General features: G+C 43.1%; 3 protein-coding genes across 10 annotated transcripts in view; all 3 read left to right on the top strand.

The window, feature by feature from the left end:
* The first annotated feature begins 14,379 nt into the window (after positions 1–14,379).
* Positions 14,380–33,275, top strand: LOC139577080 (fibrous sheath CABYR-binding protein-like). Of its 8 annotated transcripts, none has more exons than XM_071403844.1 (13): positions 14,380–14,560; positions 17,245–17,787; positions 21,536–21,583; positions 24,625–24,663; positions 25,443–25,673; positions 25,870–25,911; positions 27,353–27,451; positions 27,582–27,668; positions 30,308–30,412; positions 30,508–30,546; positions 31,987–32,139; positions 32,244–32,316; positions 32,411–33,275. In XM_071403844.1, the coding sequence occupies exons 1-12, from the start codon at positions 14,516–14,518 to the stop codon at positions 32,304–32,306; spliced, it is 1,494 nt and encodes a 497-aa protein (XP_071259945.1). In that variant the 5' UTR covers positions 14,380–14,515; the 3' UTR covers positions 32,307–32,316; positions 32,411–33,275. The 8 variants fall into 8 exon arrangements, with proteins under 8 accessions (XP_071259945.1, XP_071259944.1, XP_071259949.1 ...); XM_071403843.1 differs by having other exon boundaries at positions 30,508–30,600; XM_071403848.1 differs by lacking the exon at positions 25,443–25,673 and having other exon boundaries at positions 30,508–30,600.
* Positions 33,276–39,303: 6,028 nt separating this feature from the next.
* LOC139577079 (osteoclast-stimulating factor 1-like) lies at positions 39,304–55,737 on the top strand. The gene is made up of 10 exons (XM_071403842.1): positions 39,304–39,510; positions 43,012–43,058; positions 43,158–43,208; positions 43,491–43,554; positions 45,922–45,975; positions 46,213–46,320; positions 46,513–46,562; positions 49,109–49,187; positions 49,524–49,622; positions 54,713–55,737. The coding sequence occupies exons 1-10, from the start codon at positions 39,477–39,479 to the stop codon at positions 54,769–54,771; spliced, it is 645 nt and encodes a 214-aa protein (XP_071259943.1). The 5' UTR covers positions 39,304–39,476; the 3' UTR covers positions 54,772–55,737.
* A 13,057-nt stretch (positions 55,738–68,794) lies between these two features.
* The window catches only part of LOC139577078 (alpha-1-antitrypsin-like), a 5,215-nt gene continuing 1,920 nt past the window's right edge, over positions 68,795–72,089 (top strand). Inside the window, exons 1-2 of the mRNA XM_071403841.1 lie at positions 68,795–68,907; positions 71,729–72,089. The exon at positions 71,729–72,089 is cut by the window's right edge and continues 473 nt beyond it. Of these exons, the coding sequence (XP_071259942.1) occupies positions 71,737–72,089 (353 nt within the window). The 5' untranslated portion in view covers positions 68,795–68,907; positions 71,729–71,736. The remainder of the gene's footprint in view (positions 68,908–71,728) is intronic.

Genomic DNA, 72,089 nt, shown 5'->3' with positions numbered 1-72,089 from the left:
AGGTTCGTTTGTGCACAATCACACACAGCCATGTACACCACATACTTCACCCAGTGGTGGGCCGTCAGGGCCTGCAAGGCCTTCTCTGCTGGCCTAAACATCATCAGAATATATATTTTTTTTAAATATATTTTCCCACAAATATGTATTAAATTATTCCCCAGAGTAAGAGTTATACTCTTCATTTCATAGCTTTCCTCTTGGTTGCACTGCTTCCAGCCCCAGGTTGAGATTTGGAGGGCTGGTCTTTACGTTAGATCTTTTATCCAATCATATTCAGCCATCATGTGTTGCCAGGGGTCTAAAATCTGCCCTCAGGCCTTCAGAATCAACAGTGCGGGCGCTTGTAGCTTAAAGTGAATGGAAATTAAAATTTTGTGTCAACCAATCAGCTTTAGAGTTGGCTATTGTACGCCTGCTGGCTGGCTCCAGTGTTACACAGGAGCCAGCTAGCAGGCCTAGGGCGTCCACGTCTTTTGATTGGATTACCAATATTGAGAGGCAGGTCCTATGGGCAGGTCTATGCAGATCTAGGAAACTAAATTTGATAAACGAATTAATTCGCGTTCTACTGTTTTTTGAACCCACAATGGCGGAAGGAGGAGAAGATATCGATTTGGTCGAGGATATAATTATAACGCCATTCTCAAGACGAACTTTTCAAGAAAAGTTAGACATTGCCTGTCACAGGCGGGAAAGGGGTTCGTTCGTTCGCCACTTTCAAAGTTTCAACTATGAGCGCTGTCAATGGCTCACACTTACAAGCAATGGTGCTTTTGAAAACGTTTGGGGACACCAGAGTGGAGCTACAGCTCTCACTCGTCCTGCGTTATGTGACGGACACGGGAGTCAAGGAGCGATTTATCCGGTTTGAAGATGTGACAAGCGGCAAGCGAGCTGATGACATTGCCGCTCTTATTTTCCGTTTCTTGGAGGAAAATGAATGTAGTCTGGATAAAGTTGTGGCACAGTGTTTTGATGGCGCAGCAGTCATGGCATCTGGACTCAATGGGGTGCAGGCTAAAGTTAAGGAGAGGGCACCGATGGCCTTATTCATTCACTGCTATGCACATCGACTAAATTTAGTACTGACTCAAGGAGCCTCAAAGCTTAAAGAATGCAAGGTCTTCTTTGCCAACCTCAATGGCCTTGCAGCATTTTTCTCACGATCCCCTAAGCGCACGCAACTGTCTAATAATCAGTATTTGGTGAGTAGGCATACAATGCATGTTATTTTTTATTAAATGTGTATGTATGTTTCGCATTTTATTTCGTTAATATTAAATAGCCTATATATTAACAAAATAAAATGGCAAATAGCCTATGTTGCAAATTTTGTTTTTTATTTTCAGTGAATAGTTATGTGTCTTTATTATCACGGTGAAACTGCTTTGGGTGCGACAATGCGCTGTTTAGTGAACACACTGTATTTATTTTTTGGGGGACTTAAAGCTCAAAGTTTGTGGACCAGAAATGGATAGAAGAAGAATATTAATATAACTCTGTTGCACTCGACTATGTTCTTGCCTATTAGTTGAACTGTACTGTATTGTACTCTTCCCCTGCAATTCTCTGAAAAAAATGTCAATTTCAAGGTGACGCAACGCCTGGTTATACTGCGTTTCTGTCTAAATGTATAGTGTCTAGAGCCATGGCATCTAAATGATGGTAATAACAGGTGGATTAATTCGGGTGGGACTGTGTAGGACCTCACTGAAGGCCCAGGCGCCAGGCCCACGGCACGCTACTGACTTCACCCCTGTTTGTGATTTCAATCATGAGCGTGTGAATATTTTCCTGCCCATGCATTGTGTGTCAAACAATTCCAACACGTTATACCACAACCTCATAACTACCATATTACACAGATACACTATTGAACATAACACCACAAATTCACAGAAATGGCACTGGAAGGAATAGCAGCCGTTTTACGTGCTCCTGACCAATTGTGCTATGTTGTGTATTTTTTTTACTGATCTTAACAGCTATCACTAACCTTGATTTGGATGAGGACTTCTACTTCAATGAGCCAGAGGCGAAGGACATATTTATTAAACCGGACCAGGCCCAAATCCCCGACACTCAGAGAAGGAGGCGCTATAGAGCCCGGCGTGCAGGATACCTGAAGAGACTAGTCGGAGAGTAGATAAACAGCCCCTACGCTCCGTTCTATTGGCGAACGTGCAATCACTGGAGAATAAATTGGATGAGCTCCGGTCGAGACTATCCTATCAACGTGATCTAAAGAACTGCAATATCCTATGTTTCTCAGAGGCGTGGCTGAACAAGGACATGGAAAATATACAGTACCAGTCAAAAGTTTGGACACACCTACTCATTCAAGGGTTTTTCTTTATTTTTACTATTTTCTACATTGTAGAATAATAGTGAAGAAATCAAAACTGATATAACACACATGGAATCATGTAGTAACCAAAACGTTGTTAAACAAATCAATATATATATTTTAGATTTTTCAAAGTAGACACCCTTTGCCATGATGACAGCTTTGCACACTCTTGGCATTCTCTCAACCAGCTTCACCTGGAATGCTTTTCCAACACTCTTGATGGAGTTCCCTCATAAGCAAAGAAGGAAATTCTCATCCAGAGGCGGCGCTCCTAGTGGCCAGTCGTTTTAATGCAGGAAAACTGAAATCCGGTTTACATCATTTCTACCAGCGTGTCACCTGTGCAACTAGAGGTGAATAAACTCTAGATCACCTTTACTTCACACACAGAGACGCATACAAAGCCTTTGCCCTCCATTTGGCAAATCTGACCAATACTCTATCCTCCTGATTCCTGCTTACAAGCAAAAACTCAAACAGGAAGTACCGATGATGCGCTTAAAACGGAAGAGGTCCAATGAAGCAGATGCTAAGCTTCAGGATTGTTTCGCTAGCAGAGACTGGAATATGTTCCAACACGATTCATCCGATGGTATTGAGGAATTTACCACATAAGTCACCGGATTCCTTAATGAGTGCATCAACGACTTCGTCCCCACAGTGACCCTACATACATATCCCAACCAGAAGGCATGGATTACAGGCAACATCCGCACTGAGCTAAAGGGCTGCCACTTTCAGGTAGAGGGACACTAATCTGGACTCTCATAAGAATTCCTCCTACACCCTCTGACAAAGCATCAAACAGGCAAAACGTCAATACAGGACCAAGCTCGAATCCTACTACACCAGTTCTGATGCTCATCGGATGTGACAGGGATTGCAAACTATCATGGATTGCAAAGAGAAACCCAGCAGCGAGATGTCCAGTGACGCGAGCCTACCAGATGAGCTAAATATGTCTATGCTCGCTTCGAGGCAAGTAACACTGAACCTTGCATGAGAGCATGAGCTGTTTCGGAAGACTGTGATCACGCTCTCCATAGCCGATGTGAGTAAGACCTTTAAAAAGGTTAACATTCACACGGCCGCAGGACCAGACGGATTACCAAGACGCGTACTCGGAGCATGCGCTGACCAGCTGGCAAGTGTCTTCACTGACATTTTCAACCTCTCCCTTACCCAGTCTGTAATACCTACATGTTTCAAGCAGACCACCATAGTACCTGTGCACAAGAATGCCAAGGTAACCTGTCTAAATGACTATCGCCCGGTAGCACTCACATCTGTAGCCATAAAATGCTTTAAAAGGCTCATATGGCTCATATCAACAAAATCATCCCAGACACTCCAGACCATCATCCCAGGCCCACTCCAATTCGCATACCGCCCCAACAGATCCACAGATCAAACACACCAAGACAGTCGTGAAGAGGCCACGACAACACCTTTTCCCCTCGCGAGACTGAAAAGATTTGACATAGGTCCCCAGGTCTTCAAAATGTTACACAGCTGCACCATTGAGAGCATCCTGATCGGTTGCATCACCGGTTGGTATGGCAACTGCTCGACACCCGACCCCAAGGCACTACAGAGGGTAGTGTGTATGGCCCAGTACATCACTGGGGCCAAGCTTCCTGCCATCCAGGACCTACAGTTGAAGTCGTAAGTTTACATACACTTAGGTTGGAGTCATTAAAACTCGTTTTTCAACCAATCCACAAATTTATTGTTAACAAACTATGGTTTTGGCAAGTCGGGTTAGGACATCTACTTTGTGCATGACACAAGTAATTTTTCCAACAAATGTTTACAGACATATTATTTCACTTATAATTCACTGTATCACAATTCCAGTGGGTCAGAAGTTTACATACACTAAATTGACTGTTCCTTTAAACAGCTTGGAAAATTGAAGGTGTACCTGTGGATGTATTTCAAGGCCTACCTTCAAACTCAGTGCCTCTTTGCTTGACATCATGGGAAAATCAAAACAAATCAGCCAAGATCTCAGAAAATAAAATTGTAGACCTCCACAAGTCTGGTTCATCCTTGGGAGCAATTTCCAAATGCCTGAAGGTACCACGTTCATCTGTACAAACAATAGTACGCAAGTATAAACACCATGGGACCACGCAGCCGTCATACCGTTCAGGAAGGAGACGCGTTCTGTCTCCTAGAGATGAACGTACTTTGGTGCGAAAAGTGCAAATCAATCCCAGAACAACAGCAAAGGAACTTGTGATTATGCTGGAGGAAACATGTACAAAAGTATCTATTTCCACAGTAAAAAAAAGTCCTCATGTTGTGGGGGCAGCATCATGTTGTGGGGGTGCTTTGCTGCAGGAGGGACTGGTGCACTTCACAAAATAGATGGCATCATGAGGGAGGAAAATTATGTGGATATATTGAAGCAACATCTCAAGACTTCAGCCAGGAAGTTAAAGCTTGGTCGCAAATGGATCTTCCAAATGGACAATGACCCCAAGCATACTTCCAAAGTTGTGTCAAAATGTCTTAATTAAGGACAACAAAGTCAAGGTATTGGGGTGGCCATCACAAAGCCTTGACCTCAATCCTATAGAACATTTGTGGGCAGAACTGAAAAAGCGTGTGCAAGCAAGGGCTACAAACCCGACTCAGTTACACCAGCTCTGTCAGGAGGAATGGGCCAAACTTTTTCAGTCTCCTGAGGGGAAACCTCCTGAGGTTTTGTCGTGCCCTCTTCACAACTGTCTTGGTGTGCTTGTGTTACACCCCTGAAAAAGGGTAGAAAGAATCACGAGAGCGTGATACGGAATGTTTACTCATGGAACGTTTAGTGCAATCATTTTACAAAAGTAACACATTTTACAGAATAACAGATCTACAGGAAATAGAGTTTTGTAGGGTACAAGGCTTATTCAAATCATAACAGTATACACTGTACATCACTGAAACAAATACTATTTTCAATATAACTGTCAAGCAAAGCTTTAACTCAGTAAACCAAAACACAATTTATCAACAGGCAATAAAGTGTTTGAAAAACCATTACACAAATATCACCGCAAAATATCTTATTAACAATGCACAGGTTCATTCACAATCGACATAAAATGGCAGCTACGTAGCAGTACCTAGCAGTGCGAAGCTAGCTGCAACCGAGCACGGCTCATATTACTCTCTGCAAACTTAACTAACTTCCTCAATATGTTACTAAAACAAACCTTAAACACTCTTGACATGTTAGCAAGTTATTACATTTAAATTACTCTTTTTAATCATCAATAACGTACCTGAAAAAGGGTAGAAAGAATCACGAGAGCGTGATACGGAATGTTTACTCATGGAACGTTTAGTGCAATGAGAAAAAGACCGCGAATTCTCCGTGAACTTGAGTGGAGACCAGAGCAATCGATCTCAGGCTCATAGATTAAGAGCATTTAGTAGATCACAGATTAACACTTTTATCCACGACAACATAAAGTAATCAACATAACGTTTACACATTCCTCTCACAATTCGTACCCTTTGTATGCTTGACGGATTTTAACAGAATTATATAAATGTTATCAATCTATCAACTAATACTGAATGCATGATCTTCTTAACCTTAGATGTTTTAAGATCCTCACATACTATGAATTTACTAATACTTTTTAATGTATAACAGGCTATTAGTATTTCCTTTAACCTGTCACACTTGGACCATGTTAGTTTGTTGGTGATTTGAACGCCAAGGAAGTTGAAGCTCTCAACCTGTTCCACTAGAGCCCCGTCAATGAGAATGTGGGCGTGCTCGGTCCTCCTTTTCCTGTAGTCCACAATCATCTCCTTAGTCTTGATCACATTGAGGGAGAGGTTGTTGTCCTTGCACCACATGGTCAGGTCTCTGACCTCCCTATAGGCTGTCTCATCGTTGTTGGTGATCAGGCCTACCACTGTTGTGTCAACAGCAAACATAATGATGGTGTTGGAGTTGTGCCTGGCCATGCAGTCACGAGTGAACAGGGAGTACAGGAGGGGACTGAGCACGCACCCCTGAGGGGCCCCCATGTTGAGGATCAGCGTGGCGGATGTGTTGTTACCTATCCTTACCACCTGGGGGCAGCCCGTCAGGAAGTCTAGGATCCAGTTGCAGAGGGAGGTGTTTAGTCCCAGGGTCCTTAGCTTATTGATGAGTTTTGAGGGCACTGTCATGACGTTGGCCTGGGGGTAGGTTTATGACAGTCATAAATACCTCTTCCCCCCTTTTTCCTCTCTCTACCCTACTGATGTGAAATTTGAAAACCCCTTGGTTAACATAGAGATTCTGGGAACATCAGAAGGTGGGGGGAAATTAACTATATTCTGGTAATCCGACCAATTGAACATATGCTGGTACTTAATGAATATGATGTCAGTTCGGTTGTCATCTGAGACATTCTCATCAATGATAGATTGACAAACTCTACAGTGGAAAGTCTACACATCAGAGTTATCGGATTCACATGGAATTGTTGTTCAATTTAAATGTTTGAATATGAAATTATTCGTGATGGGATGAAATGTGATTTTAGCTTCTAAAATGTGAGAATTGGGTTTTCATGAGTGAATTAGGCCCGACTTAGTGGCCCGCCCACGTGAAGAGACATAGGTTGTAAATTATGAAACACACCCCTTTTCTCCTTCCACTATATAAGCCCTTGACGAAAATGAAACCTCCTGTTCCGAGGATGTGAGGATGACGGTCCATATGTTAAAAGGACTAACCTGTCAACTACAGAACTAAGCCAACATCAGCGTGAGCTTTGGTTGCGAATGGTATGAACTTTGAACTCTTATTCACTACAGAAGTGATACGTCCTAGCCGTTGAGTTAGCAACAGCAGCTGCAAACGTAAATTAGGATAGGACAGACAGAGTATCCCGTCTACCACACAACGACGTTACTACAACGTATCCAATTTACCAGCAGAGACATTCTTCAAAGGACTCGGTTGGGCAACACGGCCTTCCATCTACCACCAACCTACCGAAGCGCAGCTCAGAGTAAATATTTATTGCATTTCCCTTTTCCAAATGGGCGGTAATTTAGAATGCATAAGATACTGTATTTACGAAAGCACAGCTTCGCCCTTTGTTCCTCAGTCTTCCCGCTCTTTCACTCAAACCCAGCCCCTTTTCTTTTGTGTAACCAGCTGACATATCTGTTCCGCCCGCAAGGGACGTTTTCCTTTATGACATAATTTGTAATCAAGGTATGATTCATTCTGTGTATATGTAATTCTGTGTGATTAGTTAGGTATTTAGTAAATAAATAATTAAACCCAATTTTGGATTGCTGATTCAACTTGTTAGCCAGGGTTCGTGAAGATAACCAAGAATTTACAACTTTCAGATGAGACTGAATTAAGGTGACGATTAATATTGACTGCTATTGATGTAAAATATGACTAGGTCTTTAAGAGTTTATTCGGAAGATAACAGCTCTATAAATATTATTTTGTGGTGCTCTCTAGTTAATTACATTTACATGATTAGCTCAATCAGGTAATATTAATTACGGAGAAAGGATTTTATAGAATAGCATGTCATATCACTTAATCCGGCATAGCCAAAGACACGACAGCACTATGGTGTTGAAAGCTGAGGAACTTAAAACTTTCCAATGTCTCCACTACTGTCCCGTCGATGTGGATAGGGGTCTGCTCCCTCTGCTGTTTCCTGAAGTCCACGATCATGTCCTTTGCTTTGTTGACATTGAGTGTGAGGTTATTTTTCTGACACCACACTCCGAGGGCCCTCACCTCCTCCCTGTAGGCCGTCTCGTCGTTGTTGGTAATCAAGCCTACCACTGTAGTGTCGTCTGCAAACTTGATGATTGAGTTGGAGGCGTGCATGGCCACGCAGTCATGGGTGAACAGGGAGTACAGGAGAGGGCTGAGAACGCACCCTTGTGGGGCACCAGTGTTGAGGATCAGCGGGGTGGAGATGTTGTTACCTACCCTCACCACCTGGGGGCGGCCCGTCAGGAAGTCCGGGACCCAGTTGCACAGGGCTGGATCTCGAGCTTAACGACGAGTTTGGAGGGTACTATGGTGTTAAATGCTGAGCTGTAGTCGATGAACAGCATTCTTACATAGGTATTCCTCTTGTCCAGATGGGTTAGTGCAGTGCGATTGCGTCGTCTGTGGACCTATTGGGGCGGTAAGCAAATTGGAGTGGGTCTAGGGTGTCAGGTAGGGTGGAGGTGATATGGTCCTTGACTAGTCTCTCAAAGCACTTCATGATGACGGAAGTGAGTGCTACGGGGCGATAGTAATTTAGCTCAGTTACCTTCGCTTTCTTGGGAACAGGAACAATGGTGGCCCTCTTGAAGCATGTGGGAACAGCAGACTGGGATAGGGATTGATTGAATATGTCCGTAAACACACCAGCCAGCTGGTCTGCGCATGCTCTGAGGACGCGGCTGGGGATGCCGTCTGGGCCGGCAGCCTTGCGAGGTTTAACACGTTTAAATGTTTTACTCACGTTGGCTGCAGTGAAGGAGAGCCCGCAGGTTTTGGTGTCGGGCTGTGTCAGTGGCACTGTGTTCTCCTCAAAGCGAGCAAAGAAGTTGTTTAGTTTGTCTGGGAGCAAGACATTGTGGTCCGCGACAGGGCTGGTTTTCCTTTTGTAGTCCGTGATTGACTGTAGACCCTGCCACACCTCTCGTGTCTGAGCCGTTGAATTGCGACTCTACTTTGTCTCTATACTGACGCTTAGCTTGTTTGATTGCCTTGCGGAGGGAATAGCTACACTGTTTGTATTTGGTCATGTTTCCGGTCACCATGCCCTGATTCAAAGCCGTGGTTCGCTCTTTCAGTTTTGCGCGAATGCTGCCATCAATCCACGGTTTCTGGTTGGGGAATGTTTTAATAGACGCTGTGGGTACAACATCACCGATGCACTTGCTAATAAACTCGCTCACCGAATCAGCGGATTCATCAATGTTATTGTCCGACGCTATGCGGAACATATCGCAGTCCACGTGATCGACGCAATCTTGAAGCGTGGAATCCGATTGGTCGGACCAGCGTTGAACAGACCTGAGCACGGGCGCTTCCTGTTTTAGTTTCTGTCTATAGGCTGGGAGCAACTAAATACGATACGATATGCTGATAAAATTTAGGGAGCCTTGTTTTCAGATTAGCCTTGTTAAAATCCCCCGCTGCAATAAATGCAGCCTCAGGATATGTGGTTTCCAGTTTACATAGAGTCAAATTAAGTTATTTTAGGCAGTTTACCTTAGTGTTCTTGGGTACAAGGACTATGGTGCTCTGCTTGAAACATGTTGGTATTACAGACTCAGACAGGGAGAGGTTGAAAATGTCAGTGAAGACACTTGCCAGTTGGTCAGCGCATGCTCGGAGTACACGTCCTGGTAATCCGTCTGGCCCAGCGGCCTTGTGAATGTTGACCTGTTTAAAGGTCTTACTCACATCGGCTGCGGAGAGCGTGATCACACAGTCATCCGGAACAGCTCATGCCCTCATGCATGTTTCAGTGTTTTTTTTAACAAGTTACACTACTCAAAATTAGTGGAATGACCTATTTGACTCAAACATAATCATTTCAAACCTTGATTACGTTGGAATATGATCACATATGTGATATGTCTCTCTATTTATGTGTGGGAATACTTGGGAGCAGATTTCCTAAATTAAAATCACTTTGAGCTATTTCGTGGTTATTTTACAGTCATTTATGTCCAATATATATATATATTACCAGGAAACAATACTTAGTGATATAGGCTATTGTAGTAGGGCACACAACTAGGCTAGGATATGGGCTCGAGTCTGCTCGGTGCTCACTAACCCAAACAGCTCGACAGACCGACATGCGACACGCCTCCTCCGCATGTCCATGTTACCCATGTAGCCAAATAGTGTCCCACGGCCAAATAGTGTCCCCCTCTACGTCACAATGGGATTCAATGAGTTATAGCTTCAACCTTAAGGTAATAAGATAAGTAACTGTGTCAAGCAGATAACACGTTTGCTTTGCCATTTCCGAAACGTAGCAATGTTTAAGAGATGGATTACATGTTGTAATGTTAACAAGGTACCCAAAAGTAGTTTGAATTAGTGTTTTCATTTTATTAGCTAAACAAAACTTGTTTAAACAGCAAAATTGTTGTGGAAATCAGCCTTGTTTGCATAGCGATGATGAAAAGAATGTCATTTAGGCTGTAATGATCTCCAAAATTCTAATCATTAGGTCATCACACCGTTGATATAGCAACGGACGCTAATAGTTTATCGAATCCCATTGTGACGTACAGGGGGCCGCTCGGCGCAGCGGTCTAAGGCACTGCATCTCAGTGCTTGAGGCATACTACAGACACCCGGTCCTGGTTCGAATCCAGGCTGCATCACAACCGGCCGTGATTGGGAGTCGCATAGAGCGGCGCACAATTGGCCCAGCGTTGTCCGGGTTTGGACGGTGTAGGCCGTCATTGTAAATAAGAATTTGTTTTCAACTGACTTGCCTAGTTAAATAAAGTTTAAAAAAATATATTGGTCAGGGGGACATTATTTGGCATGACAGGCCCCCACCATCTGTCAGTGGAGAGAACCAGGCAACCAGACAGGCAGGATATTATCCAAAGCACAGTCCTCACACCACCAGAGGGATATCACCAGACCACTAACTTACTTCCTTGAGACAAGGTAGAGTATAGCCAACAAAGATCTCCCCCAACAAACGAGCCCGAGGGGGCGCAAAACTGGACAGGAAGATCACGTCAGTGACTCAACCCAGGTCGAGTATAGCGGAAAAAGCCTGGCATGACGTGATGCACCCCTCATAGGGACGGCATGGGAGAGCGCGATCAAGGGGTCAGAGGCAGAGAATCCCAGTGGAGAGAGGGGAGCCGGCCAGGCAGAGACAGCAAGAGTGGTTCGTCACTCCAGTGCCTTGACGTTCAATTTCGCACCCCTGGGTCAGACTACACTCAATCGTAGAACCTACTGAAGAGATGATGCTCAATAAAGACTAAAACGTTGAGACGAGTCTGCATCTCTCACATGGATCGGCAGACCATTCCATAAAAATGTTGCTCTATAAGAGAAAGCTCTGCCTCCAGCTGTTTGCTATGGTTGTGTAGGCTACATAGCAATTAAAGCAACATGTAAGCAGTGGTGTAAAGTAACTAAGTAAAAATATTTGGGGGGGTATCTGTACTTTACTATTTATATTTTTGACAACCTTTACTCCACTACATTCCTAAAGAAAATATGTGCTTTTTACTCCCATACATTTTCCCTGACACAGGAAAATGTTCCATTTCATGCACTTATCAAGAGAAGACGTGGTCATTCCCACTGCCACTGATCTGGCGAGAAGGGCCTGCAATTTGGGGTGATCCTGCATGTGGGCATTCCGGCATCTGCAATAACCCCTCTTTATACTTCTACTGGTCCCCTTTTAAGCTCCGTTACACAGGGGGCGCTCCAGTACAGTAAGTGGCGGTAATGCACCATAACTTTGGATGCCAACCGCCGATAAACCCCACAGAAGAGGGGGTGGGGGCGACAACGGTAGCTAGCTAGCATGGACACCGGTAGACAGTGGCTAGCTAGGTAGGACTCCTGTACACAGCAGGCGGGTTGTGGAATAGGTAGCTAGCTAGCTAGGACACCGATAAACAGTGTTGTTCGCTCCCACCTGTCGTGCACTGCTTTCCCTCAGTTCTGTTAACGACAGCAAGGGCAGGTGTTTGGCAAGCGGGAGCGAAGGACACTGTGCTAGCTAGCTAGAAGGACTCCGGTACACAGCAGGTGGTAGGCTGTGGCGACATCGGCAGCTAGCTAGGACACCAGTAGACAGTGTCCTTAGCCCCCAAAAAGACTCTCAATACATGTATTACCCTTTTAACCCACATTTTAAATCGCATAGATAATCAGGAGAAATCCAGAATATCAAAAGTGTCACACAAGCATGAAGATGGCATGTTTGAGGGTAGGCGTGCTTTTTATCAGTCAAGGAGGGTTTAGTATTTTTTTAAAAAATCTAGTCCAGGGGAGGGTCATGTAATTTGTAATTGATGAAATTTCTATATTTCTTAGTGTTTTAGAATGAGTTTCTTATTAGGCTATATATCGATATGTGCCCAATGCTGCTGGGCACACAATATCAAGTGTGCCTATAGGCTATTTAGTGTGGTCCCAATCAAATGATCCATAGCCAATAGGCTACGAAGTGAATGCTCGGAGAAGAAGAGAGCAAAGTTATATTTCTGAGATATCTGCTGGGATGGTGTAAATAAAACTAGGCTGCATTACACACTGCAATGGATATTCCAACCCTGAGCCCCGGCCTTTTTTGTGTGCTGCTGCCTAACCAATGCTGTGCTGTGTAAGCCTATAGTGGCAGTTCAGGAGGAGAGGCAAAGGCTTCTTCGTAAAATAATTTTTGATCTTACACATGGACTAACCTATAGCCTATGTTCTGTTCACTTTGAGAAGGAGCGCGCTAAGATGAGGAGGACCAGAGATCAACTTTGATAGCTTGCTACTACTATAATTAATTTGATTAAAAACAATATGGTTCTTGCCCATTATGTATTTATCAGAGTTATTGACCTCACAATAAGCCAGATTCAAGTAACTTGCATTGTGGTACTGAAACTTGAAGCAGATCAATCGGAAATGGACATGTCATGGTGCTGAAAGTAAGTAAATTTGAGTGGGCATAATTAATTTCAACTGTCTTCATTTTAATTCGACTTTACTAACAAGAGCCTATTTAAGAAATAAGAGGTAGGCCTACCTGTTTGACAGACAAAATTAGGCTATAGGCTGTTATATCCATAGATTTGTTGGTCAATTCCTCCACCCACCATGCACTCTTTAACCTCTTGAATGTAACTAAATGTAATTAAAAAATATCTACATAAACCCCAAAAGTAATTATTTATCATAAACAATAACTAGTAATGTTGCATACTCCAAGAAATGTTAAAATCTCACCTTTCTGGTCATTTAAAAATGTTTTTTACTGAGGTGCAGTCACTTTTGAGGAAACAAACTCAAGTACACAGTACAAATATGATAAAAATATGAAATATTTTATATGTATTTCCTATTCAACAAAACTGAAGACTTGAAATCACTTATATTTTTTCTAAATATCTATTTATAAAACTACCAACTATAAGATTTCACCTTCCTTAACTGTAATATACATATTTGTATATTTAGTGTAAGAGAAAATATGCATATTTTTCTAAAGGTCTCTCTTGATCAAAACGTCTGCCGCCATCGTTGTGAATCTCACACATAGCTCTAGCTTTGCTTTCTGAACTCATTAGGAACTCGCCTTTCATCTCATATTAATCTTGTCCGTCTATGACAAACAAAGTGTTATTTGTTTTAAATTCATTAATTGTTTTAGATTACTGGGTATGAATCGAACTCTAAATGTGCTACAGCCACGAAATCACTCTTTCGCGCTGGGCTACAGAAGCTACTGAAGCGCGCGGAGGTGGAGCACGGAGAACATAACGCACGCATGCTCATCTATGATGCTGCTCAGATTATTGCAATCGATGTTCATTACTGAACTCGGAGACAAACACACTTCACAAGATATGCCTACTCTATTTCTCCGGAGCTAAAATCCTGTCATGAGCAGTAGTTTACACATTTTCTAAACAGACGCATAAATAGGATATTTATGGATAACGTAGGATAACGTGAGGAAGACTAGGCAGCCAAGCCAACCGTGAGTGAGACAACATTTGGTCACAAATTCAAACAGAATCAACAAATTCGAACTCGAAAAGGGGGCTGGGTACGTTTTCTGAACACGTCCAAAACGATGGAGTTACATAACTTCCGAAAACAACGCCAGTTTGTGGGCAAGGCAAGCCCACTCGATACTAATCAACCAAGGGGCACACACACCCCTCTATCGTCAACGCCCCCTCCACAATCTCCCTCCCCGATAGGTCCAGGCAGAGATGAAAAAAACAACAACAAGGGCTTTAAAAACATCCACATTGTTCCGTCCATCAGTAACATCTGGTCATCAAACCGGGGTACTGTGGCTACATTCTCCTGTTTTCCGGCGCATTTTTTTATTCTCCTCCATCTCCGGGGAGGACAGAAATCAAAGTTTATAGTTCTTTCTTGCGTGAACCCAAAACGCGAACATGCCCAGCAAGAGGAAGAAGAACAAGCTCCGCATGAGAAGGGTGGTAAGTGCGGACCACCTGGGCTCGTTCAGTTTCTCAGTGTTGTAGCTAATTAGGCCAGTGGTTCCCAACCAGGGGTACTTGGCCTATCAACATGGGATAATTGAGAAGACTCATGAGACTATAGGCCAACTGTTAAAATGCACATGAGGAGTACTTCAGGGGTACTCTGGGCAGAGCAAACTTCAGTTGGTGGTACAGTAACCGAAATAGGTTGGGAACCACTGAATTAGGCTATGATCACCTGCGATGTTTGGAATGAATTTTCGCTCCATGTTTTCATCCACTCAGGTAATTGAAGTCCATTGAACATTTCATCCATTAAAATTATGCAATTTCAATGGATGAAATGTTCAATGCACTTCGATTACTATATGTATGTGTGTGTGTGTGTGTGTGTGTGTGTGTGTGTGTGTGTGTATGGAATGGATGAAGGATCGGTACCATGGATGAACAAACCTCCTTGTACGCTAACTAAATTGTTTTTCAAACCTAAATTACTTCAGTCATGCATTTTTAAGCCGAGTGGATGCATGTGAAGAAACCACTGCCAAGATGTCCGTCATACATGCTTAACATAATTTCCAATCCATCCATTCCAATCCACCCAACTACATGGCGGGCACACTGCATTGGATGTGGCTCGCCGTTCCTCTCCTTGCTGGCTTTCCGCGATAACACAGCGCGCTGTTGGCAATGTTTGATAAGGGCCGTGCATAAAGTTCGATCTCGCTGTGTATGCTTCTCGGCCAAGTAGGCTATCTACAAATTGTTATAAACAATCAGTGACGTGGTCATGCTGGTTCGTAGATTTTGTCAATTGAATGAACGGTTTATCACAAGCACGCAACATCGGCGCAAATTGCGCTCATATGCAGTGGGTGCGCTCGAAGTTTGTGGTTGCAATTGCTTGGTCAGTCATTGGGCATAAACTGTCAGCTATTCATTGAATTGTCGTGAGCGGAGTTATAGCATTTAACGTACTGGTCGGATTAGTAAAACATCTTAATTGTATACTCAGAGGTGGAATGGCAATAATTTACTCTTTTACACAAGCACATATCTTGCAAGATGCTCTGCACATTCTGTACCTGGGGCTTGGGTGGAGGAGCCTTTCCTTCATAGGGGGGGGGGGGGGGGAGTTAAATGTGTTCTCCATCTTAGAACCTGTGCCCCCCTCCATTTATACCATGATCACCTTATGCAACAAAGGGACACATTTCTCCACTTTTACCACCTAGCAATGTGTATTCTTCAATTAACATCAATTAATTAGAATGTATATTCTACAAATCATTTAGATGTTATCCAAGGCTCTTTCATAGGCCTGCCGTAAGTCAGTTAATATTGTACATGCACTACACTTAAGATCCCTTGCAAATACTTCTCAGTATGGTGAGATTGGAGTTCTCCTAAGCACCCTCCCCCCTAACTCAAACCAAGGCTGTATTTGGTAATGAATTTTATGCATGCCATGGGCCTGTGCAATCTTTGAAACCTGTCACAGAAGCCCAGATAAAAACGTATCCCAAATCCTTATCACCTTTGCATGCTCAAGATATCTATGGAGGTGCATGGGTGTCTTTGATATTTACATGGATGACATTACTAAAGAAGTATGGTGAACAATAATATATAATATGCATTAACATTACTAAACAAATATTGTGAACAGTAAAATTTGGAAGACAAGATGTCTATAAGAATATATATATATAAACTTCCATGCACACTGAAATCTGTATCATGTTATGTAATTATGAACCTAAATGTATTGTTGTTGATGTGTATTTATGCGAATGATTTGATAGTAAAATTAAAATGTGAAACTTCAATAAAGATCTTTTTTTAACAAAAACAAGACAGCAGGGGACTCTCTTGCTGATTGACGCTCCGATCACTAACTAGGGCGCATGTTCTGCTTCAGTGCTTTTCTTAACTTGTGCTTTTTACATGTGCTCCCCTGCCCCTTCAAACAAGTCTCTCTAGTTTCTTTCCAAAGGATGACGATGTCTGGTAAATGGTTTTAAGTCTACTCCTATTGACTGGCTCAACTCTAAATCGTACCAGTGCAAAGGGGCGGGAGGTGTTGTTTTGACTGACAGACCAAAAGGCAGAGCTGTTTTTTTATGTACACTCACTGGGCTTATGCGCTTGGCAGCTCTGTAAACTCTGCTGGCTGGCCGGGCCTCTCTCGCAGCTAACGAGGCATAGGGTGTGATTATAACATGATTATAATAAGATTGATGTGATTAGTTCAGTCTTCCCTACGGGGCCCCATCCCTAGCCCTGAGCCCTGCTGACTCGCAGGTTTCGGTCCCGCCTGACTTGACGTGTCAGAATCACTCGGAGTCAGACAATTTACCACCATTATCCAACCTGTTTTGCCCCCCCCTCTCCGCCGCATTGATTGGCACCATAGCCCAAAGGTTTAGTCTTCTGTCCTCTCTGGGAAAACATGTTGGTCCTAGTTTGGTATTCCTGGTATTTCATCGAATAGAATAGGCCCTCTCCCCTTAACTCCAAACTAGACAAGTAATTCAATAACAAACAGCCCTCTGGCTGGATTACCTTCAGCAACCTCTCCTCATATTTTTTCTCTCCGTCTCTCACTGTTTAATCAAAGCAGAGGGATTCATAGTAAAGTTCATCAGACACACTTCTCTCTCTGTCTTTGTGTTGAGCAGCAGGCCCAGAGGAGGGTCCTTGAGGAGCAGCATTCTACTGGCGCAGGCAAAGGAACCCCAGGAGTGGCTGCCGTGGCACCCCCCAGTAGTAAAGGTCCAGTAGTAAAGGTCCCAGTCGTAAAGCCCCCTGAAATATCCAATTGTCACCCCCTTATTCCCCCCACTATAGTAGTAAAGGTCCCATTCGTACAGCCACCGGCCCCAGTCAAAGTACCAGAGCCTGAGCCTGCGGTGGCGGTTGTAGAGCCTGAAGTGGTAGCAGCTGAGGTTGAAGTTGAGACCCCAGTCGAAGCTCCAGTGGAGGTTGAAGTCGAGGCCCCAGAAGAAGTCCCAGTCGAGGCCCCAGAAGAAGTCCCAGTCGAGGCCCCAGAAGAAGTCCCAGTCGAGGCCCCAGTCGAGGCCCCAGTCGAGGCTCCAGAAGAAGTCCCAGTCGAGGACCCAGTCGTAGAAGCAGAAGCTCCAGTTGAGCCCCCTACAGAAGAAACTACAGCAGGGCAGGAAGTTGAAGAAAGCATCATTCCAGGGACTGAGCCAGTAACTGAGGTAAGTACCCGCTCTCCCATTTTGAATTTGTTTGGGAATGGGGAGGATATGGGTTCAGGTGGTTTCTGATGTGTTGGGCATGGACTGGGATTTTTTTACATTTCTTTTCACAAGTGACATAGTTTCTGTACTTAACATTAAACCAGCACCCAACACTTGAGTAAAGTTATAGCTTTGCTGTGCAAAATGGTTCCCTGGTTGCTTTGCTGTGCAAAATGGTTGCCTTGGTTGCTTTCCATGGAAATGAGATGAAGTAGCGTTAGCGTGGTGTGGAAAGGAGATGGGGGGGCAGTAGGAGAACAGCATGTTCTATTTAACAGAGGCTGTACATGTACAGGAGTGTAGGCAGGGCCCCTGTTGCAGTCACTATACATTAACCTTGTCTACTGTAATTTGTCTTGGATGGATTTGTCTGTTCTAAAACTGATTTCACTTGTGTTTTCCAGAAGATTGTGGTAAGAGTAACTTAATAACATGAATACTTTCCTCTAAAGCTGTTTTAAGGTTTTCTAATGAACCAGGTTAGCTAACGCTTTCCCCTACACGTGACTGGCGTTAGTGCAATATTTTCTAAAGTTCCTCCGATGCTGTAGCTCCGATGCTGTAGCTATGACCACATATGACGTGTGTGCTGACATGTGCTCTCACATGTATGTGAGTGTGTAGCGAGGGATAAGGGGGTGGTTATATATGATGATGGACTCACGGTCAGCCGATAGAGCTCCACAGTAAAGTACCAGCCCCTCACTCCCCTTGCAGTCTCTGAGGGCCCAGGCGGTGTTCAGCCCTCGGATCCCCGCCCCCCCCAGCCCTCTTTTCCTCAGCCCTATGCTGCTGCGCTCACCGTAGACATGCCAGAAACGCCTTAGACACACACATACAGGCTTTCATAAAGGTACTTTGGACTCACGCACACACATAGTGGGTGTGTTATACACACTCGGTGTCAGGATAGTTTTATATAGTTGGTAAGATTTGCACATCCTTGTACTCTTAACATAGGAGCACTGAGACACTGCACGCGCCCAAATCCATAAACCGTCGGTGCAGGTAGAGAAAGGCTTGACAGTTGGTGGCTCTGGTCAGTCAGTCGGTTGCGGTTTCTTCACGATGGGGCTCATATTCAGCTGGCTGAGGGGGCCAAGGCCCCTAGACTCCACACCCCTACTGGACGTCACCGTAGAGACACAGGTGAGCCCCCCCTCTGATGGGGGGTGTGTTTATCTTATCCTGGAGGGAGGGGGTGGGGCATCTGAGGCCAAACATTTTGTACCAGGCAGCTTTCTCTCTTGGCTCCTCCCCTTTCCTGCTCTTCCCCTCTTGTGTGCCCAATTATAGGGCCCCTATAGAGGTGCACTTTCTGTCTGGCACCTGTTGTCACCTAGTGCCTCTGCATGATGTCCCCCCACCCTTGAGCCCCCCACCTTTCTAGTGCCTGCCTTCCTGGGCTGACTGAAACTAGGCATTTGTTATGAAAGGTGACCATTTTTTTTCTCCGCTTCACCCATCTCTCTCTGTCTCCCACATGTGGAAGCATTTACCATATAGGAAGCTTCTCCAGAATATAACACGAGGCTAGCTCTCCTATGTGTGCTGAATCATTTCTCTATTTTGGTCTCCAAAAGTTCCCCTCCATTGGAATTGGAGTGCCATTTAGCTCTGTCAGGATTTCTGTAGTAAATGTCATTGTTCGTTTTTTACATTGTGGGTATATTGTTCCCTAGCTTCTACAGCAAAAACAGGAACTTGGCTACTAGGAAGGAGGAGGAGGAAGGGGGTGTGTACTAGGAACATTATGTCCATAATGTTCTCTGAAGGGGTTCAACTGTGGTCTGTCTGATAGAAAGGGCTGCACTAGGATCAGTTTTGTACATTTTGGCGAGACAGAGCTGCGATCAGACCAGTTTGGTACACAGTGTTCCACAACAGCTAGGGATGGTAGTAGCGGCTGTGGCTATGTGAATATAGGCTGCCAGTGGAAGGCCTGTAGCCCACAGTCTCTCCCTCCCTCTACACAGCTTTACCTGAGCTATATATTTACTTACCTTTAGCTATAGACTACGTGCTTGTTCAGTATAGTTATGGTGGCTCCTTTGTTTAAGGGTCCCTTCAACGGATCACTTTTAGACCCCTTGTCTTAGTAACATAACGTGCTAGAAAAATGCTGATGACTTTTTCTGTTAAAGGTCCCCAAAGCACACACATCCCTGGGATGCTCATCTTTTCAGTTCGCTGCAGCTAGCGACTGGAACGAACTGCAACGAACACTCAAACTGGACAGTTTTATCTCAATCTCTTCATTCAAAGACTCAATCATGGACACTCTTACTGACAGTTGTGGCTGCTTTGCGTGATGTATTGTTGTCTCTACCTTCTTGCCCTTTGTGCTGTTGTCTGTTCCCAATAATGTTTTTACCATGTTTTGTGTTGCTATCATGTTGTTGTCATGTTGTGTTGCTACCGTGCTGTGTTGTCATGTGTTGCTGCCTTGCTATGTTGTTGTCTTAGGTCGCTCTTTATGTAGTGTTGTGTTGTCTCTCTTGTCGTGATGTGTGTTTTGTCCTATATTTATATATATATTATTATTATATTTTTTTTAAATCCCAGCCCCTGTCCCCCCAGGAGGCCTTTTGGTAGGACGCCATTGTAAATAAGAATTTGTTTTTAAGTGACTTGCCTAGTTAAATAAAGATTAAATTAAATAAAAACACATAACTGCCCATTTGAACAGAGGTGTTCTATCTGCAGTTTGTATAATTTTGGTGTTTAACCATGTTCTGAGGTTTGGTCAATGTGGAGGTCGTGTGATTAGTGTCATCTGCTGTGATGGAACTGAGTAGGGGTGTTTTGTTAAGGTGTTATTCTTGTTGACTTGCTAATGGAACACTATCTCCCTCCAATAGGGTACCCGTTTTAGACAGGCTTTTTTCTGGCCTGGTTAGTGTCATTTGTAAAGTAGCATATAGACTTTATGTAGGAGGGTATGCTCCAGTCCCAGTAATTGTAAATTATTTACAATCTCTGCACAAATGATGTGCTGTAGACCGTGTCAGTATTGGTCAACACACCTGATAGCACAGTGTGTGTGTTCAGTACCAAGTGTGCATGCTGTGAATTACGCACCGAGGTGGGGAGATGGACCATGTGGCACAGAAGACAAAGGTTTGGCGGAGGGGAGGGGGTGAAGGCAAAGATGGTTTCCTCGTAACCTCCATCTTGAGCTATCAATAGATATTTGTTCTCTTTTCTCTGCCTGCCATGGAGAGAGGGAGATAGGAGGGGGGCGTGGCAGATCTCTGGCATTATGTAATTGGCTCTAACGTAACTTCGTGTTCCATACTTGTCATACCCCCCCCACACACATACTCCTATGTAGCCGACACAAAGCCAGCACTGAGGGAGGTGTGTGTGCAGTGCACCCCTAGTGTATTTTCTAAGGAAAGGTTTATGATCTCTGAAAGTATATTTAGCAAAAACCTTGCATTTTTTACACATGAGTGAAAAACATAACAATTGGGCACCACTGACCCACCCACCACTGTTTCTAAAATAAAATGCCATCATGTAGTTGTATTAATTATTTAATACAGAATTTAAATCTGAATTGCTTAATCCTAACCTGATGTTCCAAACCGGATGACTGCTACTCTGCCACTCCAATATCAGGCTAGTTTAACTTTATATCCACTTGACTATAGCAGTCAGTGAAATGTATATTCATAACGACTCCTTTCTCTTCTTCTTCTAGGCCATACCCATTCCTGAGGCCCCTGTGTCAGTTCTTGCTGAATTTAAGGTAACCCCCCCCCCCCCCTCCTCCCCCCTCCAATCAACTCACTGAACTCTATTCCTCAACTCGCTGAACCAGTCATGGAGCCCCCGGGCACCCCGAAATTATCCCACAAGTCTTCTGCTGTTGCTCAAACATGGCTCTGGTTGAGCAGCAGGGTCTGAACAAAGAACAAGCCTGTCTACAGAAAGGTGTTCCTACATGCAGCTAACAAAAATACATGGAAATGTCTGCTCTATCCAAAATTACAACCAACTTATTGCAGCATTACCGCAAAAAAAAGACCAACATTGGATAAAGAAAATTGTTATAAAAAAAATAAGTATAACAGTTTTATGTAAGGACCAAACAATGTACGGATGTGACATACAGATTGCAAAATAGTTGTGAAGAGATTTTCGATGTACCGATTCCATCACACTTGGTTTATGAACTGATACACAAAACGACGCCGGATGCAAAATGTTAATTATTATACAAAATTCTTGCAACCAATAGAATGTTATAGCTTTGCAGCTTTGCAGATTTTTCTGCGAAGAGACAGAATCATTAGATCATTTTGATTTGGTCCTGTCCATATGTAGCTTGTTTTTGGTTGCATGTTCAGGATTGGCTGAAGAATTGCAACATTTACCTGGAGTTAACTCTGCAAATAGCACTGCTGGGTGATCTGAAAAGTAATAGTCAATCGATTAATAATACTCATAGCAAAAGTGTTTATCTTTAATTGACAATCTCTAAACTACAGTATGAGAATAGAAAGGTTCATAACTTTTGTGAAACATCACAGCACAATTGAAAAATTCGGGAAAGTATTCAGGCCCCTTGACTTTTTCCACATTTACATCAGTATTCAGACCCTTTACTCTGTACTTTGTTGAAGCACCTTTGGCAGGGATTACAGCCTCGAGTCTTCTTGGGTATAAGATTGGGAGAAACTCCCCAAACAAAGTGTGCCATTCTTCTCTGCAGATCCTCCCAAGCTCTGTCAGGTTGGATGGGGAGCGTCGCTGCACAGCTATTTTCAGGTCTCTCCAGAGATATTCGATCGGGTTCAAGTCCGGGCTCTGGCTGGGCCACTCAAGGACATTCAGAGACTTGTCCTGAAGCCACTCCTGCGTTGTCTTGGATGTGTATTTAGGGTTGTTGTCCTGCTGGAAGATGAATCTCTTTGCCCCAGTCTGATGTCCTGAGCACTCTGGAGCAGGTTTTCACCAAAGATCTCTCTGTACTTTGCTCCATTCATCTTTACTACTCTCCCAGTCTCTGCCACTGAAAAACATCCCCACAGCATGCTGCCACCACCATGCTTCACCATAGGGATGGTGCCAGGTTTCCTCCAGAAGTGATGCTTGGCATTCAGGACAAAGAGTTCTATCTTCGTTTCATCAGACTAGAGAATCTTCTTTCTCATAGTCTGAGAGTCTTTAGTTGCCTTTTGGCAAACTCCAGGTGAGCTGTCATGTACCTTTTACTGAGGAGTAGAGTTCTGCAGGAGTTCCGTCTGGCCACTCTACCATAAAGGCCTGATTGGTGGAGTTCTGCAGAGATGGTTGTCCTTCTGGAAGGTTCTCCGATCTCCACAGAGGAACTCTGGAGCTCTGTCAGAGGGACCATCGGGTTCTTGGTCACCTACCTGACCAAGGCCCTTCTCCCCCGATTGCTCAGTTTGTCCGGGCGGCCAGCTCTAGAAAGAGTCTTGGTGGTTCCAGACTTCGTCCATTTAAGAATGATGGAGGCCACTGTGTTTTTGGAGACCTTCAATTCTGCAGACATTTTTTGGTACCTTTCCCCATATCTGTGCCTCGACACAATCCTGTCTCGGAGCTCTACGGACAATTCCTTCGACCTCATGGCTTGGTTTTTGCTCTGACATGCACGGACAACTGTGGGACCTTACATAGACAGGTGTGTGTCTTTCCAAATCATGTCCAATCGATTGGAGTCCACCTGTGGTTAATTCAATTAAGTTGTAAAAACATCTCAAGGATCATCAATGGAAACAGGATGCACCTGAGCTCAATGTTTTTGTCTCATAGCAAAGGGTCTGAATACTTACGCAAATAAGGTATTTGTTTTTTATTAGGAAACATTTCTAAACCTGTTTTCGCTTAGTCATTTTGGGGCATTGTGTGTAGATTGATGAGGAAAATGCTTTATTTAATCCATTTTAGAATAAGGCAGTAACAAAATGTGGAGAAAGGGTCTGAATACTTTCCGAATGCACTGTATTTCAGTAACACTACTAAGAATGCAAGATGCCAAAGCGAGGAACCCCCAATAAAGAACTGTCCAATCCACAATGGAACATAGTTGTACTTTGCAGTCATGAGAGGAAATGTTTTAATTCCATTAAATGTAATTGAATCTCCCAGAAGTGTTACTGGCCTCAGCTCTTCCTTCCTATTTTGTTTTATTACAGATATCACACGTACACTCAGCAACGCCGATGAGTACCTTGACGATGAAGACTGACTGATTTAATATATTTTAGAATAAAGCTGTAACGTAAAATGTGGAAAAAGTCAAGGGCTCTGAATACTTTCCGAATGCACTGTATATGGCAAATAAAACATCTAAACTGGATGGTGTTCAGAGATAGATGGGAGGGGTTGAGGGTAGCTGAAGCATGAGACTAAAAACAAACAAAAATAACTAATGTATAATATACTATGCCCGTAAAATGTATATAGTATGTAAAGCTGGAAGTAGAATCCATTAGCTTAGTCCAATTAGGGGAGGGGTGGTAGGGTTAGGGGAAAATAATAAAGTACAAATAAATATATATGGGGGATTGGAAATTATGCAGACAATTGCATTGACAGAAGCCACAATCTATTTGCATTATTAAAGCTGATACCCCCTAAAATATATATATTTTTTTAAATAATTTTTAAAAAGGTGTTCCTACTAGTATGACACCTTCCTCCCACCTTTTCACTACCAGTGTGTTCAACAACTACCTCTCCTTCTGCATTAAGTTGGACCATTAACGGTACTCTTTATTTTATAAATATGTACACTAACTCCTTGTTGTCCCTGTTCAGGTCGAAAACTCCGTAGCCATTACCACAGAGATCGCACAGGTAAAATATTACCTTTGTCGCTAGACTGTCACTGTGCAATATGAAAATAATATAGTGCATGCCATTTTAGTCCAAGTGATACTGGGCCCGGTTTCCTAAAACCATCGTTATTAATGTTGCACTTAAAAACGTTAGTAATTTAACGGCTGCCTCAGACAACTCATAGAACAGCTAAGTGCATCGTAGGGTGCTTTTTTCCCCCTCCCGTGTCACTTTACACAGAAGATCTCCACTAAACATACAATCACAGGGTTTATCCATCTCTGTTGAGTTCTATTTATCTACTTCTAGACTACTGTCTGTAATTGCTCAATATAGTTCATGATGTGTAGCCTAATGTGCGCAATGATGAATTAATGGATTTTTATTGGGTAAGCATTAGAATTAGCCACCTCAATATTTACACCCGTAGGTGGTAATATTGCTCTAGGAGCTGATCAGTCATCTGTAGTGTGAAATAATTCTAATGTTATGGTAAGATTTGAATAGGGAAAGCTGATCTTTTGATCCTATCAGTATTGGCACATGCTCCAACAATGCACTTAGCGACCACTCTCTCTGAGGGGTGTTTTGGGAAACGCATCTTCGGCCATTGTAAGAAAGATGCATCGTTAAAACACTCATAAGCCTAAGTTCCATCGCTATCGGGAAATCAGGCCCAGGTGCAAGGTAGAATCTGCAGTGAATCTAAGGTGTTTCATTAGTAGCCTACTGTGTGTATATCAGCCATACTGCCCTTGCATGGTGTGGTGTTTGACGGTGTTCCACTGCATGTTTAGACTCATGAAGAGCCGTGGCTCGAGGCTGAAGTGGAGGCTGAAATAGTTGACGAGGTCCAAGCGAAAGTAGAGGCAGTAGTTGAGGAAGAACCAGAGCCCGATCCCGTGGTCAAGGCCGAAGCTGCCCCAGTTGTAGAAGCTGAACTTGAACTCGAAGAGTCGGGAATCAAAGACGGAGACAGTCCTTTTGTCAAAGCTGAAGTCATTCCTGAAGATATTGATGTCGAAGAGGTGCTACATCTCTCTGCCTCTGTTGAAAACTCAACTCGAGCACTTTGTGTTCTGTTACGTGATGTTGTCTTGTGTGAATGTGCATGTAGTGTGTGGTTTGCTCTGTTCCTTCCCTTTTCTCTTAAACAGCATTCAGAAAGCATCTGATATTTTTTTTATTTTAGATTTTTTTTATTGTAATTTCTCCTCTTTTCAGCATGAGACTGTTATGACAGAGGCACCTGAAGAGGTTCCAGTGGTAAGCTGAATTTCTTACTACATTGAACAAAAAAATAAACGCAACATGCAACAATTTCAAAGACTTTACTGAGTTACAGTTCATATAAGGATATCAGTAAATTGCAATTAATTCATTAGGACCTAATCTATGGATTTCACATGACTGGGAATACAGATATGCATCTGTTGGTCACAGATACCTTGAAAAAAGGTAGGGTCATGGATCAGAACCAGTCGGTATCTGGTGTGACCACAATTTGCCTCATGCAGCGCGACACAATTCCTTCGCATAGAGTTGATCAGGCTGTTGATTGTGGCCTGTGGAATGTTGCTGGATATTGGCGGGAACTGCAACACGCTGTTGTACACGTCGATCCAGTTCATCCCACATGCTCAATGGGTGACTTGTCTGGTAAGTATGCAGGCCATGGAAGAACAGACATTTTCAGCTTCCAGGAATTGTGTACAGATCTGTCCAGTACAGTTGAAACTGGGATTAATCTGTGAAGAGCACACTTTTCCAGCATGCCAGTGGCCATCGAAGGTGAGCATTTGCCCACTACTGAAGTCGATTACGACGCCAAACTGCTGTCAGGTCAAGACCTTGGTGAGGACGACGAGCACGCAGATGAGCTTCCCTGAGAAGGTTTCTGACAGTTTGTGCAGAGATTCTTCGGTTGTGCAAACCCACAGTTTCATCCTGGACTGCCGTGGTTACATGTGGTCTGTGGTTGTGAGGCCGATTGGACATACTGCCAAATTCTCTAAAACGACGTTGGAGGCGGCTTATGGTAGAGAAATTAACATTCAATTATCTGGCAACAGTTCTGGTGGACATTCCTGCAGTCATTATGTCAGTTGCAAGCTCCCTCAAAACTTGAGGCATCTGTGGCATTGTGTTTTGTGTGACAAAATTATACGTCTTAGTGGCCTTTTATTGTCCCCAGCACAAGGTGCACCTGTGTAATGATCATGCTGATTAATCAGCTTCTTAATATGTCACACCTGTCAGATGGATGGATTATCTTGGCAAAGGAGAAATGCTCACTAACAGGGATGTAAACAAATTTGTGCACAAAATATTTGAGAAATTAGCTTTTTGTCCATATGGGACATTTCTGGGATATTTTATTTCAGCTCATGAAACATGGGACCAACACTTTACAACACTTTATATTTTTGCTCAGTATCTTTTTTTAATTGTGCAACTTCTTATACATTGTAATGATGTGCGCTGAGAGTCTAAACATAAAATTTTCAAAGCGTTCGTATCAGTTCAACGCAGGCTGGGCTTTTGAGCTAGTGATCGTTCCTATTAGGGAGAATCGCTGGAGCACTTCACAAATTTGACACTTCTGTGTTTGCTTAATACAAACAGGACCCAGGAAGCAATGGTAGATTGTCACCTAATTTTTGCTTTGGTGTTAAACTGACATGTGCCCCAACCTCTCACCTCCCAGGAGACAGAAATTATCCCAGAAAAGCTGTGGAAGCCCGTGGAAGCACAGGTCGAAGAAGCCCCCATAGCCGAGGTCGCTCCAGCAGAGCTCCTCGTAGAGGTAAGGCTGACCAAGATATGGCATTCTCAGTCCGTTCACTTTTCTAAGTAAGAAAGTTGAAATGGAAGTGAAGTTGGAATTTGTATTTCTGAACATTGGGCTCATGTGTAACTCTGTCTATTCTCTCCAGGCCCCAGTAGACCCTGTCATCAACATAATGGCTGACTTTGCCATCACAGAATCTGTTCCCGTTGTGGAGGCAGCCATGGCTGAGCAGGTGACACTCACGCTCCAATCATACCCACTCTTGACACATACACACAATGACCACATTTAGGTGTGCACAGTATTCCGGATAGTAGCACATACAGTGCCTTGCAAAAGTATTCATCCCCCTTGGCGTTTTTCTTATTTTGTTGCATTACAACCTATAATTTTAAATTGTTTTTTTGTTGGATTTCATGTAATGGACATATACAAAATAGTCCAAATTGGTGAAGTGAAATGAATAAAATTACTTGTTTCAAAAAATTCTAAAAAATAAAAAAAACTGAAAAGCGGTGCGTGCATTGGTATTCACCCCCTTTGCTATGAAGCCCTGGTGCTACCAATTGCCTTCAGAAATCACATAATTAGTTAGATTGCACACAGTTGGACTTTATTTAAGTGTCACATAATCTCAGTTATATATACAAACCTGTTCTGAAGGGCCCCAGAGTCTGCAACACCATTAAGCAAGGGGAACCACCAGGCAAGTGGCACCATGAAGACCAAGGAGCTCTCCAAACAGGTCAGGGACAAAGTTGTGGAGAAGTACAGATCAGGATTGGGCTATAAAAAAATATCCCAAACTTTGAACATCCCACAGAGCACCATTAAATCCATTATAAAAAAATTGAAAGAATATGGCACCACAACAAACCTGCCAAGAGAGGGCCGCCCACCAAAACTCACAGACCAGGCAAGGAGGGCATTAATCAGAGAGGCAACAAAGAGACCAAAGATAACCCTGAAGGAGCTGCAAAGCTCCACAGCGGAGATTGGAGTATCTGTCCATAGGACCATTTTAAGCCGTACACTCCACAAAGCTGGGCATTATGGAAGAGTGGCCAGAAAAAAGCCATTGCTTAAAGAAAGAAATAAGTAAACACGTTTGGTGTTCATCAAAAGGGATTTGGGAGACTCCCCAAACATATGGAAGAAGGTACTCTGGTCAGATGAGACTAAAATTTAGCATTTTGTCCATCAAGGAAAACGCTATGTCTGGCACAAACCCAACACCTCTCATCACCCCGAGAACACCATCCCCACAGTGAAGCATGGTGGTGGCAGCATCATGCTGTGGGGATGTTTTTCATCGGCAGGGACTGGGAAACTGGTCAGAATTGAAGGAATGATGGATGGCGCTAAAAACAGGGAAGTTCTTGAGGGAAACCTGTTTGTCTTCCAGAGATTTAAGTTGGGACGGAGGTTCACCTTCTAGCAGGACAATGACCCAAAGCATACTGCTAAAGCATCACTCGAGTGGTTTAAGGGGAAACATTTAAATGTCTTGGAATGGCCTAGTCAAAGCCCAGACCTCAATCCAATTGAGAATATGTGGTATGATTTAAAGATTGCTGTACACCAGCAGAACCCATCCAACTTGAAGGAGCTGGAGCAGTTTTGCCTTGAAGAATGGCCAAAAATCCCAGTGGCTAGATGTGCCAAGCTTATAGAGACCTACCCCAAGAGACTTGCAGCTGTATAAGGTGCATAAGGTGGCTCTACAAAGTATTGACTTTCTTTGGGGGGGGGGGGGGGCATGTTGCATCTTCAAAGTGGTAGGCATGTTGTGTAAATCAAATGATACAACCCCCCCAAAAATCAAATTTAATTCCAGGTTGTAAGGCAACAAAATATGAAGAATGCCAAGGGGGGGGGGGGGGGGGTGAATATAGCAAGCCACTGTATCCCGCTTAAGGTCTTGTTCGGGATAAGCTGTTTACATGCATTTTTGATATCCCGCTCACGAATATCCCGGTTTCCATGAATAAACAGAATATTCCTCATATGGGTTAAATGGAATAGTAACTGAAATCTGGACACTGACTGTAGGTCTATAACCTCTCACATGTAGAGTAATAAAATATGAACTCTGCAGAATTATGCATTTCTTGCAGTAAAATTAGACAACAAATTGTAATTTTGTTTCAGGAACAGGAGTGGAGTAATGTGATTTCTTTCAGCATCTCTTAAGAAAACAAGTTACACGTGCATTATCTTTGACACTTATGCAAGTAGACAGTATTTCAACCACATAAAATATGCACCCAAGACGAACTTTAGTCTTCTGAGCAACAAGTTATGACAAGAAGAGAAGCTGCATGTATCTAACGTAGTTGACAAATGGCCTACCAAATGTTGGAAAATATAGGCAGAAAAGTATCCAAATTAGGGGTGAAAGTAGCATAAGCCAGTAGGCTATACGGTCCAAATAATTTGTTATGGAGGATCGAACTACATAGCTATAACATACTTTTTAAAATGATTTGTTTGACAATCAGATGAAAACATCACAACACCCATATGTGAAACAGTCCCTGCGGAGACCGTGAAAAACAACAGTAAACGGGATAAGATGTTTACATGCCACAGTATCCTGTCAAAAATCAACATATCCCAGGCTTCTTTTCGGGGTTTCGCATAACCGCGATACAAGCTTTTTCGTGTTATTGTAAACGGGATATGATGTTTACATGCGTCAACTAAAAAACAGAATACTTGAGTATCCAGAATAATAAGAGGATATTGGTGTGCATGTAGATGTGGTCGTAGATGTGGTCACATGTTGTTTTGGCACACCTTCAATCATACAGTATGACCACCTGCTGATGTCCCCTTCCTCAAGTCCGACTGCGTGTCATCTCTGTTCAGGTGCCCGCAGTCCCAACGGATTCACTTGACGCCCTATCGGAGTTGCTGAACGACATCACTCGAGTCACTGAGCCTGCCCCTGTCACAGCTGAAAAAGTCATTGACGTGAGTCTCCTACATTTCTCTATGCAGAGATGCTTTAGTAGAGCAGACGTGACACAAAACACACTCCTGTAACCCTGTTGTCTGGTTGGTGTCAGGAGCCAGAGTGTGAGGAGAAAGAGGTGACAAAGATGGGGGTGAGAGACGACGTACTTCCACCCGATTACCGGCCCTGCTCGGAGGGCCTGCTGGTCAGAGTTGAATCATAATAACCTAAACTTCTCATACACTCTAACTTTGAATAATGAATTCAACCAACTCTTTACTCAATCACCTTGCTATATAATAAGCCTTAACATAATCAAACACTTGGGTGCAGGCTATCCCCTCATAACTTGCCTCATTTTAAATGCTCTCGCACATTTTGAAATGTGGCATTCCAGGGGTTCTTCCCCTCTCTGCCATCTGTGGATCGATCCTCCCTCGCCTCTCTCCTTGTGGTCTTCCTTTTTACATTCTGTTCATTCCCTTGGTTGTGGGCTGCTCCAGCTTGTTTCATTGGGCATGCCATGTACTGTAGTGGGACTGTTTTTTTTTTACTACTCTGGATATTGATTAATTAGGATCCCCATTAGTGACAGCTAGTCTTACTGGGGTCCGACAACGAAAAATATTAGACCAAAAGAATACTTTACAATTGTTACACACACCTCTTGGGAGGGAACACAACACCCTGCTACACTCAACTCCCCGTGGAGTGAAAGAGGTATGGGATTGCAGGTGCGGGTAAGGATGACAAAGGCAGAGAATTACACCGTTAACAGGGAATTTCTGGAACACGGAACCAAAGCAAAGAAAGTAAAAGTTAAAGAGCCCCCTCTCCTACCCACAACTTATCTATTATTAACGCCACCTGGCGTGCTAACCAAAATACAGGGGGTAGTCCGCCCAGGTCTTACCTAGTGTGCATAGACAGAGTACATACTACGGGTATATGTATGCCCGCAGGCCTCTTGCCTAAGCACTCCCAAGGTGCCTTCCCCTTCCACCCTGGGAACAAATGAAACAGAATAATCAAAACAGTCCTTTTGACATAAACATATCTCCGCAGGACCAGCTACAAAATTCTTCACAAAAAGTGTCTGAGCAACAACCAACACAGAATATCAAAGAAGCTCTCCCTGAGCAACAAACAATACTGGGGCATACCCAGAAGCTCTTTCTTCCTAAACAAAGGAACTCTGGCTTTTAAGCTGCACAATGAGTCTAATTGAAGACAGCTGTATCCTTTGACGAGAGGGCGGGGTCAGAGCTCCAATTATCGATGGGTCCGACCAATCGGCTGCTTAGGACTTCAGGAAGCCATTTCCTGAAATACACACATAGACACATACAAACCCACAACAACACAGAAATTGGGGAACGTAACACAATTTACATACATTTAAAAACATGTAATGTGTGTGCAGCTATCAGTTATATGTCAGTACATACACACAACAAGTAGGTCACATAGGGTAAGAAGCTTTGTTGGGAAAGAACTTGCAAGAAAGGCACTTCACTGTACTTGTGCACTTGACAACTTGAAACTTAGTGGTGCGCTCAACAACATTGACTGTCTGCGTTTGCTTTCACAGGCTAAAGAGGATATTGAAGCCCAGATGCAAATCGAGGCTAAAAAGGATGCCATAGATGAGAAGATGGTCCTTGACGTCATCTCTGGAGATTTATCCGCCCCCCACCCTGTCATCTCAGAACTGCAGTGTCACACGCAGCTCGCCGCCCCCAAGGTAGGAACCTATACCGTATTGAACTCTCCCAACCAATTGTGATCAGTCTTTAAGTATTTCAAATCAACCACCCTCGGTTCTAAACTCTTTTCTTGTTCTTTTAGGATATCCCAGCAGAGGCAGTGCTGAATGGACAGATGGCAGCTGAGGTGGCCATTGAGGGATAGATCTCTATGGGTGACGACTTGTTTAATCTCCCTAAACACTGCATTTGAATGCATAAGGTCTGGATTGGCATTAACATTCTGTTATTGTTCCTGTCTCCCCACAGATTTCCTCAGTCAGTATGAAGGACTGAAGAGAGCCTGACGGTGAGCCGACCAGCGAACTTTACTTTTCATTTTTTAGGGCTTAAAGGGACCGCTGGGAAATTTGACAGACATCCAACACTCAGTGCCTTTCTTGCTTGGGTTCTTACAAAAAAAATATTAAACAAGTTTAAAATGCGATATGAAGGTGGGGGAATAAGACTTTTTTTTTTTAAATCAGAATGTGACAATTTCTAATAAACAAATGATGTCTTTCATAGATTTCTGTATCCCATTGCGTGTATTGTGGATTTGCATCAATTGTAAATGGCATGCATTGTGTATGAATACTGTAGAATTGATGAATGTGGCAATGGCTTGTCTTCACATTTGGACCATGTTTGTATGGATGAGAGGGATTAATTCCTTGTACACGTTTCCTGTTTTAACCTGGTTTGACTCCTTTTTGTGAAGGGACAGTATCGCAGTTTGTACAGTACCATAGCTACCCCCTCTTCTCCCTATCCCCATTGTGGTACTTTTGTTTTTTCAGGGACTGTATGATGACAGCTCCACCCTCTTTACTGTGTAGTGTCAGTGTGTCTACAGTCCCAAGTCTGTCCTGGGCAATGTGAAATGGTGTGTAGTTTTAGGTCCTCTGACCAGATGCTCTTAACATTTAATTACCTACGCTGCCAACTGAAAACAGAGTATGGAGGCCTGTAGATCCTGTTTTTAGTTTTTCTGTTTTGTATAGACCATATGATGTGGTACAACCGCTGTTTGTGTTCAGTTACGTGCTCTGGAAGAGACCATGGGGTTGTCATGTAATTGAGGAGCTGGGTTGGATTTCATTCACCTTTTTGAATAAAGATGTTACTCACCAAGTCCTTGATTCAGTTGTTGGCCTGTTTTCTACATTCCTTAGTAATCATGTTTTTGTTCGTTTTAACACATTCAGCTTGAGTTCCACATTAGCATAACGTTTGAAACTATAAATACTTTCAGGCAGCTGAAGCAAGCACATTTTGTGGGATGGAATACAGTTGTTATTAGCTCACAATCCTTTATCAGTAATTAATAGCACCACAATCTAGAAATGTTGCGATCGCACAGTTGGAGAGTGTTAACATTACATGGCAAAGCATAGCATACGGGTATGTGAGCTTGTTACTTTACCAAAGTGAGACATAATTACAACCAGGATTTCTGTCTGAAACCTGTTCAGGAAAAACTCCAGGCTCTAGTCCTTTGCTTCTAGGATGTTCAATTAGGAGACTGGAAGCATTTGACTTGTTGGGTGATTTATGTATTTATTTGGAGGATCTCCCCAGGTCCATAGATGTCTGCTACCTCGGCTGTGTTTACACAGGCAGCCTAATTCTGATCTTTTGACCAATTACTGGCAAAAGATGTGATCTGATTGGTCAAAAGTCCAATTAGTGGAAAAATATCAGAATTGGGTTGCCTGTGTTAATGCAGCCTTAAATAGATACTTCGGGGTTTTGGCAATGAATTGCTTTATTTACTTCCCCATAATCTCCCATGGTCAGATTCTGCATGTGAAGTTACAAACGTGTGAGAATTTCTCTTCTGGGTAACCGAGATTAACTTCCCCAGAGCCAGATGAACTCATGGATTTTTGTATCTCTGTGTGCAGTTTGAAGGGAGTTGCTAACTAGCGTTAGCGCAATGACTAGAGGTCTTTGGTAACAGTTAGCATGCTATTACCATAGACTTCCAGTCATTGCGTTAACGCTAGTAAGGTTGGCTTCATGGCATTTATTACTATGGTCATTAAACACATGCTCCGGAACTTTGGCAACTAGTATATATTTTTTAAACCTCCCATTTTGGGCTGGATGTGTCAATATGTAGTTCATACATGCATAATCTATGAGCAGAATTACTGTCTTACCTCAATTAGCCACGAAATCCCTAGTTTGAAAGCAACTGTTTTATGGATCTGTGCAGCGCCATTTCCCCCAAAATGTTCCCCATGTGGGCCAGCCCCATAGCAATTCGGGTTCCAGCCAATGTGCTTCAGACCCTTGCCATTTGAGTGAAAGCTAGAAAGATGCGCACACACAGCAGAGCGCGACAGAGAGCAATGACGTGGTGCACATATCTGCACATATGTGACGTAGTACACAATTTTAGGGGACCACTTTTGGCTCGTGAGAGCTATATTCAGAACTACTGGCTAAAAACGATATAAAAGTGAAATCAAATCAGCGATCCAGAGTAAAAAATATAATATATAAATAGTAACACAAGAAGAATAAAATACACAAGAATGAAGCTACAGTATATACAGGGAGTACCAGTACCAGATCAATATCCTGGGGTACGAGGTAGACGTGTACATAAAGGCAGGGTAAAGTGACTAGGTATCAGAATAGATAATAGCAATAAGAATAATGAACAGAGTAGCAGCAGCATATGATGTGTGTGTGTGTGTGTGTGTGCGCATATCTAGTGTATGGGAATGTGTGTGGGTTTTGTGAGTGTCAGTGTAGTGTGCATATAGTGTATATACAGTGCATTTGGAAAGTATTCAGACCCCTTGACTTTTTCCACATTTTGTTACATTACAGCCTTATTTTAAAAGGGTTTAAGTAGTTTTTCCCCCTCATCAATCTACACACAATACCCCATAATGAAAAAGCAAAAATAGGTTAGAAATTTTTGCTAATGTGTGTATATATATACATATATAAATACAGTGGGGAGAACAAGTATTTGATACACTGCCGATTTTGCAGGTTTTCCTACTTACAAAGCATGTAGAGGTCTGTAATTTTTATCATAGATACACTTCAACTGTGAGAGACGGAATCTGTAACAAAAATCCAGAAAATTACATTGTATGATTTTTAAGTAATTAATTAGCATTTTATTGCTTGACATAAGTATTTGATCACCTACCAACCAGTAAGAATTCCGGCTCTCACAGACCTGTTAGTTTTTCTTTAAGAAGCCCTCCTGTTCTTCACTCATTACCTGTATTAACTGCACCTGTTTGAACTCGTTACCTGTATAAAAGACACCTGTCCACACACTCAATCAAACAGACTCCAACCTCTCCACAATGGCCAAGACCAGAGAGCTGTGTAAGGACATCAGGGATACAATTGTAGACCTGCACAAGGCTGGGATGGGCTACAGGACAATAGGCAAGCAGCTTGGTGAGAAAGCAACAACTGTTGGCGCAATTATTAGAAAATGGAAGAAGTTCAAGATGACGGTCAATCACCCTCGGTCTGGGGATCCATGCAAGATCTCACCTCGTGGGGCATCAATGATCATGAGGAAGGTGAGGGATCAGCCCAGAACTACACGGCAGGACCTGGTCAATGACCTGAAGAGAGCTGGGACCACAGTCTCAAAGAAAACCATTAGTAACACACTACGCCGTCATGGATTAAAATCCTGCAGCGCACGCAAGGTCCCCCTGCTCAAGCCAGCGCATGTCCAGGCCCGTCTGAAGTTTGCCAATGACCATCTGGATGATCCAGAGGAGGAATGGGAGAAGGTCATGTGGTCTGATGAGACAAAAATAGAGCTTTTTGGTCTAAACTCCACTCGCCGTGTTTGGAGGAAGAAGAAGGATGAGTACAACCCCAAGAACACCATCCCAACTGTGAAGCATGGAGGTGGAAACATCATTCTTTGGGGATGCTTTTCTGCAAAGGGGACAGGACGACTGCACCGTATTGAGGGGAGGATGGATGGGGCCATGTATCGCGAGATCTTGGCCAACAACCTCCTTCCATCAGTAAGAGCATTGAAGATGGGTCGTGGCTGGGTCTTCCAGCATGACAACGACCTGAAACACACAGCCAGGGCAACTAAGGATTGGCTCCGTGAGAAGCATCTCAAGGTCCTGGAGTGGCCTAGCCAGTCTCCAGACCTGAACCCAATAGAAAATCTTTGGAGGGAGCTGAAAGTCCGTATTGCCCAGCGACAGCCCCGAAACCTGAAGGATCTGGAGAAGGTCTGTATGGAGGAGTGGGCCAAAATCCCTGCTGCAGTGTGTGCAAACCTGGTCAAGAACTACAGGAAACATATGATCTCTGTAATTGCAAACAAAGGTTTCTGTACCAAATATTATGTTCTGCTTTTCTGATGTATCAAATACTTATGTCATGCAATAAAATGCAAATTAATTACTTAAAAATCATACAATGTGATTTTCTGGATTTTTGTTTTAGATTCCGTCTCTCACAGTTGAAGTGTACCTATGATAAGAATTACAGACCTCTACATGCTTTGTAAGTAGGAAAACCGGCAAAATCGGCAGTGTATCAAATACTTGTTCTCCCCACTGTATATAGTTATGTAAATATATATACTTATGTAAATGTGATATTTCAGTTTTTATATATACATATACATATAAAAACTGAAATATCACATTTACATAAGTATACAGACCCATCACTCAGTACTTTGTTGAAGCATCTTTGGCAGCAATTACAGCCTCAAGTTGTCTTGGGTATGACGCTACAAGCTTGGTAAACCTATATTTGGGGAGTTTCTTCCATTCTACTCTGCAGATCCTCTCAAGCTCTGTCAGGTTGAATGGGGAGTGTCATTGCACAGCTATTTTCAGGTCTCTCCAGAGATGTTCGATCAGGTTCAAGACCGGGCTCTGGCTGGGCCACTCAAGAACATTCAGAGACTTGTCCAGAAGCCACTCATGCACTGTCTTGGCTCTGTGCTTAGGGTTGTCTTCCTGTTGGAAGGTGAACCTTCGCCCCAGACTGAGGTCCTGAACTCTCTAGAGCAGGTTTTCATCAAGGATCTTAAAGCCGCTCCTGCATTGTCTTGGCTGTGTGCTTAGGGTTGTTGTCCTGTTGGAAGGTGAACCTTCGCCCTATTCTGAAGTCCTGAGCGAATTGGAGCAGGTTTTCATCAAAGATCTCTCTGTACTTTGCTCCGTTCATCTTTCCCTCAATCTTGACTAGACTCCCAGTCCCTGCCGCTGAAAATCATCCCCACATCATCATGCTGCCACCACCACGCTTCACTGTAGGGATGGTGCCATGTTTCCTCCAGACGTGACGCTTGGCATTCAGGCCAAATAATTCTGTCTTGGTTTCATGTGACCAGATAATCTTGTTTCTCATGGTCAGAGTCATTTAGGTGCCTTTTGGTAAACTCCAAGCGGGCTGTTATGTGCCTTTTACTGAGGAGTGGCTTCTATCTGGCCACTCTACCATAAAGGCCTGATTGGTGGTGTGCTGCAGAGATGGTTGTCCTTCTGGAAGGTTCTCCCATCTCCACAGAGGAACTCTAGAGTGCTGTCAGAGTGACCATCGGGTTCTTGGTCACCTCCCTGACCAAGGCCTTTCTCCCCCGATTGCTCAGTTTGGTCGGGCGGCCAGCTCTAAGAAGAGTATTGGTGGTTCCAAACTTTTTTCATTTAAGAATGACGGAGGCCACTGTGTTCTTGCGGACCTTCAATGCTGTAGAAATGCTTTGGTACCCATTCCCAGATCTGTGCCTCGACACAATCCTGTCTCGGAGCTCTACGAACAATTCCTTTGACCTCATGGTTTGGTTTTTGCTCTGCCATGCACTGTCCTTATATAGACATGTGTGTGCTTTTCCAAATCATGTCCAATCAATTCAATTTACCACAGGTGGACTCCAATCAAGTTGTAGAAACATCAAGGATGATCAATGGAAACCGGATGCACCTGAGCTTAATTTCGAGTCTCATAGCAAAGGGTCTGAATACTTATGTAAATAAAGTATTTCTGTTTAAAAAAAATTATACATTTGCTAACGTTTCTAAAGACTTGTTTTCGATTTGTCATTATGGGGTATTGTGTGTCGATTGACAATGATTTTTAAAATGTAATACATTTTAGAATAAGGCTGTAACGATACAAAATATGGAAAAAGTCAAGTGGTCTGAATACTTTCCAAATGTAAATGTTATTTAACTAGGTAAGTCAGTTAAGAACAAATTCTTATTTACAATGACGGCCTATCCCGGCCAAACCCAGACAATGCTTGGCAAATTGTGCTGCACCCTATTGGACTCCCAATCACAGCCGGATGTGATACACCCTGGATTCGAACCAGGGACTGTAGTGACGCCTCTTGCACTGAGATGCAGTGCCTTAGACCGCTGTGCCACACGAGAGCCCAAATGCACTATACAACACACACACACACACACACACACACACACACACACACACACACACACACACACACACACACACACACACACACACACACACACACACACACACACACACACACACACACACACACACACACACACACACACACACACACACACACACACACACACACACACACACACACACACAGTATGTGGATAGAATATTTTGTATATCTGTAGAACACATAGGATAGAATAGTATATATACAGCGATAGTTGAACAGGATGGCCTTTACTATAATGCAGTATATACATGTGAAATTAGTAAAACAGTATGTAAACATTAATAAAGAGACCAGTGTTCCATTATTAAAGTGACCAGTGTTCCATGTCTATATACATAGGGCAGCAGTGTGTTACAATAGCAATGGTTATAAAATGTACCGCAGAAATGGAACGTAAATCACAGAAAATATATGTTCTGGTGGCAGCTGCAGAGAAGTATTTGTGTATACGAGATCTGACTTCAAAAGAGTTACTGGATGTGTTGAGTGGCGGTGTCCAGTCCTCCCAGGCCGTTGGCATGGTGCAAGAGTAGACAGGGTCAAAGTAGTGGAATGGGGTAGTGGGTTTTTAATTAGTGTAGGGTTAAATGGAAGAGTGTTTCATTTATTATTATTTTTCCTATTTTGTATCACAAAGTATGATGGATTCATATTATAGTCCAGTTGGGTGCGGTAATGCTACATATTGGATGCCAACCGCCGTTAAACTCCGAAGAAGAAGGACAAGAAATAGTATGGAGGCATGCGCGTTGCTAGTTTTCCGCCTAGCTGGTTCTGTGAGTACTTCCTCATTGGAAGTAAGAAAGTGCCTATTTTATTTTTGGACAATAAGCAACGTTTTCAGAATAAGAGAAGGCGTAGCTACGGTTTAAAAGTCTGAAGATGTCCAAACCGCCTCCCAAGCCAGCCAAACCAGGTAAGTATTTTATGATAATCAGCTAACATTAGATAGCTAGTCTCCCATCTCATCAAGCAAGTGAAACCTAAACACCTAGGATGTGTTCGTAAATTCAATCTGGAGTGTGCTCTCGGCGTTCGTATATTCAGATTGTCTGTTCGTAAATTTAGAGCGTTTCGCTCGCGGAACGTACACTGACTGGACGCTCTGGCCGAGGAGTAGGGTTGATCCGACCGTTCTGACCTCCCAGCGGCAGTCAAGCACCCAAGCTAACTGGCTAACGTTGGCTAGCTACTTCCAGACACATGAAAGAACAACTCACTGACAACTTTGCTCGCCCTAACTATCAGAGCTTGTTCGGCTGTTTTCATGTTATCCAGATCATTGGTGACTGTAACCGTGCTGCTGGCAACAATTTAATTACGCCTTTTCACCGATGTTTACTGACACCTGACATTCAAGGGGTGTTGAGCGTTCGTAAATAACGCAGTTATTCTTCGCTCTGGCACATTCAGAGGAGGGTGTTCTGAAATCAGAGTAGATAGCCAGAGCGAATTTACCAACGAACCCCCTAGTGAGCGACCCAATTAGTCAGCAAACGTTTGCTAGCAAATATGCTGGACCAGTTCTCATTGAATAATTGGACATTTAAAATATCAGTGTCTCTGCACTCTTCTTATCGTGGTTGTTGTCGTCGATCGTTATGTGCAAGTATGTGGCCGCGATGGTCTGAATTTACAAGCGAGCTAATGTGACTTCCCCATTTCGAGTAGCTGACGAAATCTGGTTGCAGTGGCGGATTTATGTATGGGAGGAACTGGGTGCCTGCACCCAAAAAAAATCGGAATGGTGACATTTGCGAGAGAGGTTTTCTATTGCTCGTTTGCACGTCACGTCAATGATATCATATCACCGTGTGGGACTGTGGGTCAATTAACCTTGTCGGAGTGGGCGCCCTGATTCTAGTTTGTGAGTTAGGCAGGCTATTGCCTGGTAAGGTTTCCCACTCAGAAGTACGAGATGGAGCGGGGTTAGGTTGACCTCAGGGCTCCCCACTGGAAGCCGGAGGTAGGTGGAGCGGGGGAATCAAATAGCGCATCTCTAACTTTGTACAGTACTAATGCAATTATTTGTGCAATGTAGTTAGTGTTTTCTTGTTTGAAGTGCAATAGTGTAATAATCAGGTTCTCTTCTTTATAAGTGTGTTATTCTATTTGTGCCATTTAGTTTTGTGTGTTTTTGTTAACAATAGGGTAATAGTGTAATAATTCAATTCTCTTTTTTATTTGTATCTATACTACAGCCTGTTTCTATTTGTCTTTGTTACTACTTTTTGATATTTCTGAGTTATTTTTGTATATATATTTATATAGTTTTAAATGTTATTTATTTGTGGTGTTCCAATTGTCTGAATAAAAATTAGTTAGTGCAGAATGGTGCTATTCTCGTTATTTTTATTTTGTAACTTTTTGTAATTTTTTACTTTTAGTTTATTTAGAAAATATTTTCTTAACTCTTTCCTGAACTGCACTGTTGGTTAAGGGCTTGTAAATAAGCATTTCACCATAAGGTCTACACATATTGTATTCAGAGCATGCTCCACTCTCATGAAAAGGAAGAGCAGCAGCATCAATTATACAATTTATCTCCCTTTCTCTACTGCAGCAGTTGCGTTCGGGAAATGCACGGGACCTTCTGGACAAGTTTGTTAAAATTGCACATACCCGTGACAATCATATTAGATCCAACTGAGATCTTTGACATTATTTAGAATTCTAGATCTGGACCCGCTCAGGTCCTGGATCGGGTATTCGGGTACAGGTGGATCCATGAAGATCTCTAGCTAAGAGTAGTGTGGATGAGCTAGTCAGTACAGGCCCCAGAGTTTTCACAGGGGCAGGATGGGGCATGTAGGACCACAGTCACAGAACAGAGCAGGGTTTGTTTTTTAACTAAACTGCACTGACTCACTGGAACACTGGAGTAGTGTGTGGCTCAGTTAGGGTGTATGTAAAGAGAGGAAATCTCTCAAGGCTTGCATACCCCAGTGTTTTCAAGTAGTCAACTGATTCCCATTCAAAGCCTTTTCTATGTTTTCTTATTGGACAAGTAGACCTACAGGTATCGAGCCCCTCCCTGTAACACTCAGTTTTGTGCCTAATGTACACAACCCTGGTTTCTCTGTGCCTATGAACTAGTTTAGCTTTCTCTCAACACCACTCTGGTCACATTCAACCCCTGGGATTGAGACATGGCAGTACAGTATTTCTTCAGAGGCCCTCCGATCTTGTAGCCTTGGGTGTATGGACGAGGGCCCAATGTCTGTTCACTGAGGATGGATCTGATAGAACAACATCTGAAAAGTTGAATAATTACATTTTCTGTAGTTAGAAACCGATAAGATTAGCATTCCTGCAACATTATTTTGATGAAATTTGATCTGAGAAATTAAGCTAATTGTTTACTTGCTTTATATTTAAATACTATTATTGGCATAGCTCATCCATATAAATACTGTACATACCTTTAAAGAAATGTCATACCGGACTCTGACATTGCTTGTTTATTTTTTGTGTGTGATTTATTTGTGTGTTAGTATTGTACTGTTATTTACTGCACTGCTGGAGCTACATTGAACAAAAATATAAACGCCACATGTAAAGCGTTGGTCCCATGTTTCATGAGCTGAAATGACCAAGAAATGTTCTATGCACAAAAAGCTTATTTCTTTAATTTTGTTCCCAAATTTGTTTATATCCCTGTTAGTGATCATTTCTCCTTTGCCAAGATAATCCATCCACCTGACAGGTGTTCCTTGGCCTGCATACTCACTAAACATGTCACCCATTGAGCATTTTTGGGATGCTCTGTGTCGACGTGTAAGACATTGTATTCCAGTTCATGCCAATATCCAGCAACTGCGCACAGCTATTGAAGAGGAGAGGGACAACATTCCACAGGCTACAATCAACAGCCTGATCAACTCTATGCAAAGGAGATGTCTTGCTGCATGTGGCAAATGGTAGTCACACTAGATACTGACTGGTTTTCTGATCCACGGCCCTACTTTTCTTTTCAAGTATCTGTGACCAACCGATGCATATCTGTATTCCCAGTGATGTGCTAATCCATAGATTAGGGCCAAATGTTTAAGGCAGCCCTCCACACCTCTGATTCAGAGGGGTTGGGTTAAATGCAGAAGACACATTTCAGTTGAATGCATTGTTGTACAACTGACTAGGTATCCCCCTTTCCCTTTAATTCATTTATTTCAATTTACTTTCCTTATGAACTGTAAAATCTTTGAAATTGTTGCATGTTGCGTTTTTATATTTTTGTTCAGTGAAGAAACAAGCATGTGTACGCGACAAACTTTTTAATTTGATTGAATGTTTGTGATAGTCTGGTCCCAGGGTTCATTTTGTGCTGTATAGCCAACAATGAACAGGCAACGTTTGATGCACTGCACAGTTATATACATTCACACTAATGCCCGTTTCCCTCTCTGTTCTCTCATAGGCCAGGTCAAGGTGTTCCGAGCCATGTTCACCTTTGACCCTCGAACAGTGAGTGTTTCTTGTCCTATAGGTTGGTCTAGTCCCTCCACTCCACCTCACACCAATCCAAATTAAAGTTGGTGTTTGTTTTGATTTTTTGATTTTCAGCCAGATGAGCTCTACTTTGAAGAAGGAGACATCTTGTATATCTCTGATACGGTCAGTTACTGTTATCATCCCTTTCCCTCCTCTTGTCCACTTTTCTCCCTTTCTCTCTTTTAGGCCCTAGTATCATTTCTTCTTTCTCTCTGTTGCCCTCTCTCTGTTTTGTTCTGTTTCTGTTGTTTTTTTACTCTTCATCCATCTCCCTCAATTTCTCTCTTGTCTTTCCCGTATCCTGTTCTTTTTTCTTTCTCTCTGTCGGTCTTTTCTCTCACCTCAGAGATACTTGTTGCAATAATTCATTTCCACTGGCTCTCACTGCCTGTCTATCATCCTTAGAGTGACAGCAATTGGTGGAAGGGGACCTGTAGGGGAAGGAACGGCCTCATCCCAAGCAATTATGGTGAGTAACTAAACCATAACACTCCATGTGATGATATTGCAAGTGGCATGCAAGGATTGACATTTTAAGGGTTACCCTATTGCCCGGGGTAAGTGGCCTGCGCAGTCACGCAAGTTGAGCCTGCTCTGTGGCTGCCCTATAGGGCAAGTGATATATATTATTTTACTGATAACAAGCAAAAGGAAAATAATTACAGTAGTCTGATCTTTCTGGTTCCACCTCTGTGTGTAGATGAAAAATAGCCAGTGCTACTTTAACTTTTAATCTCTTTGGCAACCAAAAAAATACTCCTGACTTGCCCGATGGGCGAGTGCCTTTCAGACCTTAATGTCAGTGCCTGGTATGGTAAGGTGGATATTGTGTCAAAATATAGGTGCCCATCCATGTTGCTAAATACCTTATTCCATTGACTTGTCTTTAGATTGAGAAAGCAGGTTCTCTGTGTTTGATCATGTTGCCATAACCACCTCTGCCTGCATTTTAGGCAACCCTTAAAGGGAAACTTCAACATTTTTCAACTTCATATTCATGATCTCCAGCACCACTCCAACATCAACATATGTGAAAATGGCACTTTTCTATATGTTTGTAACTCAGCAAAAAAAGAAACGTCCGTTTTTCAGGACCCTGTCTTTCAAAGATAATTCTTAAAAATCCAAATAACTTCACAGATCTTCATTGTAAAGGGTTTAAACATTGTTTCCCATACTTGTTCAATGAACCATAAACAATTAATGAACATGCACCTGTGGAACGGTCGTTAAGACAGTAACAGCTTACAGATGGTAGGCAATTAAGGTCCCAGTTATGAAAACGTAGGACACTAAGGAGGCCTTTCTACTGATTCTGAAAAACATCCCAAAAAAGATGCCCAGGGTCCCTGCTCATCTGCGTGAACGTGCCTTAGGCATGCTGCAAGGAGGCATGAGGACTGCAAATGTGGTCAGGGCAATAAATTGCAATGTCCGTACTGTGAGACGCCTAAGAGAACGCTACAGGGAGACAGGATGGACAGCTGATCATCCTCGCAGTGGCAGACCACGTGTAACAACACCTGCACAGGATCGGTACATCCGAACATCACACCTGCGGGACAGGTACAGGATGGCAACAACAACTGCCCGAGTTACACCAGGAACGCACAATCCCTCCATCAGTGCTCAGACTGTCCGCAATAGGCTGAGAGAGGCTGTACTGAGGGCTTATAGGCCTGTTGTAAGGCAGGTCCTCACCAGACATCACCGGCAACAACGTCGCCTATGGGCACAAACCCACCGTCGCTGGACCAGACAGGACTGGCAAAAAGTGCTCTTCACTGACGTGTTGCGGTTTTGTCTCACCAGGGGTGATGGTCTGATTCGCGTCTATCGTCAAAGGAATGAGCGTTACACTGAGGCCTGTACTCTGGAGCGGGATCGATTTGGAGGTGGAGGGTCCGTCATGGTCTGGGGAGGTGTGTCACAGCATCATCGGACTGAGCTTGTTGTCATTGCAGGCAATGTCAATGCTGTGCGTTACAGGGAAGACGTCCTCCCTCGTGGTACCCTTCCTGCAGGCTCATCCTGACATGACCCTCCAGCATGACAATGCCACAAGCCATGCTGCTTGTTCTGTGTGTGATTTCCTGCAAGACAGGAAAGTCAGTGTTCTGCCATGGCTAGCGAAGAGCCCGGATCTCAATCCCATTGAGCACGTCTGGTACCTGTTGGATCGGAGGGTGAGGGCTAGGGCCATTTCCCCCAGAAATGTCATGGAACTTGCAGGAGCCTTGGTGGAAGAGGGGGGTAACATCTCACAGCAAGAACTGGCAAATCTGGTGCAGTCCATGAGGAGGAGAGCACTGCAATACTTAATGTAACTGGTGGCCACACCAGATACTGACTTACTTTTGATTTTCACCCCCCCTTTGTTCAGGGACGCATTATTCCATTTCTGTTTAGTCACATGTCTGTGGAACTTGTTCAGTTTGTTTGTTGTTGAATCTTATGTTCATACAAATATTTACACATGTTTAAGTTTGCTGAAAATAAACACAGTTGACAGTGAGGACGTTTCTTTTTTTGCTGAGTTTAGTAAAAAAAGTTAAGTGTTTCCAATGACATCAGCCAATTAGAAGGCAATGTCTACTCACAATTGAGTCAAAATCACACGATGCACACACTTATCTTTATCTGTCATTTTTACTACAAAACAGAAATACAATATGAGAAAATTGTGCATGTTGATGTTGGTGGTGCTGGAGATGATAAATATGAAGTTGAGAAATTGTGAAGTTTCTCTTAATAGCTCCATCTCCTTACTAAGGCTTTCATAGAAGCATGGTGCTCTGTTGAAATCCCATTCTGCTCTGACTTCCTCAACCTACAGTGGCCGAGCAGGCGGAGTCCATTGACAACCCAATGCATGAAGCAGCTAAACGAGGTGAGGGACCAAAAGAAGCCTGCTGTGTCACTCACTCTTCCCCATTAGCAAATACTGTGCACTGCACCACCAATAATCTTAAACTATGGAATAGTCCTATAACAAACTATACATTTTTCTTCATATTGGTTGTTTGTTTGCTCTACACTTTCTGTAACCTGTATGAATATGAATGGTGGGACTCTAGCTTTATTTGCATTGGGTGTGTGTGTATTATTGCTTGTTTGTGTGATGCAGGGAATCTGAGTTGGCTGAGGGAGTGTCTGGAGAACAAAGTGGGAATTAATGGACTGGACAAAGCTGGGAATACTGCCCTCTACTGGGGATGTCATGGAGGACACAAAGGTAACAGATAATCTACGACACACATACCACTACTCTCATTGACTGTATACAGAATGTACAGACACGTGCCTCAACGAAATCACACACTCAGCTTTTTTCTTAAATGACAGGGCAAATGCATATCAGCCCACACACACACACAGACACTGCAGTGAGATGTATGACAATGTTGTGTTGTCATTTTTGTGACAGATGTGGTGGAGATCTTGCTGGGGCAGTCTAACGTTGAGTTGAACCAGCAGGTGAGAAGAACAGTTTAACATTTGTAAAAGGCTGTTTCAAACAAATATTTTACATTTGAGTTATTTAGCAGATGTTCTTATCCAGAACGACTCACAGAAGCAATTAAGGTTACGTACCTAGCTCAAGGGCATAACAACATTTTTTCCCCCCACCTAGTCGGCTCGGGTATTCCAAACAGCAACTTTTCAAATCAAATTTTATTGGTCACATACACATGGTTAGCAGATGTTAATGCGAGTGTAGCGAAATGCTTGTGCTTCTAGTTCCGACCATGCAGTAATATCTAACAATTTCACAACTACCTTCTACACACACACAAGTGTAAAGGAATGAATAAGAATATGTAACAATAAATATATGGATGAGCGATGGCTGAACGGCGTAGGCAAGATGCAGTAGATGGTATAGAGTACAGTATATACATATGAAATGAGTAATGTAGGGTATATAAACATAAAGTGGCATAGTTTAAAGTGGCCAGTGAAACATTTATCACATCAAATTTGTAATTATTAAAGTGGCTAGAGATTTGAGTCAGTATGTTGGCAGCAGCAACTCAATCTTAGTGATTAACAGTCTGATGGCCTTGAGATAGAAGCTGTTTTTCAGTCTCTCGGTCCCTGCTTTGATGCACCTGTACTGACATCACCTTCTGGATGATAGCGGGGTGAACAGGCAGTGGCTCGGGTGGTTGTTGTCCTTGATGATCTTTTTGGCCTTCCTGTGACATTGGGTGGTGTAGGTGTCCTGGAGGGCAGGTAGTTTGCCCCCGGTGATGCGTTGTGCAGACCTCACTACCCTCTGGAGAGCCTCGCGGTTGTGGGCGGAGCAGTTGCCGTACCAGGCGGTGATGCAGCCCGACAGGATGCTCTCGATTGAGCATCTGTAAAAGTTTGAGTGTTTTTGGTGACAAGCCACATTTCTTCAGCCTCCTCCGGCAGCCTTGCAAGGGTTTAACACGTTTAAATATTTTACTCACATTGGCTGCGGTGAAGGAGAGCCCGCAGGTTTTGGTAGCGGGCCGTGTCTATGGCACTGTATTGTCCTCAAAGTGAGCAAAGAAGTTGTTTAGTTCGTTTTCAGTTTCTGACCCAATGCTCTTATCCACTAGGCTACCTGCCGGCCAACATTGATACAATGTTTTTAAAGCATGATAGGTTGTATGCGATTGATAGCATATTTAGAGTCTAAACGCGCTAGGCTCTATTTAGGCTCTTAAAGGAATAATCCACTCAACCTAAAATTCCTACGATTTACATTGTTGAATAATGCAAATATGTGAGAACAATATATGTTGTGAAAAATGTTTGCATTTCGTTGTTAAAATAAATTAGGAAGTTGTTGTGGAAGTCTGTGGCGCTCAAGTCGACTACAAACCCCACAATACAATGCTCTTTAGAAAGGCTAGGTGGCTGGCTGGCTAGCTAGCTAGGTAGCTAGTTAGAAAACTTAGCTACACACTATAATACGAAAGTCAATATCTGCATTTTGAAGTAATTAGGTAGTTGGAAAGGCCCTGAAACAAACTGCACTATCAATTTAGGAGTTAGCCTACAATAACACCATGTCCAACCCGGTTGAGATCTCATTTCTAGCTCAAAGCTGTGTGAGTCGGGTTGATATGGCAACGGGCAAGGGCACTGCAAGCAGGGTGACGAGAGGAGAGAAACTATTTTGCGCCATGCTAGTTGAAAGAACAAAGGATATTAATCTGACGTCACACTTTGAGGACATTTGAACAAAATATATACTTATGATTACATGGACAGATGGATGTGTTCTAGACAAGTATGCACATAACATCTATTGGCTTATTTGGCGATCTGGAGTGCAGGTGATTGTTTTAAAAGCATTAGTTTACCTCTAGTGACAAGAACATTATCATGATGAAGTATCATGTCACATTTAAATCTAGGACTAGATTAAGTTTAGTACTGAACTCTAAAGTGTTTTTTCTATTTTTCTTTTCTATTTTTTTCTTGTATTTTCACCCCTTTTTTCTCCCCAATTTCGTGGTATCCAATTGGTAGTTAGTCTTGTCTGATCACTGCAACTCCCGTACGGACTCGGGAGAGTCGAAAGTCGAGAGCCATGCGTCCTTCGAAACGCCCATTTAACCAAGAAGCCAGCTGCACCAATGTGTCGGAGGAAACGCAGTACACCTGGCGACAGTGTCAGCGTGCACTGTACCCGGCCCGCCACAGAAGTCGCTAGTGCGCATTGGGACAAGGATATCCCTGCCGGCCAAACCCTCCCCTAACCCGGAAGAATCTGAGCCAATTGTGCACCGCCCCATGGGTCTCCCGGTTGCGCCCGGCTACGACAGAGCCTGGACTCGAACCCAGAATCTCTAGGTGGCACAGCTAGCACTGCGATGCAGTGCCTTTAGGCCACTGCGCCACTCAGGAGGCCCCTTTTTAAAAAGTGTTTCAATGGAGATTCTCTATCGAGCAATCATTTTATGTCCATATATGATGAGAATTATGCTACGATGTGGGTATGTATGGTCTTTGATTAACATGTGGGCTGTTTTGTTCTACTGCAGAATAAACTGGGAGACACTGCATTGCATGCTGCCGCCTGGAAGGGATACTCGGACATAGTAGAGATGTTACTGAATAAGAGTGAGTCCATCTACTTTCTGTTTCAAGTTATCTTTTTTTGTGCTCTAACCAGTTTAATTTCCTATCTCTGTGTGTATGAGCCAGGGTTGGGGTAAATTCACATAGAAGTCGGTCAATTCAGGAAATTATATGAATTTTAAATATTATAATGACACACATACCTTTTCAATTGATTGAGAACTCAAATACAAATAATTGTAGCATTTTCTTTTTTTGTTTACTTCTGGAATTGACTGACTTCCATTTCAAATTGACCACAACCCTGGTATGAGCATGTCTGGTTATTTGTGTGTTTCTCATCTTTTATCTTTGTTTATTTCTGTCTTCGTGTTTCAGATGCCAGGATGGATATTAAGAACAATGAGAAGAAGCTGGCTCTGGAGATGGCCACCAATGCCCAGTGCGCCTCTCTCATTAAGAGGAAACAAGGAGGCAGTGAGTCATTTAGGCCAGAAAATGGAAGCCTTACGCCATCTTTGGTCGGTTTCCCGGACACAGATAAAAGCCCTAGTCCCATAACTCAAAAGCACTTTCAATGGAGAATCTCTATTGCACATGCTTCTTAGTCCAGGACCAGGCTTAATCTGTTTCCGGAAAACTGGCCCTTATTTTCACAGTCGACTGATCAGGTTCATTGACTATTAATAAGCATTTCTCATTTAGACAATTTTGAATATACAATACCAGTCAAAAGTTTTGACACACCTACTCATTCAAGGGTTTTAATTTATTTTTACTTTTTTCAACATTGTAGAATAATAGTGAAGACATCAACATTATGAAATAACACACATGGAATCATTTAGTAACCAAAAAAAGTGTTCAACAAATTGAAATGTATTTGAGATGCTTCAAAGTACCCACTCTTTTCCTTGATGACAGCTTTGCATACTCTTGGCATTCTTACAACCAACTTCACCAGGAATGCTTTTCCAACAGTCTTGAAGGAGTTCCCACATATGCTGAGCACTTGTTGGCTACTTTTCCTTCACTCTCTGTGGTCCATCTAATCCCAAATCATCTCAAAATCATCGGGTGATTGTGGAGGCCAGGTCATCTGATCCAGCACTCCATCACTCTCCTTCTTGGTCAAATAGCCCTTACACAGCCTGGAGTTGTTGGGTCATTGTCCTGTTGAAAACAAATTATAATCCCACTAAGCGCAAACCAGATGGGATGGTGTATCGCTGCAGAATGCTGTGGTAGCCATGCTGGTTAAGTGTGCCTTGAATTCTAAATATATCAGACAGTGTCACCAGCAAAGCTCCATCACACCTCCTCCATTCTTCATGGTGGGAACCACTGTCGTGATGTTGTATTGATTAATGTGACGACTGCTTTTCATCAAATTATTAACTGTTTAGAATTACGTGATTCAATTAAATCGGGTAATTATTAACGCAGTAACCTGGGGCACCATGGGATAGTTTGGGTTTCTATTTCCCAAATTAACTCAATATCAGAATATCGATTTTACAACAGTCGCTAATTAATTTCCTCTGTCTCATTCTGATCATCACATAATCCGTGAATCTGCACTAACCCGAGTCCCACTAAATAAGTCTGTACCACACCAACTGAAATGATTATTAATTTACTAGAAGCTAAAATGATAATATAAGATACACATACACACAGTCTAGGTTATTGATTAGAACTTAGTACAATGAAACAGGTCCCTAGTGGGCCAACACAATATGAGTTACACAAAATGGGGATTTCAAAAGAGAAAGAAAAGCAAACTTGGGTACATTTTGTAAACTTTGCTTATTTTAAACCTAACCTTCCCCCTAACTGCTGCTCTTATGGGTCAGAATATAATGATGTAATTGCGTGTCGAAGTTCCCCGATGGGGTGTCTCTTTGTGGACCAGGTTCGCCTTCTCCTCTGATGGCACTTCTTTGGTTACCGGGTGTAACGCTGTCCTCACGATGTCAGTGTCCTTGTCTTAGTGATCCGTTTCCTCGCCCTTGTTCTGAGAGAGGGGTCTTCTGAAGACGGCTAATCAGCCATATAGGTGGTTCTAGCGTAGGAATGAAAGCAGAGTAGACACACGATACCTTGGAGAGAATAACCAGGTGGTCCTGCTTGAATTCACCCTCTTAGACACAGCTACTCATCCGTAGCATAGATTGTTAAAAGGTTCCTTTGTCTTCTTCCACCTTGTGTTGTGTTTTGGGGTTACAACTAATTGGACCTTGGCTGCAGCTCGTGGTCACCTAGTCATAATTCTTAACTCACATGTTTTATACCCTTGTGTCAGAAATGGGCGTTTCCACATTTTTAGGGCGAGTTCTCTGGGTGTAACTTGTTACGAGGCAAGGTCTGGATTTTACTCAGATCCAATTTAGACAACTAACTTCACATTTCATCTTTACATAAACATTCACTTTGATCTGGACATTTTCCACACAACGTACATATTGTGAAAACTCTTCAAGTTAAAATTTTTCCGTTATAACGTCATCATTTAACTTTAATAACATAACAAAAATGACATTCATTTTCATATTCCATCTATTGTCATTACTACTATTTTGGCTGACGAAACATATTGTCCCAGAGTCCATTTATTGCATGTTTCTGTTCTGAGGTAGGTTCTCCATAGGCCTATCATACATTCCATTCCTCCACAGTGAAAGGACAAAGGGATTTTGTCTGCTGCCTTAAGATTTAATATGGGCATGAGGTGTTATAAAACCCCCACCTCCATACTTCTGGATCTCTCCCCCTCTGGCGGGTGTGAGATGTCTCTTGTAGGAGTGTGGTCCACGGTAACATGACCCGAACAGGCCAGTCATGACACCACACATGCGAAGATCATCCGTTTACCTACTCTGCATCTCATAGAGACACAGCGGTTGGAACCAAAAATCTCAAATTTGGACTCATCAGACCAAAGGACAGATTTCCACCGGTCTAATGTCCATTGATTGTGTTTCCTGGCCCGAGCAAGTCTCTTCTTCTTATTGGTGTCCTTTAGTAGTGGTTTCTTTGTAGCAATTTGACCATGAAGGCCTGATTCCCACAGTCACCTCTGAACAGCTGATATTGAGATTGTCTGTTACTTGAACTCTGAAGCATTTATTTGGGCTGCAATTTCTGAGGCTGGTAACTCTTAACTTATCCTCTGCAGCAGAGGTAACTTTGGGTCTTCCTTTCCTGTGGCGGTCCTCATGAGAGCCAGTTTCATCATAGCACTTGATGGTTTTTACGACTGAAACTTTCAAAGCTCTTGAAATGTTCTTGATTGACTGACCTTCATGTCTTAAAGTAATGATGGACTGTCGTTTCTCTGTTTATTTGTGCTATTCTTGCCATAATATGGACTTGGTCTTAGCAAATAGCCCTATCTTCTGTATACCACCCCTACCTTGTCACAACACAACTGATTGGCTCTAATGCATTAAGGAAAGAAATTCCACAAATTAACTTTTAACACACGGCACACCTGTTAATTGAAATGCATTCCAGGTGACTACCTCATGAAGCTGGTTGAGAAAATGCCAAGAGTGTGCAAAGCTATCCTCCAGGCAAAGGGTGGTTACTTTGAAGAATCTCAAATATACACTTTTTTGGTTACTACATGATTCCATATGTATTATTTCATAGTTTTGATGTCTTCACTATTATTCTACAATGTAGAAAATAGTAAAAAAGAAAAACCCTTGAACGAGTAGGTGTGTCAACTTTTGACTGGTACTGTACATGCACACATTCGGTGCATTCGGAAAGTATTCAGACCCCTTGACTTTTTCCACATTAAGTTACAGCCTTATTCTATAACTGATTAAAATAGTTTTTTCCCCCTCAATCTACACACACCCCACAATGACAAAGCAAAAAGATTTTTTGACATTTACTTACATTTATTCAGACCCTTTGCGCAGTACTTTGTTGAAGCACTTTTGGCAGCAATTACAGCCTCTAGTCTTATTTTTATTTAACTAGGCAAGTCAGTTAAGAACATTTTTATTTACAATGATGGCCTATGAACAGTGGGTTAACTGCTTTGTTCAGGGGCAGAACGACAGAGTTTTACCTTGTCAGCTCTGGGATTCGATCTAGTAACCTTTCGCTTACTGGCCCAACACTCTAACCACTAGGCTACCTGCCGCCCCACAGTCTTCTTGGGTATGACGCTACAAGCTTGGGGAGTTTCTCCTATTCTCTGCAGATCCTCTGCAGGTTGGATGGGGAGCGTCGCTGCACAGCTATTTTCAGGTCTCTCCAGAGATGTTCGATCTGGTTCAAGTCCGGGCTCTGGCTGGGCCACTCAAGGACATTCAGAGACTTGTCCCGAAGCCACTCCTGCGTTGTCTTGGCTGTGTGTTTAGGGTCGTTGTCCTGTTGGAAGGTGAACCTTCCTCTCGATCCTGACTTGTCTCCCAGTCCCTGCTGCTGAAAACCATCCTAACACCATGATGCTGCCATCACCATGCTTCACCGTAGGGATGATGCCAAGTTTCCTCCATATGTGACGCTTGGCATTCATGCCAAAGAGTTCAATCTTGGTTTCATCAGACCAGAGAATGGTTTCTCATGGTCCGAGAGTGCCAAAAGGCACCTAATGCAAACTCCAAGCAGATTATCATGTGCCTTTTACTAAGGAGTGGCTTCTGGTCGGGCCACTCTACCATAAAGACCTGATTGGTGGAGTGCTGCAGAGATGGTTGTCCTTCTGGAAGGTTCTCCCATCTCCACAAAGGAACTCTGGAGCTCTGTCAGAGAGACCATCATCAGGTTCTTGGTCACCTCTCTGACCAAGGCCCTTCTCCCCCGATTGCTCAGTTTGGCCAGGCGGCCATCTCTAGGAAGAGTCTTGATGGTTCCAAACTTCTTTTAATTTAATAATGACTGAGCCCACTGTTTTTGGGGACCTTCAATTCTGCAGACATTTTCTTCCACAAAACTGTACCCTGACACAAGCCTGTCTCGGAGCTGTATGAACAATTCCTTCGACCTTATGGCTTGGTTTTTGGTCTGACATGCACGGTCAACTGTGGGACCTTTACATAGACAGGTGTGTGTCTTTTCAAATCATGTCCAATCAATTGAATTTACTGCAGGTGGACTCCAAGTTGTAGAAACATCAAGGATGATCAATGGAAACAGGATGCACCTGAGCTCAATTTTGTCTCATAGCAAAGGGTCTGATACTTATGCAAATAAGGCACTTGTTTTATTAGCAAACATTTATAAACCTGTTTTCGCTTAGTCATTTTGGGGCATTGTGTGTAGATTGATGAGGGAAATGCTTTATTTAATCCATTTTAGAATAAGGCAGTAACAAAATGTGGAGAAAGGGTCTGAATACTTTCCGAATGCACTGTATTTCAGTAACACTACTAAGAATGCAAGATGCCAAAGCGAGGAACCCCCAATAAAGAACTGTCCAGTCCACAATGGAACATAGTTGTACTTTGCAGTCATGAGAGGAAATGTTTTAATTCCATTAAATGTAATTGAATCTCCCAGAAGTGTTACTGGCTTCAGCTCTTCCTTCCTATTTTGTTTTATTACAGATATCACACGTACACTCAGCAACGCCGATGAGTACCTTGACGATGAAGACTCTGACTGATTGCCATCTTCCGAGTGGGCTGTCTCATGGGGTTTGGGGGTTGCAGTTTGGTGGCATAAATAGCTTGGTGGGGGGGATAGATTCCAATTTTTACACATTTTATCCTAACATCTGTTCAAAGAATGGTAAACAAAAGTAATATATTTCATAATGTGATGGGAACATGGCATTTTTAAAACCTTAGGGCCTTGGTGAGGTGATGGGAGAGACGGACGTTGTCTTTATAATTTAGACGATTGAGGGTTCCACTTGCTGCATCTCCGGGTGAGTCTGTGATTGCTAACATCAGAGAGGTTGAAACCGAGAGCTGGACCAATAAGCCTCTCTCACATTAAAGGTGGTCTGAACTTACATCGCAGGTGTTGCAGGAAGTGACCACATGTTGAGTTTCTGGGTTTATTTATCTCTGGCGCTAGTAAACAATGGCTCGCACGATACTGGAATTAGGCTATCGACATACTTTCCTCTGCTTTGTTTGTTTACACTTAACGTCATGCTGAAAGTAACTTAATGGAGTCGTAATGCATACGCAATAATGGTCTGTCAATGCATTTTCTGCATTGTCAAATGTGAACATTTACTGTCACCAATCATGCCATCTCTCATGGAATATGGTAATATTAGGTGTGCTGTGCAAAACATTTCCTTCAACATATATATTCTCTTCCCTGGAGATTTGGAAAGTGCCAGTGCATTTTCTCAATTCCCTTTCTATTCCTCTTCATTTGTTGTTGTTCGTCACCGACCGATGCGCCATTGTTAAAAGATAAGTCGCTAAAAGTGCCTAATGAAGCCGTAAAGATTGAATTTGTCTACTGATATTCATGTGATTGCAAGTGTATGTGAATGAGTCACCTGATCTGATGTCTTTCATAAAGATGTTTTCATCATTGTTGATTGATTTATTTTTGTCTAACTGCTTTGTCTGTCCTGTCAACTATGCAATAAAAACGTTTTATCTAATGATTTTGTGTGGAGAATATTATTTGAGAAACGGACATGTTTGTTTATTGAAACCCCATTTTTATTTTGGTTATTGTGCCACCTGCTTTCCATTTATGTTATCACCACTTAGAACCGAATTCAAATCAAATTTTATTTGTCACATGCAGATGTTAATGTGAGTGTAGCGAAATGCTTGTGCTTCTAGTTCCGACCTTGCAGTAATATCTAACAAGTAACCTAACAATTTCACAACAACTACCTTATACACACAAGTGTAAAGGAATTAATAAGAATATGTACATCAAAATATATGGATGAGCGATGGCCGAACGGCATAGGGAAGATGCAGTAGATGGTATAGAGTACAGTATATACATATGAGATGAGTAATGTAGGGTATGTAAACATTAAATAAAGTGGCATTGTTTAAAGTGGTCATATTTTTCATTATTAAAGTGGCTAGAGATGAGTCAGTATGTTGGCAGCAGCCACTCAATGTTAGTGGTGGCTGTTTAACAGTCTGATAGCCTTGAGATAGAAGCTGTTTTTCAGTCTCTCGGTCCCAGCTTTGATGCACCTGTACTGACCTCGCCTTCTGGATGATAGCGAGGTGAACAGGCAGTGGCTCGGGTGGTTGTTGTCCTTGATGATCTTTTTGGCCTTTCTGTGACATCAGGGGGTGTAGGTGTCCTGGAGGGCAGGTAGTTTGCCCCCGGTGATGCGTTGTGCAGACCTCACTACCCTCTGGAGAGCCTTACGGTTGTGGGCGGAGCAGTTGCCGTACCAGGCGGTGATACAGCCAGACAGGATGCTCTCGATTGTGCATCTGTAAAAGTTTGAGTGTTTTTGGTGACAAGCCGAATTTCTTCAGCCTCCTGAGGTTGAAGAGGCGCTGCTGCGCCTTCTTCACCACGCTGTCTGTGTGGGTGGACAATTTCAGTTTGTCCGTGATGTGTACGCCGAGGAACTTAACTTTCCACCTTCTCCACTACTGTCCTGTCGATGTGGATAGGGGGCTGCTCCCTCTGCTGTTTCCTGAAGTCCACGATCATCTCCTTTGTTTTGTTGACATTGAGTGTGAGGTTATTTTCCTGACACCACACTCCGAGGGCCCTCACCTCCTCCCTGTAGGCCGTCTCGTTGTTGTTGGTAATCAAGCCTACCACTGTAGTGTCGTCTGCAAACTTGATGATTGAGTTGGAGGCGTGCATGGCCACGCAGTCATGGGTGAACAGGGAGTACAGGAGAGGGCTGAGAACGCACCCTTGTGGGGCCCCAGTGTTGAGGATCAGCGGGGTGGAGATGTTGTTACCTACCCTCACCACCTGGGGGCGGCCCGTCAGGAAGTCCGGGACCCAGTTGCACAGGGCGGGGTCGACACCCATGGTCTCGAGCTTAATGACGAGTTTGGAGGGTACTATGGTGTTAAATGCTTAGCTGTAGTCGATGGTAGAATTCTGTTCATAGGTATTCCTCTTGTCCAGATGGGTTAGGGCAGTGTGCAGTGTGATTGTGATTGCGTCGTATGTGGACCTATTAGGGCGGTAAGCAATTGGAGTGGGTCTAGGGTGTCAGGTAGGGTGGAGGTGATATGGTCCTTAACTAGTCTCTCAAAGCACTTCATGATGACGGAAGTGAGTGCTTCAGGGCGATAGTCATTTAGCTCAGTTACCTTCGCTTTCTTGGGAACAGGAACAATGGTGGCCCTCTTGAAGCATGTGGGAACAGCAGACTGGGATAAGAATTGATTGAATATGTACGTAAACACACCAGCCAGCTGGTCTGCGCATGCTCTGAGGACGCTGCTGGGGATGCTGTCTGGGCCGGCAGCCTTGCTTATACACGACTGTGATTATGATCGAGGAGAATTCTCTTGGTAGATAATGGGGTCGGCATTTGATTGTAAGGAATTCTAGGTCAGGTGAACAAAAGGACTTGAGTTCCTGTATGTTGTTATGATCACACCACGTCTCGTTAATCATAAGGCATACACCCCGCCCTTCTTCTTACCAGAGAGATGTTTGTTTCTGTCGGCGCGATGCGTGAAGAAGCCAGGTGGCTTTACCGACTCTGATGACGTATCCCGAGTGAGCCATGTTTCCGTGAAACAAAGAACGTTACAATCTCTGATGTCTCTCTGGAAGGCAACCCATGCTCGGATTTCATCTACCTTGTTGTCAAGAGACTGGACACTGGCGAGTAGTATGCTCGGGAGCGGTGCTCGATGTGCCCGTCTATGGAGCCTGACCAGAAAACTGCTCCGTCTGCCCCTTCAGCGGGCCTTTGTTTTGGGTCGCCGGCTGGGATCCGATCCATTGTCCTGGGTGGTGTACCAAACAGAGGATCCGCTTCCGGAAAGTCGTATTCCTGGTCGTAATGTTGGTGAGTTGACGTTGCTCTTATATCCAATAGTTCCTCCCGACTGTATGTAATAAAACCTAAGATTTCCTGGGGTAACAATGTAAGAAATAACACATAAAAAACTAAATACTGCATAGTTTCCTAAGAACGTGAAGCGAGGCGGCCATCTCTGTCGGCGCCGGAAGTGCGATTAACCCTTTAACCTCACTCTTAAACTCACCCTCTGCACCTGCTTCCTGACTCCCGGCATATACATAACAGAATACTACCTCGGCGTATGGAAGCAGCAGAAGATAAAACCATCTTCCAGACGGTCAACGAACAGGGTCATCTACTCCACCAACACCACGACCAGCTGGCGCAACTGAGTACGGCTATGGAGGAGGTCCTCCGCATTCTCCACCATCTCGACACCACCAAATATCTTCATACCACTATCAGAGGGTTTCCTACCACAGGTTGTCACAGTGAGCCAGTCCAGCAGTCCGCACAGGTCAGGAATGCCCAACTGTCCCTTCCGTAGAAGTATGACGGTACTCCATCGAAATGCTGTGGCTTCCTACTCTCTCTCTTGCCCAAAAGATGGGAGCCCCTACCACCGTCCAAAGTTGCCACAGTCATTTCCCTGCTGACCGGGTGGGCGTTGGAGTGGCCTACGGCAGTCTGGGAGAGAGGAGAGGAGGAGCTGGGTTCCTACGAGAGGTTCATGGCGGTCTTTGGCCATCCTCCAGAGGGCAGAGAGGGAGGTCAGTGACTTCAACTCCATCAGGGTGCCCAGACTGCTGCGGAATACTCTCTCACCTTTGACTGTGGCAGCCTCCAGCGGATGGAATGAGCCGCCGCTCCGCACCGTATTCCGGAGAGGACAGAGCGAAGAGGTCCAGATGGAGTTGGCGTGTCTGGATGACAACCTTTCCTTGGACGCGCTCATCGCGATGGCCATCCGTCTGGAAAACCTTCTTCGGGAGCGCCGGTATCCACCGCCACCCTCCTTTGGCTGTCTTGAGGCAGAGCCTGAACCCATGGAGATGGGGTCCACACATCTCCCCGGCGTCGCTGGAGACAGTTGGGGCTCTGCACCTATTGTGGCCAGTAGGGGCTTCCGCGATGTCCTGTGTGTCCCAACCCAGGATCCATGAGAGCAGAGGGGTGGCCCTGTGAACATCTGTCTCCTGGGAGTACTCATCATCCACTAGGCGCGAGTACTCCATCGTTTGCCACCAAACCGTTCCTGGTTTCCATTTCATTGGTTGGCTGTCCCTCTCGTGGTGTTTTTACCGCTCTAACGGATTCCGGTGCCGTGGGGAATTTCATCGACCAGGCACTCATCTCCTCCATTAATATCTCTTCATATCAACTATCCTCTTCCCGTCTACGCCCTGGATAATCGACCAGTGGGAACCGGCATTATCTCACACGTCACAGCACCACTCACCTTCACAGTGGTATCACAATGGGATCACAATGGCGCCAGAGGAGATAGCTGCTGTTTTAAGGTACCCTGACCAATTGTGCTATTTTGTTTTTTTCGCGTTATTTGTAACTTATTTTGTACATAATGTTTCTGCCACTGTCTCTTATGACCGAAAAGAGCTAGATATCAGGACAACGATTACTCACCTCGTACTGGAAGAAGATTTTTGTTCTTTAACGAGTTGGACCCTAAGGATTTACTTCAGAAATCCGATAAGTCCCCCATCTCAATCATATGCAGGAGAAAGAGACAGTTATCGGGGACGTGAGTCGGGGTGCCTTGTAAGGATCCTACGGCGAATGGGTAATCTGCCTTTACCATCAGTGCTATTAGCCAATGGACAATCATTGGATAACAAAATAGACGAACTACGATCACATATCCTACCAACGGGACATTAAAAACTAATATCTTATGTTTCACCGAGTCGTGGCTGAACGATGACATGAATAACATACAGCTGGCTGGTTTTACGCTGTATCGGCAAGATGAAACAGCCGCCTCTGGTAAGACGGGGTGACGGTCTGTGTATATTTGTAAACAACATCTGGTGCACAAAATTAAATAGTAAGTCTCAAGGTTTTGCTCGCCTTAGGTAGAGTATCTCATGATAAGCTGTAGACCACACTATTTACCAAGAGCATTTATCTATATTCTTCGTAGCTGTCTATTTACTATCACAAACCGATGCTGGCACTAAGACATCACTCAATGAGCTGTATACGACCTTAAGCAAACAGGAAAATGCTCAACCAGAGGTGGAGCTCCTAGTGGCCGGGGACTTTAATGCAGGGAAATGTAAATCTGTTTTATCCTCGTACAAAGCTCTCCCTCACCCTTCATTTGGCTAATCTGACCATAATTCTATCCTCCTGATTCCTGCTTACAAGCAAAAACTAAAGCAGGAAGCACCAGTGACTCGGTCAATAAAGAAGTGGTCAGATGACGCAGACGCTAAGCTACAGGACTGTTTTGCTAGCACAGACTGGAATATGTTCCGGGATTCTTCCGATGGCATTGAGGAGCGGTGGTGTAAAAATACTTTAAAGTATTAAGTCATTTTTTGGGGTATCTGTACTTTACTATGTATATTTTTGACAAATTTGAGTTTTACTCCACTACCTTCCTAAAGAAAATAATGTACTTTTTACTCCATACATTTTTCCCTGACACCCAAAAGTACTCATTCCATTTTTAATGGTTAGCAGGACAGGAAAATGGTCCAATTTACGCACTTATCAAGAGAACATCCCTGCTCATCCCAATGCCTCTGATTTGGCGTTATCACTAAACACAAATACTTCACATGTAAATTATGTCTGTGTGTGACCCTGACTATCCGTAAATAAATAAAAACAAGAATCTTGCCGTCTGGTTTGCCTGATATTAGGAATTTGAAATTATTTGTACTTTTACTTTTGATACTTAAGTATATTTAAAATCAAGTAGTATTTTACTGGGTGACTTTCACTTTTACTTGAGTCATTTTGTTACAGTAACTTTACTTTTAGTATGACAAATGGATACTTTTTCCCACCACTGTTGAGTACACCACATCAGTCACTGGCTTCATCAAAAAGAGTATCGATGACATCGTCCCCACAGTGACTGTACGTACATACACCAACCAGAAGCCATGGGATTACAGGCAACATCTGCACTCAGCTAAAGGGTAGAGCTGCCGCTTTCAAGGAAAGGGATCCTAACCCGAAAGCTTATAAGAAATCCCACTATCCCCTCCAGCGAACCATCAAACAGGCAAAGCGTCAATACAGGATTAAGATTGAATCGTACTACACTGGCTCCGATGCTCGTCGGATGTGGCAGGGATTGCAAACTATTACAGACTACATAGGGAAGCACAGCCACCGCTGACCAGTGACACGAGCCTACCAGACAAGCTAAATTACTTTTATGCTCGCTTCGAGGCAAGCAACACTGAAGCATGCATGAGAGCATCAGCTGTTCCGTACGACTGTGTGATCACGCTCTACGTAGTCGATGTGAGCAAGACCTTTAAACAGGTCAACGTTCACAAGGCCGCATGGCCAGACGGATTACCAGGACGTGTACTCCGAACATCCGCTGACCAACTGGCAAGTGTCTTCACTGACATTTTTAACCTGTCCCTGACAGTCTGTAATACCAACATGTTTCAAGCAGAACACCATAGTACCTGTGCTCAAGAACACCAAGGTAACCTGCCTAAATGACTACCGACCCGTAGCGCTCACGTCTGTAGCCATGAAGTGCTTTGAAAGGCTGGTCATGGCTCACATCAACACCATTATCCTAGAAACCCTAGACCGCCCCAACAGATCCCCAGATGATGCCATCTCTATTGCACTCCACACTGCCCTTTCCCACCTGGGCAAAAGGAACACCTATGTGATAATGCTATTCATCGACTACAGCTCGGCGTTCAACACCATAGTGCCCTCAAAGCTCATCACTAAGCTAAAAACCCTGGGACTAAACACCTCCATCTGCAACTGGATCCTGAACTTCCTGATGGGCCGCCCCCAGGTGGTAAGGGCAGGTAACAACACATCTGCCATGCTGATCCTCAACACGGGTCCCCTCAGGGGTGCGTGCCCCTTCCCATCCTGTACTCCCTGTTTACTCATGACTGCATTGCCAGGCCTGACTCCAACACCATCATTAAGTTTGCTGATGACACAACAGTGGTACAGTACACCTGATCACAGACAACGATGACACAGCCTATGGGGAGGAGGTCAGAGACCTGACCGTGTGGTGCCAGGATAACAACCTCTCCCTCAACATGATCAAGATAACGGAGATGATTGTGGACTACAGGAAAAGGAAGTCCGAGCACACCCCCATTCTCATCGACGGGGCTGTAGTGGAGCAGGGTCCTCAGATCCTCAAAGTTCTACAGCATCGAGAGCATCCTGACTGGTTGCATTACTGCCTGGTATGGCAACGGCTCGGCTTCCGACCGCAAGGCACTACAGAGGGTAGTGCGTACGGTCCAGTACATCACTGCGGCCAAGCTTCCTGCCATCTAGGACCTCTATACCAGTCGGTGTCAGAGGAAAGCCCGAAAAATTGTCAGACTCCAGCCACCCTAGTCATAGACTGTTCTCTCTGCTAACGCACGGCAAGCTTAACAGCTTCTACCCTCAAGCCATAAGACTCCTGAACAGCTAATCAAATGGCTACCCAGATGTTTCCATTGTCCCCTCCCCCCTATTTTACACTGCTGCTACTCTGTTTGATCTATGCATAGTTACTTTAACTCTACCACATGTACAGTTGAAGTCGAAAGTTTACATACACTTAAGTTGGAGTCATTAAAACTTGTTTTTCAACCACTCCACAAATGTCTTGGCAAGTCGGTTAGGACATCTACTTTGTGCATGAGAAGTGATTTTTCCAACAATTGTTTACAGACAGATTATTTCACTGTATCACAATTCCAGTGGGTCAGAACTTTACATGCACTAAGTTGACTGTGCCTTTAAACCGCTTGGAAAATTCCAGAAAATGTCATGAATTTAGAAGCTTCTGATAGGCTAATTGACATCATTTGGGTCAATTGGAGGTGTACCTGTGGATGTATTTCAAGGCCTACCTTCAAACTCACTACCTTCAAACTTTGCTTGACATTATGGGAAAACCAAAAGAAATCAGCCAAGACCTCAGAAAAAAACAAAATCCTTGGGAGCAATTTCCAAACGCCTGAAGGTACCACGTTCATCTGTACAAACAATAGTATGCAAGTATAAGCATCATGGGACCACGCAGCTGTCATACTGCTCAGGAAGGAGACGCGTTCTGTCTCCTAGAGATGAATGTACTGTGGTGTGAAAAGTGCAAATCAATCCCAGAACAACAGCAAAATGACCTTGTGAAGATGCTGGAAGAAACAGGTACAAAAGTATCAATATCCACAGTAAAACGAGTCCTATAGCGACATAACCTGAAAGTCCTCTCAGCAAGGAAGAAGCCACTGCTCCAAACCTCCATAAAAAAGCCAGACTACGGTTTGCAACTGCACATGGGGACAAAGATCATACTTTTTGGAGAAATGTCCTCTGGTCTGATGAAACAAAAATAGAACTGTTTGGCCAGAATGACCATCGTTATGTTTGGAGGAAAAAGGAGGATGCTCGCAAGCTGAAGAACACCATCCCAACAGTGAAGCGTGGGGGGGTTTTGCTGCAGGAGGGACTGGTGCACTTTAAAATAGATGGCATCATGAGGGAGGAAAATTATGTGGATATATTGAAGCAACATCTCAAGACCTCAGTCAGAAAGTTAAAGCTTGGTCGCAAATGGGTCTTCCAAATGGACAATGACCCCAAGCATACTTCCAAAGTTGTGGCAAAATGGCTTAAGGACAACAAAGTCAAGGTACTGCAGTGGCCATCACAAAGCCCTGATCTCAATCACATAACAAATTTGTGGGCAGAACTGAAAAAGCGTGTGCGAGCAAGGAGGCCTACAAACCTGATTCAGTTACACCAGCTCTGTCAGGAGGAATGGGCCAAAATTCACCCAACTTATTGTGGGAAGCTTGTGGAAGGCTACCCAAAACATTTGACCCAAGTTAAACAATTTAAAGGCAATGTTACCAAATACTAATTGAGTGTATGTAAACTTCTAACCCACTGGGAATGTGATGAAAGAAATTAAAGCTGAAATAAATAATTCTCTCTACTATTATTCTGAAATTTCACATTCTTAAAATAAAGTGGTGATCCTAACTGACCTAAGACAGAGAATTGTTACTAGGAGTTAATGTCAGGAATTGTGAAAAACTGAGTTTAAATGTTTTTGGCTAAGGTGTATGTAAACTTCAGACTTCAACTTTATGTATGTGTATACATATATATCATTCAACACACACACACACTGCAGAACACCCATTTTTTATGCATTTGATTTTTACACTTGAGGACTTTGACGTTAACAAGAATTTCTCTACAGTCTACAGCAGATGTTTTTGTTAAGTCTATAACAGTTACAGTATGTACATAGTTAGAGTGCAAAGTCTATAAGCAGTGCATACTGTGCATTTTGGAATCTGCTCTTTTGACTAATGCTAATACTGTGTATTTGTCTGTTATACTGCAGTATTCAAAGATGTGGTGGAAGATATGATGTATGTTCCAGAGTAGTGCATCGCAGTTAATTCATTTATTAAAAGGTTTCTGAAGTGTGCCAGTGAAGTAGTAGCTCACTTTTGCATTGTTACACATTATAATGTACCAGACATACGCTTAACCATGCAGACCACCAAATGCACAATGGACATGAATTACACAGTTCTATAAAATAACTAAACAGAACAACATATAACCTGCAACACTTATTGTGTAATATTGCTCTATCATTTGCTGTGAGTTATTATCCAACAATGTCCCATGTCGATTGTTGCATTTACAATATAGTTTTAAATTTGTTGTGTTTGTGCCCAGTGTCAATCCTAAATGAACAATGTTGTGGTCCTTAGCAGGTAATGATTACACTGTTCAAATATGGTGGCTTGCCAGTACCAAACAAACGTCATGTTCAACCCCTCGGACAATTTACTCCAGAAAAACATTCATTATAATAGTTTAAAGGCCCAGTGCAGTCACCACTTCAAATTAGTGGATTCGGCTATTTCAGCCACACCCGTTACTGACAGGTATATAAAATCGAGCATACAGCCATGCGATCTCCATTGACAAACATTGGCAGTAGAATGGCCTTACTGAACAGCTCAGTGATTTTCAACATGGCACTGTCATAGGGTGGCACCTTTCCAACAAGTCAGCTAGAGCTGCCCCAGCTAGAGTTCTGCCCAGCTAGAGCTGCCCCGGTCAACTGTAAGTGCTGCTATTGTGAAGTGGAAACGTCTAGGAGCAACGAAGGCACAGCCGCAAAGTGGTAGGCCACAAAAGCTCACAGAATGGGACCGCTGAGTGCTGAAACGTGTAAAAATAGTCTGTCCTCGGTTGCAACACTCACTACCGAGTTCCAAACGGTCTCTGGAAGCAACGTCAGCACAATAACGGTTCGTCGGGAGCGTCATAAATTGGGTTTCCATGGCCGAGCAGCCGCACACAAGCCTAAGATTACAATGCACAATGCCAAGCGTTGGCTGGAGCGATGTAAACCTAGCCGCCATTGGACTCTCTCTGGAGTAATGACTCACGCTTCACCATCTGGTAGTCTGACGGTACGAATCTGGGTTTGGAGAACGCTACCTGACCGAATGCAGACTGCCAACTGCAAAGTTTGGTAGACAAGGAATAATCGTCTCGGGATGTTTTTCATGGTTCGGGTTAGGTAGTTAGTTCCAGTGAAGGGAAATGACACTAGACGATTCTGTGCTTCCAACTTTGTGGCAACAGTTTGGGGATGGCCCTTTCCTGTTTCAGCATGACAATGCCCCCATGCACATAGCGAGGTCCATACAGAAATGTTTTTTCGAGATCAGTGTGGAAGAACTTGACTGGCCTGCACAGAGCCCTGACCTCAACCTCATCAAACAACTTTGGAATGAATTGGAACGCTGACTGTGAGCCAGGCCTATTCCCCCAACATCAGTGCCTGACCTCACTAATGCTCTTGTGACTGAATGAAAGCAAGTCCCTGCAGCAATGTTCCAACATCTAGTGGAAAGCCTTCCCAAAAGAGTGGAGGATGTTATAGCAGCAAAGGGAGGACCAACTCCATATTAATACCCATGATTTTGGAATGAGATGTTCGACGAGCAGGTGTCCACATACTTTTGGTCATGTAGTGTATATTGAAAGCAGGTGCTTCCACACAGGTGTGGTTCTTGAGGTAATTAAGCAATTAACATACCATCATGCTTGAGGTCATGTATAAAAATGCTGGGCAGGCCATTATTTTGGTTACCATGTCTATGCCCCCATAGGATGACAATGCTCCCATCCATAGGTCACGAGTGGTCACTGGATGGTTTGGTGAGCATGAAAACGATGTAAACCACATGCCATGGCCGTCTCAGTCACCAGATCTCAACCCAATTGAACACTTATGGGAGATTCTGGAGCGGCGCCTGAGACAGCGTTTTCCACCGCGATCAACAAAACAAATTATGGAATTTTTTGTGGAAGAATTGTGTCACATCCCTCCAATAGTGTTCCACACAGTAGATTCTATGCCAATGTGCATTGAAGCTGTTCTGGCTTGTGGTGGCCCAAAGCCCTAATAAGACACTTTTATGTTGGTGTTTCCTTTATTTTGGCAGTTACCTGTTTACTGTATTTTCACAGTATGAGGTTGGAATAATACTGACATTTTTTAAATTATGATAATGCCCTTTTTGTGGAAGAGGTGTTTGAAAAGACCACCTTAAATTTCAGCATATTTTGGTGGGATGGATTTTTGGCCTACCTGGTGAGATCACCAAGCGGTAAATTAGTTTTATAGACCAATAAGAAAGAGAGTTCCAAACCTCTCTGCCAATAACAGCTAGTTTTCAGTTTTCCCCTCCCCACTCTGACTACTCCCAGACAGTCCTAGCTTAATTCTTGCTCGAGAAATTGCTATCTGTTAAGAAACTATTTTGTTTCTTTTTTACCATTTTAATTTAAAATAATCACAGTAAGGTACTTAATTGTTACACAGAAAATATTTGATATTGAGATAAAAACAGATGCATTGGACCTTTAAAAAGCCAGTAGGTCTGTTGGACCAGTGCTGGATACCACAGAATACAAACATAACAATGAGAATACTGATATGGGAAGATAAAATGCAGTGAAGTTCAATTGCAAGTTTGAGATGAACAGTAAAAAAAGTATAAATGTTTCATATAATAATGACTTTTGTGAAGGTATTGTATACTACCCTGGCCCCAACTCTTGGCAAAATGTGTTTTTTGCTTACATTTGTCTCAAATTAACATTCTAGAAACCTTGCCATGTTCTCGTCCACCTCGGGGAAACACAGTGATGTAATACTGTGATTGTTTATAATGTGCAGTGAAATTGACCACAAAGTCTATAAGCAGTGCAAACAGTGCATTTTGGAAGCTGCTCTTTTGACTACCGCTAATACTGTGTTTTTGTCTGTTATACTGCAGTGTTAAAACATTTTGTGGGCAGTACAGTATGATGCATGTTCCTGAGTAGTGCAAGGCAGTTCATTAAGGCGAGGCACCACAACCTAATATGGTATTTTCACAATTCTTTTACCAGTTGAATATAGACACCAATATAAACTTTTCTGTATTACAACTTTTCTGAAATATTTTAATACAATATGTAAATGAGGCAACTTTGTCACAACACTCCAGTACCCAACTTGTGTAGAGCAGATTGTGGATATATACCTTTTTGATTCTTTCTATCTGTAAAATAGATAGAATTGGTGCGTATTAAAAAAAAAAATTCTAGAATCAAAATTTGAAAACGTATCTCTCTAAGTCTGGAGAATATATCTAAGGATAACCACACAACATGTGGTGAATGCAGATGTTTCTGAATCTGAGAAAAAAAATTTGGCGTCTAACTTTCGGGAAATGGCAATTAAAGAGAAGTACAATGAATTTAGCCTATTTAGACCCAATCACGGTCTCTTCAAAGGTACTACTTATAGTCTAGTTTGTAACATTATCTATGAAATGGGCTTTTAAATGATGCATGATTACATGTAGTGAGTTTAGAAATTATGCATTTATGTCCATTTGAATGTGGTTAAAATTCTACAACAAAAAATTATGACGGTAGTATGATAAACATTTACATTAAGTTTGACTTTTTTTATTTCGCTTTTTGAAAGTACTAATATTAAAGGGCCGAAATACCCCAAAATATTAAAATGTACGTTAATGCAAAAAATGTCATTTCAGCCTGTGGTGCTTCGCTATAATTCATTGATTAATGGTTGCTGAAGTGTGGTTTGGTTCTTAAGTGTGCCAATGAAGTAGGAGCTCACTATTGCATTGTTACACATTATAATGTACCAGACATACGTTTAACCATGCAGGCCACCAAATGCACAATAGACATCAATTGCACAGTTCTATAAAATAACTAAACAGAACAACAACATATAGCTCTATCGTTTTCTGTGTTATCATCCAACATGTATTTTGACAATGTCCCATGTCCATAGTTGCATTTCCAAAATTTCCAATATAGTTTTTAAAGTTTTAGTTGTCGTGTCCTGTGCCAATCCTAAATGAAAAAAATGTGTGGTCAGCACTCCCCTAAGCAGGTAATGATTACATTCTTTAAATATGGGAGCTTTGCCAGTACCAAACAAACATGTCAAAGTTCAACCCCTGATCAATCCCAAATGAACCACACACAGTATATAAAGTGAATTTGGTCCAAATTAAGACGCCAAAGCTGCTGTCTGGAAGGGTGAGTAGGCTACTCTACTGCTATCTATCTCTACACTGGGAAATGTTAACTGGTAACTGGCTCTATAGCTCTGGGCCCGGTTTCCCAAAAGCATCTTAAGGCTAAGATCATCGTTAGAACCTTTGTAGGAGCATTGTTAAATCTTTGTGCTGTTTCCCAAAACTATCGTTACTAAAGTTGCACTTGAAAAAGCTTGTTATTTACTGCCTGTCTCAGAGCACTCATAGAACAGCTAAGCACGTTAGAGGTTTTTTTGCCCTTCTGTGTCACTTTATACACAGAAGATCTCTGCTAAATATAGAATCACAATGCTTATCTGTCTCTCTGTGACTGCCGATAACTTCAGAATCAAGTTGACTACAAATACAAAGTAGCCAATATGTTTGCAATTGTTACAAACAAAAATAATTTTAAGGTAAGATTTGGATGGAGAAAGCTGATCCGAGAGCAGTGCTGCCTTTCTTTCGAATCTATCAGTATAGAAAAGTATTCGGAAAGTATTCAGACCCCTTGACTTTTTCCACATTTTGTTACGTTACAGCCTTATTTTAAAATTGATTAAATCATTTTTTCCCCAAGTCAATCTACACACAATACACCATAATGACAAAGAAAAAACAGTATTTTTTGTTTTTTTTGCACATTTATTACAAATAAAAAAGTGAAATAGCACATTTACGTAAGCATTCAGAACCTTAACTCAGTACTTCGTTGAAGCACCTTTGGCAGTTATTACAGCCTCAAGTCTTCTTGGGTATGACGTTACAAGCGTAGCACACCTGTATTTGGGGAGTTTCTCCCGTTCTTCTCTGCAGATCCTCTCAAATTCTGTCAGGTTGGATGGGGAGCGTCACCGCACAGAATTTTTCAGGTCTCTCCAGGGATGTTCGAATGGGTTCAACTCCGGGCTCTGGCTGGGCCATTCAAGGACATTTAGAGACTTGTCCCAAAGCCGCTCCTGCATTGTCTTGGCTGTGTGCTTAGGGTTGTTGTCCTGTTGGAAGGTGAACCTTCGCCCCATTCTGAAGTCCTGAGCGAATTGGAGCAGGTTTTCATCAAAGATCTCTCTGTACTTTGCTCCGTTCATCTTTCCCTCAATCCTGACTAGTCTCCCAGTCCCTGCCTCTGAAAACCATACCCACAGCATGATGCTGCCACCACCATGCTTCACCGTAGGGATGGTGCCAGGTTTTTTCCAATCGTGACGCTTGGCATTCAGGCCGAAGAGTTCAATCTTGGTTTCATCAGACCAGATAATCTTGTTTCTCAGGGTCTGAGAGTCCTTTAGGTGCTTTTTGGCAAACTCCAAGCGGGCTGTCAAGTGCCTTTTACTGAGGAGTGGCTTCCGTCAGGCCACTCTACCATAAAGGAATGATTGGTGGAGTGCTGCAGAGATGGTTGTCCTTCTGGAAGTTTCTCCGATCTCCACAGAGGAACTCTGGAGCTCTGTCAGAGGGACCATCGGGTTCTTGGTCACCTCCCTGACCATGGTCCTTCTCCCCCGATTACTCACTTTGGAAGGGCGGCCAGCTCTAGGAAGAGTCTTGGGGGTTTCAAACTTCTTCCATTTAATGATGGAGGCCACTGTGTTCTTGGGGACCTTCAATGCTACAATTTTTTTTTTTTACTACCTTTCCCCATATCTGTGCCTCAACACCATCCTCTCTCGGAGCTCTAAGGACAATTCCTTCGACCTCATGGCTTGGTTATTGCTCTGACATGCACTGTCAACTGTGGGACCTTATACAGACAGGTTTGTGCCTTTCCAAATCATGTCCAGTCAATTGAATTTACCCCAGGTGGACTCCAATCAAGTTGTAGAAACATCTTAAGGATGATCAATGGAAACAGGATGCACCGGAGCTCCATTTTTTTTGTCTCATAGCAAAGGGTCTGAATACTTATGTAAATAAGGTATATTTTTATTTGTAATAAATTTGCTAACATTTCTAAAAACCTGTTTTCACTTTGTCATTATGGGGTATTGTGTGGAAATTGATGAGGAGAAATTGAATTGAATCAATTTTAGAATAAGGCTGTAATGTAACAAAATCCGAATTCACTGTAGACACATGCTCCAATGATGCACTTGGTGAACGTTATCGCTGCGTGGTGTTTTGGGAAACGCATGTTACATCGTCAGCCGTTGTAGGAACGATACATCATTAAAACAGTCGTAAGTAGGGTTGCAAAGCTACCGGTAATTTAACAAAGTCACCGGAATCTTCAGTAATTTTGTTAAATTATACTTGAATAACTTTCAAAAAATGTATTCATATTTTGTATTCATTTTTTATATATCTCTGTCCATATTGTCCATGAGTTTCTAATAGATAGACCGTATGGTTCAAGAGAAAATAGCCTAATTAATGAAAAAAGCATTTAATCAATAATGCCATTATTTTCAATTACCTCTGCAACTTGTCCAACTATTGACTTTTTTCACAACTGTCACCAGTTTCATGCCCAAAAAAATAAATAAAGGATATTTCATGCTTTTGAATACCAATGGTATTCACTAAGTTTATGGTTTATGTTTACAGCTTTGTCATTATATATTTTAAAATCATCATATTTAATTATTTCATATATTTTACATGTGTATACATACAGTATATGTCACTGGCCAGAAATTTGTGTTCCCAGATTGAATGGGTTTAGCCTATACCATTATTGGTATAGCCTATACCGTTTAGCCTATACCACTATACCATTATTGAAATGACCTCTGAATAGCGGTACATCTTCCAGATAGTGACATTAATTGTGGAATCGACACCAAATTGATTGACTAATGATACATTTTTTTACTTTGTGATAGTTGCCAAGATGAGGACAGCCCTGTGTTTGTGGATCGTTATGGGAGTGCTCTGCCCGGGAGAGGTCAGAGGTCACAAAGGTAACGGAGGTGACCGCCACCACGGTCACAGTCGCGACCATGGTGGTGACCATGACCATAGTGACAGGCGTGGCCGCGAACATGGTGACAGGCACGACCACGGTCACGGGCGCGACCATGACCATGGTGACAGGCGCGACCATGACCATGGTGACAGGCGCGACCATGACCATGGTGACAGGCGCGACCATGGTCACGGACGAGACCACTGGCATCATCATCATCATGAGTCCAGTGACAACAGCACTAAACCAGTGATCCAAGGAAACTTGGAGTTTGCTTG

Source organism: Salvelinus alpinus, chromosome 5, assembly GCF_045679555.1.
Source record: "Salvelinus alpinus chromosome 5, SLU_Salpinus.1, whole genome shotgun sequence".
Classification (NCBI taxonomy): domain Eukaryota; kingdom Metazoa; phylum Chordata; class Actinopteri; order Salmoniformes; family Salmonidae; genus Salvelinus; species Salvelinus alpinus.
Note: the sequence above shows the minus strand (reverse complement) of the source record. Positions and strands in the feature narration are given on the sequence as shown.

Coding starts and splice junctions, on each gene's coding strand:
- LOC139577080 (XM_071403843.1), top strand. CDS start 14,516: ATGCCCAGCAAGAGGAAGAAGAACAAGCTCCGCATGAGAAGGGTG. Junction 14,561..17,244: donor AGCTCCGCATGAGAAGGGTG/GTAAGTGCGGAC, acceptor TGTGTTGAGCAG/CAGGCCCAGAGGAGGGTCCT. Junction 24,664..25,442: donor TTACCACAGAGATCGCACAG/GTAAAATATTAC, acceptor CTGCATGTTTAG/ACTCATGAAGAGCCGTGGCT.
- LOC139577079 (XM_071403842.1), top strand. CDS start 39,477: ATGTCCAAACCGCCTCCCAAGCCAGCCAAACCAG. Junction 46,321..46,512: donor ATGTCATGGAGGACACAAAG/GTAACAGATAAT, acceptor TTTTTGTGACAG/ATGTGGTGGAGATCTTGCTG. Junction 46,563..49,108: donor ACGTTGAGTTGAACCAGCAG/GTGAGAAGAACA, acceptor GTTCTACTGCAG/AATAAACTGGGAGACACTGC.